The sequence below is a fragment of the Pelodiscus sinensis genome, chromosome 3 (genome assembly GCF_049634645.1).
Source record: "Pelodiscus sinensis isolate JC-2024 chromosome 3, ASM4963464v1, whole genome shotgun sequence".
NCBI lineage: Eukaryota > Metazoa > Chordata > Testudines > Trionychidae > Pelodiscus > Pelodiscus sinensis.
Genome location: NC_134713.1, coordinates 170,311,398 through 170,383,486, shown reverse-complemented (window position 1 = coordinate 170,383,486; position 72,089 = coordinate 170,311,398). Strand labels below are relative to the sequence as shown.

Below are 72,089 nucleotides of genomic sequence, written 5' to 3'. Positions count from 1 at the left end.
AATGTGAATTTTTATAGCTATCCTGGGCATTTATGTCTACACTCCAGCAGACATTACAATAATCAAATTAGAAGCACTGCTGGGTTGTGCAGTCAGGGCAGAGCACAGCTTCAGGAACCAATAGTGCTACACTGGGAGAACAAAGCCAGTGAAGGTTCCTGTATTCTCTGAGTACGGTTTATTGCTAGAGTTACTGAATGGGTGGGATATTCAGTCCATATTTTGAAGCTGACTTTGAAGCTCTTGAAGGATGGTTCTAATCAATTGCTCTGGAAAATGCCTGCATAATGGGGAAAGGGCCAGGAGGCATCTACTGCATTTGTAACCAAAGTGTTTCATTTGTTTTGTATTTGTGAGTTTAATTTTTTGTTGGTTGGTTTTTTTACAGTTTTCACAAGATTTTTTATTAGTTCCAGGAAATAATTTGAATGTGTTGTCTATTCAGTAGAAAGTCTGGGAAACAACTTACATGCATTTGAAGGTATCTATATGCCATTATCATGACAATGGAGTGCCTCGCAACAATTAATGTAATAACCCTCACAACATCCCTGTGAATTAGGTAGCAAGAAGGCAGGGAGAAGTCCTCTGTTGTGCCCAGTCTCAACCAGGGGGTAGCAGTTTGCAGTCTGCCCATTGCAGAATGTCCTGTCACACTCCATCCCTATTGGGAATCCTCAGCAATGGAGATGCAGCCAGTTTCTACCCCCTTGATATCCTCCTTCAGTCTAACGCTAAGATTTTTGACCTGATTTTAACCTTAAATCTTCACATCCTTTTTTAAAATTGCTATTATATTAATAGCTTTTATGGCATGGAAAAACCCAGGCTCAGTATTTTTTTAAATCACATATAAATGCAAAAATGAAAAAGTTGGTATTTGGCTTGATTAACTATCCCTGTGATAGAAATGTAGTCGTGTTAGTCTGGTGTAGCTGAAGCAAAAGACAGGACTATGTAGCACTTTAAAGACTAACAAGATGGTTTATTAGATGATGAGCTTTCGTGGACATTAACCAAGTGAGTTATAAGATCAAGAACACATATTCCTGTGCATCCAGAAATATAATTTATGTCATCATGTGCCGAAAGTGTCCGTCTGCTATGTGCATTGGACAAACGTCTCAGACACTTTGCCAAAGGATTAATGCCCACAAAACAGATATCAGACAAGATCACAAAGAAAAAAACATTTCTTGCCATTTCAACCAGAAAGGACACTGTCTCAACGACCTCACCACCTGTGTTCTTCTACAAAGACCTTTTACAAATGCACTTGAAAGGGAATCCTCTGAACTGTCATTCATGTTAAAATTCGACACTCTCCGGGGGGGGCGGATTGAACAAAGACCCCAACTATCTTACCCATTACCAGGATAGCTTCCCCAATTATCACTTCTAATACCATTAGCTCACAGACATCTAACTTTCCCCACCTCTAATATCATTAACTCACAGATACTTACCCTCCTTCCTTCCCCCCCCCCCCCCGCATCCCCCTTCTGTTCTGAAATGTGATTTGTCCTTTTCATATGTGTTCATTTTTTTTAATTGTATCCTTTGGTATATATGGTTGTGACTATTTTCTTCCACTATTTGATCTGAGGAAGTGGGTCTGGCCCACGAAAGCTCATCATCTAATAAACCATCTTGTTAGTCTTTAAAGTGCTACATAGTCCTGTATTTTGCTTCAGCTATCCCTGTGATGACATGCTGCTAGTCATTGTGATTGTGTGGGGCAACATGAGAGGAAAGCCAATTAGATTATCTGATTGGGACTGAACCAGGAAATTTCTCACTGCTCTCCCAAAGCACAGGGAAGGAAGGCAAGCCCAGTGGTGCAGAAATCTGCATTCTCCTCTCCTGAAAGTGGTGGGAAGCAGAAAGAATAACTGGGAGCATCTCTGGTTGCACACCCACATTTCCTCTGATGCAGAAGGACTGGAGTAGCACTGGATCTGGGACAAAGAAGGCACTATTGGGAATGGAAAGGAGAATGGTTGTTACCAAATAAGGGTAGGCACCCTGGGGAAATCAAGTCAGATGAACTGGTCAGGGGAAAAATCAAGGGACAGAGTAAAATGTGGAATACATGGCCCTAAAACTTGGCAGGCAGGAAGTAAGATATCTGGAACCAGGTAGTTGGGAGATTAGAGGTTGCTAGCATGAGTAGGGAACCTGCAACTAGGTGGAATGCCTGGCCACTTGCAAAGGTTTGTCCTCTGATGGTACTTAAAGAGGAAAGTGTTTCAAAAAAGAGAAAGTAGGACCATGTAGACTATCCGTTTTAAAACATCGTAATTTAAGCCACATGGGTGTCTCTATGTATTTCATCAGACTAATCATGCTCACACTAGACAAGAGCTTCCCAATCCTTGTTGGACTGAAAATGATGTCGCCAGAAGGTTTTTAAGAGTCATGTGGAAGCTCTTATGGCTCCTGTCCCAAATGGCTGGCTGAGTTTACCTGCCTGCAACCTTTACGGTCCCGGGGTCACTTTGGTTTGGCCCCAGCTATCATGACAGAAGTCTGGGTAGACTAAATTTGAGTGAGTGTTACTGACATCCCATGAGCCAGGTTGCAACCCCACTGACACAAATTTGGTCCAGTCAGAGTACGAAGGGCCAACCCTAAGCAACACCGCAACTCTGTAGGTTGCATAGCCTGGCACAGCGAGCCAAGCCCAGCCAGTCCACAGCATAGGAGATGTAATGGTGGGGTGAGTGGCAGATTGGACCCAAGCTCCTTGGGGGCAGGACCTGACCGAAACGACCCCAAGACCTCTGTGTACAGACTCTTTACTGAGTCACAACAGTCCATAAATATTTCCAGATGGTGCCAGGGCCCAAAAAGTTTGAGGAACCCTGCCCTCCACCATCACAGCTTGAAAGTGAAAATGAGTCTGGGATAGTTTGAAAACTATAATTTCCCATTATATCTTGAAAATAGGGCGTAGTGGTAAATAACAATATGCTACCCTCATGAGTGTTCTATAGATACTTAGTTGCCTTCTCAATGGTTCCTTTCTCATTGGGTGTCAGAAGGCAAAAAGAGCTGCACATCACGTCCCACATGACAAAACAAAGGCACATTAACTTAAAAGCCATTAAAGGACTTTTAATACTGGATCAGATCCTTAACCATTATAAATTGTACAGCTCCATAAATGAAGCCAATTTGCACCAGCTGGATCTTGCCCACTGCCTTTAAAGTACACTTTTGGTTATTAGTCTGCATGGACTTTTTAGAATGTCTTTATTTCAAATTGTGCAAATATAGCTACTAGTTAAATAGCTACAAGATCTATCACAGAGCAGGTAAAAAGTTAAATGCTTTCAGGAGGGCATAAGGAGAGGCAGCATGGTCCAATGGCTAAAGCAGCGGCCTAGAAGATAGGTGACCTAGGTTGTTTTCCTGACACTACTGTATGACCTGAGACAATCATGCCTCTGTTTCCCCTCTCAGCACTTGTCTGTCTTGTCTACTTAAACTGGGAGCTCTTCAGGACAGGGTCTGTCATGGACATTGTGTTTGCACAGCACCCAGTACAACAAGGCTCTTATCTCAGCTGAAGCCTCTGCTAACTCATGTACAGTAATAAAAATAATCATAGAGATGAAAAATGATAATTTTTCAAGTGATTTTTGTTGTTTTAGAATAATTTACAAGGCATGTCAAGCCAGTTTTTCTGAGTTGCTTTTGTTTTCAAGGATAGTATCCTTGGAAATGACCCATTGGTTAAAAACAATCATAAATCTTGGTGGGAAAACAACAGTTCAAATGGCCATGGATATTGTCCAACTGAGTGAGGGGGCAAGGAGAGGGAAAGTGGGGAAAGGCGAGCGTCAGCAGTAATAAAATTACTGGATTAAACAGCCCCTTTAAAAGCTATTGTCCTAGATTATCAAGCCAAAAAAACAATAATACTTCAATTGCTGAACTACATTTTTCTCTGTATAATGACCAAGTCTATAGTATGCAATGAGCATTAATATATGTGATAGTTTGACTATCCCACTTATAGCTATAAGGTTTAGCAAGCTAGAGCCCTTTTACCCAGTGACACAAATTCCACAAAAATTACATCATTAAACCATTGGAAAAAACAGTAAATTCAAGAACTAACCCAGATCTCAGTAGCAGTGAGTACAGCCCCCAACAGCCTATGTGTTTAGTTGAATATTTTCTTTTGTATAAGTTACTACTATTATTCATATACTTACTATTTGTGATACAGCAGTGTGTCCCCAGCCAGGTAGGCTCTGTTGTGCTAGGTGCCAGACACAGAGGCTACGTCTAGACTGGCATGATTTTCCGGAAATGTTTTTAACGTTTTCCGTTAAAAGCATTTTCAGAAAAGAGCGTCTAGATTGGCACGAAAGTTTTGTGCAAAAGGGACTTTTGCCCGAACGGGAGCAGCATAGTATTTCCGCAAAAAGCACTGATTTCTTACAGTAGGAAGTCAATGCTTTTGCAGAAATTCAAGCGGCCAGTGTAGACAGCTGGCAAGTTTTTCTGGAAATGTGGCTGATTTTCTGGAAAAACTGGCCAGTCTAGACACAGCCAGAGTGAAAGTCCCTGCCCCAAAGAGCTTACAATCTAGTTTAAGCAGTATTACAGACTGCTGCCAAGTCATTCTCTAAAGCCTGAATACATGCATTTTGAGATACACTTGGAAACATGGGACTGGCTGGCCAGAGATGATCACTGAATAATTGCCCTGTGCTCATCATTTGGCCTGAAGCATCTGGTGCCTCCCATTAGGAGAGGGATCATTGGTCTGACTCAGTTGGAGAAGATGGAGAAGCTTCCATGGAAACACACTGCTGCTTATAAAGCAAACTGCTGGGAGATTTAATTATAATTGTTTCCACCAATGTCCAGAAGAACATGTCACATATATGTCCAGCCCTGTTCCTGTGGCATGGGAAACACTGCTGCATCTGGGTGGGGAAGAATGATGTAGAGGCAGTGAAGGCATGTGTGGTTTTCCTGCTTTAGATCCATGTGCTCTACCAGATCCCTCAGCTCTGTGCATATGTCAGGACATGCTCAGAACCTCTAATCAGGGCTGCTCAGGTTGGGAACAGGGGGAAGTTTGCTGAGGACCCTCTGCAAAGGGGACAATTTGCTCTGGACCCTCCATTTGAGAGAGACCTCAGACTAAATGGTGTTGGAACCTGGCACATGGCATCTCAGTGCCACTCAAGTTTCTCCTCTCATGGTGTAGAGGCAGTAAGGCTAAATGTGAATGGTATAGTAATCCCATCTGCCCAATCATTCAATGCTTGGAGCAGAGAGCCAGGCTCACTCTGAGACAGAAGATACCACTGGTGGGTGAGTGCAGAGTGGCTCTCTCTTCAATTCTCCCACCCTTTCAGAGTCTTCCCTTAGTTTTTTCCCCCTGGAGTGTGCGTATGTGTGCATGTGTGTGTGTGCATGTGTGCATGTGTGTGTGTGCACATGCTCAGTTTCAGATTTTGCCCCAGTCCTCCAAAAATCTCCCAGGCCGTGCTTCTTATGTGTCTCTGCCAATCCCGCAGTGCCAAGGGAACAATTCAGTAGCTCTTCAAAGGCTGTTTGCATTTTTTTGCTCCCTACATATGATCCTATCATTTTATTAAAATCTTATTGAAGTGTCTCAGAAACCTGCTCTTGACCTAACTCAAATAATTTTTATTGACATCAGATTTTACCACTTCACCGTTCACCCTGTCTTCTATGTTATTAATAAAGTATTAAACAATATTGGTCCTACTTCTGATATCTTGGTCACCACACTATTAATCTCTTTCCAGGCTTAGAATTGGCCTTTTCTTCCATGGCCATTATAACTAGATTTTAATCCATGACAGGACTTTACCTCTCACTCTGTGGTTACCAAGTTTCCTTAATAGTCTCTTGTAACAGAGTTTATCAAAAGGCTTTTGAATGTCTAAATAAATTATATCCTTTGGTTCTCCTTTACCCACTATATTATTAACTCTTAGCATTATAAAAGGTTAGACAGGCAAGATTTATTCTTAGAGCAGCAATGTTGCTTTGTCCCAATCAATTACTTTTCTGAGTTTTTTATATTTCTCTCTAGATTGTAAACACCTCACAGCGATGACTATATTTTGTTTCTTGGACCCATACAAGTGTACTGTCAATAGTTATCGTAATATATTAGTAACTTTATCAACTACCTTCATGTAATAAAGTAAAGTTTATTGGTCTATAATTTCCAGACACTCTTTCTCTGTCCAAGTATTTATATGACCTGTATCAGTGTAATACGCAAGTCCCTCACAAACTTTCATGTGCATATCCTCAGAACAGCTTTGTGAAACAAAGGTGCGTTCAAGCTAATCTACAAATGGGAAACTGAGGCATATAGTTTCCCCCTTTAGAATGTATGTGCACAGCAACAGAAGAATCATCACAACTCCTAAAATTAACATGACAAGGGGCAACTCCCAAATCTCTTTCCTCAAAATCCATTGATCTAAAATTGATTTTTCTGTTGGAAAAGCCCTGAAGAGTATGGTACCTCCAATGTAGGCCCAGAGCTCAAACCTTCCTTTTTTGTTACTTTCTATGCTGGTGGGACTTTGCTGGCTTGGCTAGTGACCCTCTATCTTGGGTTCTCAGCACATTTCCAGCCTTTCGTGATGCATTTTTTGCTCTAGCCAGAACTAATAAAATTGGCTGCCTCTGAGCTTGTTTCGAAATATATATGAGAGCAGATTTACTGAGAAAGTGGCCAAATGAACTCATGTCTGAAGTGACTATGTAAGGCACAGTATAATTTGTCAGACTGTTCCATAGGTTAACTCCTCCTCTCCCCAGAAAACAAAGCAGAAGGATCATGTAAAATATATCTGAATATAATCACTTCAACCCCGTGCTTGCTCTCTCCTAATTTCCTGGTGTCACTTTGGGAGCAGTTGGGTGCTGGGAGTTTTTAAAATCCCTCTTCTATTCAAGTATCTCGGTGGGAGCTGAGCGCTTTTGAAAATCTGTCCCTATTGGTGGACACGGATTGGACTCTTGAAAACCAGGCCCTGAACCTTTTTGGAAATCTTGGAATTTGTTTTTTAGAGCTTGATTCCAAGTCCAATGGGAAAGATTCCTTTGGAGGCTAAATGCCTTTTTGTATGTGTGTTTATATGCTTGTATTAAACTTTATTATGAATAGCTATCTCTGAGAACTGTTAGCATCACAAAAGAATGAATTCTTAATTCACTGACTATACAGTTAATTATAGAGCTTACACAATGTTCATATTAGAAATGTTCATGTTGTGAACACAGTCCAAATGTTAGCACAAGTGCAGGACAGAAAATGCTTATCTAAACATTTGAGTCTAGCAGATCAGAAGGCTTCTAAATTTTATTTCCCGTACCCAGTCACTGGAACACAATTTTTTTCTTAGGCTCAGCCCTCCAAGCCAGCTATGGTTCCTGGAGCAATGAAGTGATTTCCCCAAGGAGCAGTCAATACATTGCCACAATCTTAATCTTATTTAGCATGGTAGCATGGTTTTAATTTTTCTGTGTTTGATCCCACAGCCTTAGGAATATTGATAGAAATAGGAACTGTTAAGATCAAATAAAGAGCATCTTTTGTAAATAAAAAAATAAATGGCAGCTTTTAGCATTCCCGCAATGTTCAATCTTTTCCAACTGTGCTGTTGAGATAAAAGGCTAGCATGTGCACAGAACTGTTAGCAAACACCCAAGTCTGTAATGCTTTCTGCATTCACTATTGCTAAGTTTTGGTTATGGGGATCAGATAATATCTATTCAGAATTTTCTTGGTGGGGAAAAAATAATTGGTCTCAGAATCTAAAAATATTTTATATGCCAAGTTTTAATGCAGATTTATGAATTTGTTTTACCTAAATCATACCCTTTCCCCTTGGCTTACACTGAGCCCTGAAGTGTCAAGAAGTGTGTTTGCTGTCCCCTGCAGCTCTTTGTTGACTTTAGTCAGTAGCTTTGTTTATTAAGCCCTTGTTGATTTTTCTTCCTGCATGGTTTAATTAGGTAGACTAAAGACAGCTGGTCTCAGCATATTCTTGATTCCTAGATTGTATTTTTAACAGCCCTCCGTGTTCATGTAGCATAGGTACTAGTTCAATAATCAGTGACAGGCCCAGAATGGGTTGTAATTAGAAACATTGAATAAGTTTTCTGCCTTTTGAAATCTGTCTCTTAACATCAAAGTGTTCCACACAAGTCCTCTTCCAGACTCTGCTTCCATATCTAAATGAGTGATGTATTTCATGGTATCTGTCGGGAATGATATAATGAAGAAAACCCGCTTTGAGAGGGAGGCCTGATTTTAAAAACAGCTGGCTCACTTGAATGTGTTTGGAAGCATCTGTTTGCAGTTGTATTTTTTCCTGTAAACGTTGTAAATAAGGCACAAGCTAATGTCAAAGATTACCCTTTGCATGCATGCACCAACAACCAGCATCAAACCCAAACAAATTGTGCCCATGCAATGTTGTCTGCACCAGTACACTCAAGAAAGCAAGGCAATAAACACCTTTGTGCAGGGGACATTTATTAGAGGTTCACTATGTTTACTATTCAGAGAGATGAATATTCCCTGCTTTAAACAAGTTCTCCCAGCACAACTAAACCTTTGAGGCAGAATATGAGGGGTGAATTAAGCACAAATTCTGAAACAAACTACTTATTTACATCCAAGCAAGCAAACGTTCTGCGGGGGTGAGAGAAAATGCCTCAAGGGTGGGGTGCAGAGACAAAGGCTAAATGTGTGTGGTTTTTTTGAGGCGGGGAGGGGGGACGAAGAAGAAAAATAATTTGGATATTCTCCGTCCCTCTCTTGCTGGCTCACATTGGGGTTCCGGGAGGTGGCTAAAGGACAGTCCCCAGCCCAGCACCTTATACTGGTGCTGCTAGCCTGTGAAATTGTTTAAATCAGCCGTAAGAATAAAGAACAATTAAAAGCTCATTTTTAGTCCCAGCAGGAGGCCTCTGCAGAAGAGGGGACCAACCTTCCAATACAGGAAGATTTAACACCCCCCCTCCAAACACCCACAGGTGAAATTGTAATGCAAAGTACCTGGGTAAACAAGCTCCCCACCCCTCCCTTCGCTATGAGGCAGCGTGTGGCTACTATCTGATAGAAATCTTTCAGCGGGAGCGGGCTGCCTAGGAGCTCCCGGGGGCTCTCTGTTATTTGTGTGTGAAGTTCGATAATCCCGCGCTAAATGGTTTGTGAGACTCAAGCGTGAGGCTGGCGGATCGCGGGTCAGCGTCTGCCCAGGACGCCAGCGGCCGGGGGAATCAAGCGCTACAGCAGGAGCCCGAAGAGGAACGAGCTGCAGAGGCGCGCCGCGGGTGTCACGCTCGGGGCTGCTGGGGTAACCTAGTCCGCTGATTCCCCAGTGCAGCGGGAAGAGAGAGGCCCACGTGCCACTCGGATCCCAGCACTGCAGATCCATTGCCAAGCATTCGGGGGTGAATTAGCGCGGCAGTGATGCTGGACGGGAGCTAAAATGAAACAGCAACCCAGAGTTAGGGAGGGGTCGTTTAAAAGACTAGCTGCAGATCGGTTCCCCGAGACCGAGCGTGAGAACGTCGCCAGCCGAGGAGAAGGTACCGTGCAGCCAGCAGTAGGGTTGCAGCCTCTCTCGACTGAAGCCCAAATAGCTGTGCGCTTCAGTGGGAGTAACAGCTGTCTCTCCGGTGCGCCTCCCGTAGTAGTTCGGTGTTTTCCCCTCTGAGAGCTTCATCTGAAATGTTATCCCCACCCCCGGGAAAACAGGTTAAGAATTGAGCCCTGCCTTCCTAAACCTCACTGCTCAGAGTCTGCCTAGGCCCTTGAATGTTTGTGGGGAAACTCCAAGCCCAAGTGAAATGGAGACGGTTCGGTTAGTAGGTACAGGGTTTCCTTGATCTCTTCCTTTCTCCAGTTTCATAACCACTCCAGCTTTACTCGGGTGCTTTATCTTGGGACTAAATGGGAAACGCTGGTTACCATCGAGCATCATAAAACCACATATCTATTGATATTTAAAATATTTCTGGAGGAATAGCAAGTATCCCCATATAACTGTGTGGCTCTCGGAGAGTTTTATATTTGTGCTATAAAGTGAATGGGAGACTTGACAGTGTGATCCAAGAGCTCCGATCCAGAATGTAGATGTGTCCAGTACGTGCATTATTTGCTACAATAAATTAGCTCCTACAGCTAGCACTGTGACGGCAGATCGGCTTGCAAAGGCCCAGCATGAGCTCTGCTACAATACACTTGGCTGTATGCGAGTTTCAGAGATCTACTATTGGAATATAGGAAAAGGAGTGAACTCATAGCTGATGGTTCAAAGGTGCTGGTGGCTTACATATCCCATTGAAATCAGCGTGGCAGGCTTTCAGCACCTTTGAACATAAGGCCAATTGTTATTCGCGTTCATATTGGGAGACTATCACAGGCCCAATCCTGCCCTCACTTGACTGGGAGCAGGGCGCAGGCTGTGGCCCAGTATAACTGCAGCTGAATGGCACTGGTACCACTGAGAAGAGAATTTTGCCCCTCGCCCTAGGGGTGACAATTAGAGAAGAAGGGAAAGAATAAAGCAATTGAAATGCAGCCAGCATTGCCGTGGGGCGTTTTATGTACAGTCGCTTGCCCTCCTCAATGGCACAACACTTCGCCCTCTGTCTGGGTCCTGCAATAGGCTTGTGGCTGCCTGAGGGCCCATTCCCGCAGTGGTGCGGCTGGCTGAACACTCCGTTGCGAGGAACAGTAGGTGGCGCTTAGCTGATACAGTACTTAGGTAGCTTTTGAACTAGATCGCCTCCCAGGCTCAGTTCTGCTCACATACAAAAGTTGCAATAGCCACAAAACTAAGAGGACTGTATGGCCTGAGAACACTACGAGGTATTCAAGAAATGTGCCGCAGGATACTTAATGCCTTGTTATACCCAACACCTATTTCAGACAAGGTCTCTTTACTGGTTATGTGTTGTCCTCCTTCTGAGGCTCTCATCGTGTTTGACACTTACTCTTACATTTGCTCTTGGGTTTGAGTTTTAAGCATGACTGTATAGCTACTATTAAAAATATGCCAAAATTAGGGCTCATTAAACCATTTGATCTGCTGGCTGCTTTTCATAAACTTGTAATTCGCCCTCCGGACAGTTTCATTACAAGTGACTGACGGTTGTTAGTTAAACCAGTGACTGAAAAACCTACTTTTGTAAACGTGATTTGAGTTTTTAAACTCTCCCAATTATCTTGACTATATAGGCCTCTTATTAATTTCTGATCTCTTGGAAGCAGTATTCCTTACGAGTCAGCGTGTGATCACAGACTAGGTATCACATGTAACATACTCAACAGAAAGGAACAAACTGCAGGCTTTGAGGTTTGATTAATGATAAACCATACAAAAGTATATTGCTTTACGTGTTACTCTTACCGAAAGGAAACTTTTCCCAAGCATCAGGCACACGCGCCTGTGAAGGTAAACAGATTTTTTGTAGCTAATATGTATTACCTAAATGACTCGTGCTTTAAATGGTCCCCTGCCCTTAATGGAAATTATTCTCTTTTGGCTTCCCGGTGAACTTTAGCTCTCAGTCCCCACCCTCCCCCAGACTCTTCATGGCTTTTCTTTTGTTGAGATGCTTTTCTTTGTGGCGTTTCTTGGGCCGATTGTATTTGTTAATTAGTTGCTAACAGCGTCGTAATGTGGGCTTGATGGATAACCATGTCATTAGCACTCACCCCTGCAATTCACATCTCCAACAGGGCAGGGGCTCTACCCCATGTTGAGACCATGATTTGTAGATTTAGTCTGGAGTGACACGCGGCTAACCTAGCTCTTCCGTGGCTTTCATTTTTGCATCTCGAAATCACAGCCCCCTGTTCTGATATTAGCTGTAAATTTATAAGCCACAGTTTGATCCTGTCCGGGGACACAAAGCCATTACAACTTTTGGGAAAATGTTGAACCATCATATTGCGTTGAGAAAGGAAATCTCTACAGATTCTCTCACAGTGAATTAGTTATTTACCTAGGTCGGTTGTCTCATTTTAGGGTAACCACTTGAAAGAAAATATGTGGAAAATGTACCAGCAAAATCTCCCCTTTGTGTTATCACCCTCGCTTCTGGGTTCGCGTGCATGCTCCTTTCTGAGCGCTCCAGCACTGGCTTTTCAGTCGTAAAACGCTTTCCAAGATTTGACTGGTGGGATGCCAGTTAAGCCAGTGCTGTCAAACTGGGATAATGGGAACGAGTCATCTTGCACAAGTAATTATGGGTGAGCTTTTAAACGGTTCGCTCAAAGAGAAACACACCCGGCAGGGGGGAGGCAGCCTTCATCACTAGAGGGAGAGATTTTTACAAATGAATCCCAAAATGAAGGCGCCTCCCTTCCCTAGCAACAAGTAGCAGCTGGTGGCTCTGATTAAGCTAAACCTGCCTCCTCTCCCTCTTTATCTCAGAGGCTCTAAGGAGAGAATTGACGCCACTCATAGCATCGCTGCCCCAGAGCCCGGGTAAGATCTTGCATCTAACGCTGGCCGAGCCCATTCCCCCTCTGCATAGCGCGTACACACCGTTATCATTTCGGTCCCGCCCTTGCACGGGAGCTGGAGCAGAGCCTGGGAGTTGTAGTCCTGACTTCCCGGCTATCAAACGCCTGTGGGTAGAGTCATTGACGAGACTACGTTTCCCAGGGCCCCCTGCTGCTCCGCCGGGCCACTGGCAGGGCTGGGTTGTCAATCAGGGGACGTCAGAGAGCGGAGAGCGCCCAGGCTTGTTATTCCCCCCTCCGGGGCCGGCTGAGAATAAGGGCTGCAGGAGCTTATGAGCGGGGAGGCAAGTGTCACGCCGATGCGCCTTAGCGGGGCGCGGGCCGGCGGGGCCACGTGAAGAGGCTGCGGGCCTGGGGGGAGGCAGGGGAACTCCTCCGCCCAAACCCGCGTCCTGGGGCAGCGGGGGAGAGGCTGCGAGGCTGGCGAGCGGCGATGAGGCGCCGAAGGATCGCGGTGGCAGCCGGCTGCTGCCTCTCCTTCTTCCTCGGCACGTTGCTGAACGTGCTGTTCATCCCGGGCTTTGATCACCAGCAGCGGCAGCGGAGCGGGGTGACCCCGGCCTTGGCGGGCTCGCCTTTGGACCTGCCCGAGGAGGACCGCGGGAGCCGCCGCTGGGAACTAGCCAGGCAGATCAGGGAGCGCTACGAGGAGGTGGTCCGCTACCAGCAGCACCGGGCGCCCGCGGCTGCTGCCAGGCGGCTGGTGAGACCGCTGGAGCGGCGGCTGATGGACCTTGCCCAGCCGCGGACCTCCTCGGAGCAGGCTGTGCGGCCGGAGAAGGGGAAAGCGCCACCGCAGGCTGACAGCCGAGGGGTCTCCCCTGCCGGGGCCAAAATCGATCTGGCCCTGGAGCCGCCGCTGCTAGGGTGCCGGGACATCCACAACGTCACCCACGTTCACTACCTCGGCTCCGGCTACACCAAAGCGGTCTACAAAGTGGTCCTGAACCGCACGCTGGCCGTGGCGCTGAAATCCGTCGATTTTGGAGGGCACGACATCGAGAACTGCGTGCGGCTATACGCGGCGCTGGAGGCGTGCTACAGGCTGGCCTCCTACAAACTCGTCAAGGAGATGGTCCTGCTGCAAAGGCTGCAGCACGCCAACATCCTCCAGGTAAGTCGGGCTGGGGCTCTTGGAGAGGAGTGACAGGTCGCTGGCGCGGGGCCGCTGGACGTGACCCCGGAGCCAATGGTCAGCCTCGGGGTTTCTTTAAAAACGGCTGGGTGTCCGGGGGAAATGTGTCAAGGATTTGTTTCTCACCGCGGGCAACCTGTTGGCGCTCTTCAAAACGAGGGAATAAACGTCCGAGGTAACCGCAGGAAGGGGTGTATCTCCTGGGGAGTTAACTGCATATGTGCGGTGTAGGGAAGAACTAGGAAGCTTTGCTCTTGCTGTACCTATAAGAGTTACCTTCCCTACACTGGTGTCGCCGGTGCTCATAGGACAGAGAATAAATAGCATTTGTACTACCGCTGCTGACAGTCCCAGTAGGGGGTCGAAAATGTCATCTTGTGATAACAAGCCCCCCTTTAAACGTAAATGTAACATTATTTGGACAAGTATAGTATAACTACAACAGGCTTTGAGACTAATGTTTATCGACTCAAATACTTTTGATACAGTTTTGTAAAGATTGGTAGGTCTTAGTTCACCATCATTTACATTTTTATACACAAAATCCCTTCTGCTCTATCATCTGCACAGCTCTATCGTTTCTGCTGTCTTCTAACCAGTTACGATACGGGACAAATAGGAAACCTTTATACACAAGCACTCTCAATACATGCACCACTGAAGATCCTGACAGCCTCTGTGAAGTGACTCATTCGATCAGATTTACCCCTGCCTGCCTTGTGTACCATAGCAGTGGGGAAAGATGAATATTAGCCATTTTCATTGTGCTAATTGGTGCAGAAGTAATGTCATGATCGGAGAGGTATGGTTGTGCCTGGCCTAGCGGCCTTTTCTGGTTATTCTTACACCAAAGCAAAACCAAAGTGTGCTGCTGCTAGAAGAAGGAAGTCTACGGAGATACAGAGTCTCCCAAAACGCGTACAATAAAATGTCAACCCTAAGCAATATAAACAACTCCGCTTTCCACGAATATTAATGTGATTACTCTCCTCAGTTGTCAGTGTGGCAGGTATTTAGTTTTAGTGTGTGTTTTATCGCTGGACGTTAAATACACAGAATCCTGGCAAATGGAAGATTAGAAGGACTAACTGTAACAGGGCGCAGTATTATTCTTTCTTATACTCTACGCTGACATTTCTTGTCAGATATGTTGCATCTTAGGACTTTCAAACATCCCACATTCATTTCAAAGGGGTCATTTCAAAAGTTGAATTGAAATTCCTGTTACGTTTCACACCGGGTAAAGCATTGATGAAAAATACATTAGAACTTTACAAGCCCTGTAGCTAGCTTGTAAAAGGAATCAAACAGGTAGTTTTTAACTTGTTCAGGAGCAAAAGGTACTAATTCTTCCATAAGAACTAAAACTCTAAATGAACAAAACAGTCAATTTCCATACACTGGAAGCCAGACGCTAGTTCAATATCGCCTCGTGAGTACATGCAGGGATTGGGAAGCCAGTATCTATCTTTCTTTCTTGGGATAAAACATTTCTGTAGTTCTAGAATAAAAAAGTCGGATACCAAATAACTAAAGCGTTTGCTAATTGTTGAATCCGTGCTGCCAAGTATAACTATAACACATAATTAAAGCAACATCTCGCACACTACACTATAGCCTCTGTTTGAGGTTACATCATAGGGAGTCACTGAAAATCCATCCTCATAGGAAGAAATTCAAACTATTACTGTAGTGCTGAAGAGGATATCGATAATGGTTTGACAGCAGGAAATAAACTCAATTTTTAAACATTCGTTTTCAAGTTTTTTTTCTGCTACTCCTAGAAAGCAATACGATGTTTCTATTAGTTGGCAAAAATGATGGTTTATATTAAACATTTTAGAGTTGTAGTTTCTCTGGCTTCCTCGGCGGGTTTTCATGATCCAGTGTATTCCTTTCACATGTTATTCAAAGAGATACTTTCATCGGATGCAGAGAATAATTTGGAAATAATTAGTCATCTTCACAAAAATAGAAGCCAAACTTCTGTCCTGCATTATCTATGCAACGAGCAACAACAACAAAATCCAATGTTTACACATGTGTAGACACTAGGGTTCCTTTAAACTTGGATATGCATTATGGAACATCTTATTGAAAAATCTGCTCACGATCAATGATTGTTTTCTCCACCAAAAACTACAGGAAACGTTGTCAGTTAATTCCCCGTTTTACTGAAGGCCCCTATAATAGGTAAATGAAATCAATCTTCTTCATGTCACATTTTCCTTTGTGAGCAGTCACGTTGTGTAGAAGCTGAACTAAAACAAACACATGAATAGGCGCTTCAAAAAAATGCACGCCCAGCCTCTGAGCTGGGAGAATGTTCTAATGTGCAAAAATCCCTCATGTTAATGATGTATTGAGAAATTACATGCCATCTAATTACAAAATAGATTAAATTTAAATCAGAAACATGTTTTCCGTGTGGCTCAGATTCTCTCCATTATTATTATTTTGGCTGCCTCCTGTCTCCTCAGACACTAGTAGAATTTCCTTTGACTTGGTTGCTCTGATCAGATTGCAAAGGCGCTAGAAAAGAATTGGGAAGCCACATGCATTCGCTGCCTTTTTGTGTTTCATTCATTTTGGAAAGCTTGGAGCGAAATTGCTGCAGTGAGTGAACACTAATATTTGATAAGATTTACCTTGTAAAGGCTACTATAAAAACCTAACAGACTTTATCTAGTCCCAGCTAGGCAGACCTATGGTCCAGGAAAAGAGCTGTAATCTCATACTAAGGGTCATCGGGGGGCATATACAACGGGGAACAGCGAGCGTTTTCTAAACCAGCTGGCTATTTTTTGTTATGTCTATTCTCAAATCCCCGATAGGACGTGATCCTGCATCTACTGAGGTCAGTGACCAAATTAACGTAGGATCTGGCCTCTCACACGTATCCATCGGTTTCTGCCAGCTAGAGAAGAAAAACTCAACATACTTTCCTCAACCTATTCTAGTCTTTGACATAAGCACCCATTTTAATGACAAAAGTGAGTTTTTAAAGGGCCCAGACCATTTAACTGTTGCTAAATTAATAACAGCACAACTGTATGGCTTGAGCTAAGAAAAAAACTTTTCTTAGCTCATTTTCATCGAGTTTATTCATCCACTGTAGAAACGCAATTGAGAGTCCGCAGTTTGTCCTGAAACGCCTTTCACTTTCTGCTTGTATGCAATGTATCCATCAATCACTGAGTCACTTCATTAGCAAAATGGACTCTCCTCTGTGTCTGCGTTAGACAGATAGTTAGAGAGACAGTGAGGTGATATCTTTTCCTGGACCAGCTTCTGTTGGCAAGAGAGACGCGCTTTGACACCCACCTTGGCTCTCTAATATCCCGGGGCCCACAAGGCTAAAGCAATGCTGCTGCATCAATTGCCAGTGCTATTTCAGCGGATCTTAATTTAGCGAAATACAAGAAAGACTTCTGCCTGCTGCTGGGCGTAGTTTTAAAAATAACTTTCTGCTTCATCATCACGGGCCTTTAGCGGAGGGAGTTCTGGAGACCAGCTGAAATGACTGCCCGGGGCTGCCCGGCCACCCTTTCCCGCAGCCCTTTACACTCCCTCTCAGGTAAGTAACTTTGGGCCATCTCAGAAGTGTGGAAAACACACACGCGTGATGGCTAAAAATCTCAGAAGCCAAGCCGCTCTCGGCCCAGCGCTTCGGCTAGCTGCCCCGACAGCTCAGGAGGCTCACGCTGGGTTTTCAGTAGTAATATGTTTACTGCGGAGTTTGACAGCCCTGTAAACCAGCCATAAAATATGGCACTTTTGTGCCTCGAACTTCCCCTTCCAATTATGCCTCCCCCCGCAACACGCAGGGAACACTTAACACCCCTAAGCCAGCTGCGGCCAATTATTGTCCCGACTGGCGGCTGGAGCGGCTCAGGGCTTCCCATCCAGTCGCCTTGCTTAGCCCCTTTCAACAGCGCTCCCAAATAGGAAAGAGACGTCAGAGTGAATCCAGCTTCCAGCCACCTTCCCCTATCTGCAGAGAGTGCGAGGGGGGTTTTTAGGAGGGGTGGGGGAGAAGAGACGCCCCCACCCCATAGAGTCAAACACAGAAAGAGAAATAGCGCCCTCCCCCCACATGCACAAAGACCCTACACACACGGACTCACAAAGCGGGGTGCAAGGTTACCGGTGCCGAGTGGCTTTCCCCGCATTGCACAGTCCTGGCGCTGCAGCGCCAGCCCTGCTTAAGCCTGCGCGGGGCTATCTCGGGTGATTGTGTCTGAGTCTCTCGGGGTGGAAATCCAGCTTTTCTTTCCTGTAGGTTCAGCCCCAGGAAAGGGGATTTTCCGGTAAATCTCTCGCGGCTGACAGCCTGAAGTGTAAGATAACAGACGTGTTCGTTACTCCCGTCTGGCCTGGCTCTTCTCAACAGCAGATCCCTCGCCCCTTCAAGGCATCCCTGAACATCCCGGGTTAGGCCCGTTAGGGCAAAAGACCCGCTTGCAGAGCGCAGCCTTGTAGGAGCGCGGAGCCAAATGGGGCGCGTCACGCCCATCCCAGGAAATGTTGAGAGCCTGGCGAAGGGAGCGCGGGTCGCTCAATGTGAGCTATGGGGTGAGCTGGTGTGAATGTAAAGCAAACAGGAGGCGCCTTTCGCTTTACAGTGTTTGTATTTCCCGTCCCCGAGTCAGGGCTGGCCTGGCTGGTGGGGCAGAGGCTCTGATCCAAAGGGCAAGGCTGGGAACTGACTTGTCAATCACACCCACTGCTAGTTTATTTAGATCGCTGCGAGTTTTCTAGACACATTACTGCCTCAGCAGCCATTGTGACGGGCAGGTGCAGATTAAAATGGAAACGTATTTGGTTTGGAGTGGGAGAGAACGGGGCAGTTCATTAAAGTTGATTTAATAATGAGGGGCATTGGGGGAGAGGGGGATTTGGGTCACTGATTTATTGTAACACAGGATTTAGCAGCCCACTAATTGCTTTGCACTAGCTCTATGAAATGCTGTGGCGGATCTCCTTTTCCTTTCCCTTTCCCTTTCCCTCTCCACTGTGGGTTTTTTCTCCCCTTGCAAAGTTAAAATATTTATTTCTGAATCCAGCTTTTCTGTGCAATTATGGAGGCAGCCGGATTAGTTTGCTCTAATTCCTCCCTCCACTCTGGCTGTATCTAGGGAAGAAAAGAAAATGAACCACAATTTGCTGTTAATCTCAGACAATGAATACAGTTGTAAAGACACTGGCAATGTTTGATTTACTGTAATAATATAATTACAGCCCTTGTAGATCTGAATTAAGGGTGCTGCCACTCATGGCCATAAATAACCCTTTTGACTAGGTCTCCCCTTACATTGTTGAAGAAGAATGGAAGGGTGTGAAGGTTTGAAACTGACATAGGTTTTGTGACAGAACAAGATTAATTTTGAACTTTAATAGGTGTCTTTATAATCACTTAATGACACAGTTTAATATGTGGTACTGAAAAAGAGCTTCCACTTCATCCAAAATCTTTTTTTTAAGTGAGTTCATTCTGAAACTGTGGCAGATTGAGGTGGAAGAGGAGCAGGGAGTGACCAGATAGTAGACCAGAAGCTTGTTGACTAAGAACAACCCCTTTTGTAGTTTGTCAATTAGTGTTCAAGTAATCACACTTTAAAAAGCACAGTCCAGTTTATGACTTTATCCCACTTTAAATCGAGAATAATTCAGCTGTCTTTAGGGAAATTATTTTGACTTTACATTGGTGTAAGTGGCCTTGATTACTCTCAGAAAATGTGTTATGTTAAAAATAGAAAAGGTATTAAACCAAGATTTTGCTTCTGGTGTGAACAAATCCACCGGTGTTTGAAAATGTTTTAGGTGGTCATGACATAGATTACCTGCTTATTATTACAACCTGCTAACACATCACTTGTTCCTCCTTAAATAGAATGATGTAAAGTTATGTTACCATCATGTTAGTTAACATGTCTTCTAACTTGATGCTTTTCCTCAGCATAGATAAATCCAGTTGGTGAGGTCATAAGCAGAACTCTCCCCCCTTTTTTTAGTTTGAGACTTAAATTGTTGAGGTCTTAATGCAAACCCTGGTACATTTATTTTGAAAAAATAATTTCTCCAAGTGTTAAATAATTTGCTTCATTTAGATTCCACTAATTTTTAATCAACAAAATTTGCATACAACATGGGACTAGGCATGAACTCTAGGAGAGGGTCACTTGTTGTTTCAAGAAAGTGGGGTCACAGCAGGGAATCAGGAGCTCCAGTCAAGAAACTCTTTGCTAGTAGCAATAGAGAATGCTTAGTGATGAAATGAAGAGCTTTTATTTGTACTGCATATTTGTTCAGCTTTCTGAGTAAACTGTGGTATAGCATCATCAACAAAGAGCCCTGGCAAGATGGTAGCTAATCACATGGGGAAATTGTAGTTATGAAATTTGGACTGGGAGAAGAATATAGAAATTTCTCTTTTAATGGAAATTTCAAATCAGAGTCCCTAATTAGAATTAACCTACTAGAATGAAAACTTGGGATTGTATTATGTGATTGATCTGCATCCATAGATAAAGGGCACAGTGTAGCTCCAGAGGCCTGTCTACACTGGGAAATTTTGCAACTGATGTTAACCTGTTTTTATTGGAAAAGGTTTCAGGAAGTTTAAAATACGTTAAAATAAGTGCACACCATGATTTTACTGTTTTTTTTAATGAGTTTAGATGAACAAGTTTTTTAAACATTTCTCTAAGGAGCCTAAATCCTCAAAGTGATGTCAGGATTCAGAAGCCAAGTCCCAGTGATTTTCAGTGTAAGAAGGACTCCTAAGGATTAGATTGCAAAGAAACGTAGGCATGGCAACACCTACCTTCTAGGCACCCTGCTGCCTAGTGGAATTCACAGCCCCAGGACAGGAGTCCAGGCTGCCCTATACAAAGGGTGGGGGAAATTAGATGCCTGAGAAGTTGAGTCTCAGCTTCTGTTTCACTGGCATCTGTCTGTGTTAGCCAGCAGGAAATGCTGAGGAGAGGGGTGGGGTCTGACCCCCATGTCTCTTTCTATTCAGAATGGTGAATTCTCTCCTGGAGCCAGGTGCCTAAGTCACCTTAGCTCTTTCTCACAAAGAGAGACTCACCACATTATAGCCAATAGCCAGATGGTCAGGCACAGGGGAGGAGGGGTGGGAGAGGATCACATGGGCTATGGGAGATCTATTTCAAATCTCCTACTCTAGCTGATTTTAGAGCAGGTCTCCCCTCCTATTGCTATTTTGACCACCAGGCTATTGACAAGTGAAATATTCATTTGAGTGGGGACCTACTTCTCCAGCAAAGGCCCTAACCACTGGGCTCTGGAGTTGGTCTCTTTTGAGCCCAGTAAATGTTTATTTAATACAGAAGGGAACAGATTCAGTGGGACAGGCTAATAGGACTCACATCAACTACTACCCTATAGCCTCCTGGTTAAGGTGCATATCTGGGAAACCTGGATTTAAATCCCTGCTCCAAATCAGGCAGAGTGGGGATATGAAAACAGAGCCTGCATCAGAACTCTACCCACTGGGCTGTCAGGTATTCTGGGACACACACATCTAGATTTTTAGTAAGGTTCTGGTTGTCTTTTATGCAGGGAAGGCATGCTCTGAGAATACCTACCAGATTTGATCTTGTAGGCAAAAAAGATGGAGAAATGCCTAGCTGGAGAATCCCACTATGGGTGCAACATTGGCACTGAGTAGCTTGGTGATAGTACACTTTGGTGGTTTTACAGCTGCTCACTAGCCGAAATTGAAGTATCTAGGGAATTTGGGCATTGACAGAGAGAAGTGGCATCTGCATGGGGTTTTTGAGGTTCTCATTGGTGTTTATGTTTTGGATTTAAGACCATGAAGTGGGTGTTAGCTACCTACATCTCCCTGTAGCTCTATTACTAAGTGCTTATGTCACTTTTTGAAAATTACCCTACCCTGTAATGTGGGGTGGCAGTACAAGACCTCTTTGTTAGTTAAGGAGGAAAACAGTGAACAGTGCCACCTGTTGAGAGAGACAGCTTGCTGCAGCTCCAGTACATCTCCACCGCCCTGGGGAGCTTGGGGTGGGAATGGAGAAGGTCAGGGAGAACAGACAGATGCAGCTTGGCGAGGAAAGATGAATTACACAAAGTGCTTCTTTATTGCAAGAGTGCTTCCCAACAGGCCCAGATGTTATCCTGCACTTTTAAGAGTGAAGAAAGGATCTGTTAACAAGAACTCCAGTGCTGTTGGAAGCACAGAGCTGATACAATTGCAAAACAGCCATAACTATTCATGTCACTATTAGACAAGCCATATGCCTCAATTCTAAAGTGTCCAAATAATGTTTTCTCCCACTGAACTATGTGGGACTGTAGAGGGGATTTGACTTACATAGCTGTTGGCAGGAAGGGATTTCCATGAGGCAAAACTCATAAAAATCATTAAAGAGCTACACCTTCATTACTCATTTTCAAATACATCGTTCATAAAAACAAATCCCATTAATTTGTTGAATGATTTCTGTGATTGTTCCTCTGTGTTATGTGCCATGTAAATTACTCCAAAGACTCGGTTTTGAATTTCTGGTGTGTTTATGGGAACTGATGACTTGCAACCTTATCAGCCTTCTCTGCCTAGGATCCCGGCAGTCTCCTCTCTGTGCAGCACTCTGAGACCAGTGACACCATTTCACTTTTTGCAAAAATCACTGTTGCTACTTGAAACTTTTCACAGACACACTATGCACATTAGTCTGGTGGCTACTCTGTTCAGGATGCTATTTTTCAATTAAATACAATATTTTGTGTAAGAAGGATTCCAAGGGCAAACCAGCTGTATTACCTACCAGTTGGGCTAATTGTAAAGTAGGTAAGTACTATTGTCCAATTCCTTCTTTTATTAGATAGCTAGCAAAACAGAGAGCGTTTATATGACTAGTTCAAGGCCACACATTGAATCTGCCAGAGCTGAGGTTAGACATAGGATTTCCTGGCTTCCAAGATCCCATCCAGCTCATGTTGTCTTTTTAGAGTTGCATCCTGCCCTTGATCAGTGGGTGTGCCCTCATTAAGTTGAGGAAAACTTGTCTCATTCCTTCCTCCTATCATGATTCTGTCAAGGATTTGGCCCACTTACACTAGCAATTAAAATCCTGTTCGGAAGGAACTCTTCCCGACAGCTGTTGCAAACAAACAAACAATTCAGTTCCCTAGCTTCAATTGCATTTTGACTGCAAAATGCTTTGTAGCATCACCCCTCCTTGCAATGGTTTAACCCACTCTTAAATGTTATTTTGCCCAAATTATTTTGGTGCTTTCATACTCACCACACACACAGCAATTGTAACAGCTGCAGTTCTAAGGTGCCTTTAGGGCTTGTCCCATAATACCACTGCTAGGGTGTGTCTAGACTACAGGGTTTTTTCAAAAAAAGTGGCCTTTTTTCGAAAAACTTCCCCTGCATCTAGACTGCTGCCACATTCTTTCGAAAGTTAATCGAAAGAATACCACAGTTTTTTCGACCTCGTTTTAGGACGAAGAATGCCTTTTTTCAAAAGTGCTCTTTCAAAAAAAGGCGCTATGTAATGCAAAATGTGTTTTTTCGAAAGAGAGCATCCAGACTACTGGGGTGCTCTCTTTTGAAAAAGCAGCTTGCTTTTTTGAAAGTATTGGTTGTAGTCTAGATGCTCTTTTTCAAAAGAGGCTTTTTTGAAAGTATCTTTCAAAAAAGCCTCTTTCGAAAGAGGCTTGCAGTCTAGATGTAGACCTTCTGTGCATGGGGTATGGCTGTGGAGTAATTTCCGCATTATTAAATTGAAGGGTGGGGATTAGCCAAATCAGTGTGTTGCCACCCTTGTGGCAGCCTTGTCCTCAATGGAGAGAAACTATTGACGGGTGCAGAGTCACTCAGACTGGAGTTAAAGACCACATTCTCCAGCACTGTGACATCTGAGGAGACAAGGTGGTGGTCATGCATTGTATGTATCAACCAGTGACTTTTTTGGAATCTTTGCAGTAAAGTCCAGATTGCTAAAGGCATTTAGGAACCTAAAGATGCAAACAGGCATCAAGTGAAGTGTCTCTGTGCCTAATTCTTATTGTAATTCTCTTCTTTTCTTATGCCTACTGAAAACTGGACAGTGGTTAGGCTGCTGAGACCACATTCTCCATCAGTTAATCTGTGCCTCTTAAGGTGTGTCTAAACTACATGGCTCCATCGATGGAGCCATGTAGATTAGGCTGATCGGCAAAGGGAAATGAAGCCGCGATTTAAATAATCGCTGCTTCATTTAAATTTAAATGGCTGCCGCGCTGAGCCGACAAACAGCTGATCAGCTGTTTGTCGGCTCAGCGTGCTAGTCTGGACGCACCTGCGCCAACCTTAAAGCCCTTTATCGTCTTCCCCGTTATGCCTCGTATGGTGAGGTTTACTGTGGAGGTCGATAAAGGGCTTTCATGTCGGCAGGGGAGTATCCAGACTAGCGCGCTGAGCCGACAAACAGCTGATTAGCTGTTTGTCGGCTCAGCGCGGTAGCCATTTAAATTTAAATGAAGCTGCGATTATATAAATTGCGGCTTCATTTCCCTTTGCCAAACAAACAAATCTACATGACTCCGTCGACAGAGCCATGTAGTCTAGACGTACCCTTAGTTACTTAGACTGTAAGCTTTTGGGACAGGGACTGGTACAGTGCTTGCATGATAGGATCCTGGTCCATGACTCTGGCTCCTGCCTACTGTGGCAATGCAACTAATCAGTAATAATACAGGAGCAAGCAGTTGCTTTTCTCCAATCCTAGTCTGGCCACTTAAGCTAGGCATGGAGCACTGCCAGTGTAGTGTTTGTGGACCCTAGGTCTTGGAGGCTTTATATGGTTTCTGGCCATACTCAGAATGATCTACATGGGCGGAGCAACCCCCAACCCTGCCTCTTCTGCCTGAGACTCTGCCCCTTCAACAACTTTCCCCTTCCACTGTGGAGTAAAGTTCCTGCCCTACCTCAGCCTGATTCTTCCTGACCACTTTAGAGACAGGGGCTTCTGTGCCCTGCCTCAGACCCAGCCTTTCCCAGTGACCAGGAAGTATCGACAGTTTTGCCTACATTACCTGCCACTCATGACAATCTATGATTGGAAGAGCTACTTATTCTGGGACTTTGCAACTACAGACTGATACTGAGTTACTCAAAGCTTATTTGAGGGGAGTAAGCTCAGCAGGGAAGAAAACTGAGGCATTTAATTCAGGAGAATTATGCTGAGTGCCTGTTGTAGTATGGACAGGTTTTGTGAATGTTTCAACAGGACTGTCTAGCTAGTCCTTTCAGAACAGAGACCATGCAGAGATTAATCATTTGAATAATTGCATAGTGTAGAGTGAAACATCCACAGAGCTTCACTGAAGGAATGCAGTCATCACAGGTAGAATTCAGGTACATTTTGAATTCTCCCTCAGTTATACTTGTTCATTTCCATTCTAATCATGGTTGAATTAGTAGTTGCATTGACTTTAATTGAGCTATTAGCAGGAACTTGCATGAATAAATGTTTTCTGGGTTGGACCCTGGGATTGTGCAATGCAGTGCTATAAATATTGTATGATAATGGAACTACAGGTTGAACCTATCTAGTCTGGCATCTTCAGATTCTGACTGGTGCTGAACCAGAGAATTTGCCGAACCATGGGAGGTCAATATTGTCTATCAGCATTACAAACACTTCCACTGCTTACTGGGCTCTGAGAGGACATTTAGGGGTAAATTAGAACTAAATAACAGCACAGAACACTGAGACACAGGACTGGTGGCTGTAAACAAACTTTATGGGGCTGTGGGAAATTTGGCCACACCCATGATAAGTGGACATCTGGCTTACTAAAATCATTCCAGCACACAAATGTTGGTGGACCAGAGAGTGCCAGACTAGAAAGGTTCAACCTGTATTTCATTATGGAGCTTAATTATAATGAAAATGAGAGAAAAAGGCAGAGAACTTTTGAAAGCCTTCACTTTACTGATAAAATACATGCTTTATAGGATTTCTCTGTGAATTTCATTTCTGATCTGCTATCTTTTGAAGCTGTTGATATGGATAGCAGCTATGATGTGTGTAACCTTTAGCTCGTCTAGTATGCAGCATTTCTAACTAATAAAGTTACTAGTAAAAAACTCGTAAAGATAGTTGTGAGTATTTAGTTTAATATTTACCTTATCTGTTGCTGGGGTTCCAACCCTTCAAGATGCTGAATGTATCCGGAATGGTGCTGAGTGACCTCTGCTCGCTGTGACTCTTCTATATGTTCCACTTACCTAGGAAAAGTAAAGTTAATTAAGTAACCTAATTATTTGCCGTATAAGGCACTCACCATGTTTATAGATGTTTTTGGATTGAGGATTGGCAACAAAATATTTATAATATACTTGGTAAAGTGTTTAACATTTGAGAGATAAAACAGATTTTAGGTCAAGTGAAAATCCTAGAGTATTTATTGCTGTAACAGCTATGCATCATAGTTGTTCTTGTACATTTCTCCTTGGAGGGCCTGGCCCATTGCCATGACAACAGAGGGCACTGCCAAGACGTCAGATGCTTGTAAAAGTTTCTCTCTGATTTGTCTTTCTTTGGTCAAAACACCCTGTAATTGGCTCCTTTAATTTAGCTGTAGGAGTCTGATCCAATGTTCACCAATAACAATGGGTGTCTTTTCTGCTGAGTGTGATGAACAGGTCCTAGATTACTACTAGACTAGCTTTACCATGACCAAGTATGGACTAATTTTCAGTTTGGCTATATGTACACATTTATCTTTGAAAATAAGATGTGCACTATTCCTACAAGCTCCACTGTGCATACAAACAAGAGTTTTTTGCTTGTTAAGGAACAAATTCTGCTCTTACAGTGGAGTAAATCTACAGTGATTCCAGGGAAATCACTGATGTGTGAGTGAGAGGAGAATCAGGACCAGTGCTCTAACTTTAACAATTTTATAACAGGAGATTATTCCTTTTTCCCCCTCTAAACTTCAAGCTCTTGGAGTCATGTGATTGTTCATATAATCTCAGCTTTCATAAAAAAAAAAAAGTAAATTTCTAGCCCTCATGGTTACAGAGGAAAACTAAAGGGGGAGGGGGAGGAGGGAGAACCCTCAGTGCTCAAAAACTAGACTGCAGATACATTTTCTGACATTTTTTAACATCTCATGATTTTCAGGCAAATAACCTGGTTTTTGGGGCCAGACACCTGATCTTTGGATGCATCAGACTGGCAATCCTTCTTTAGGCCGACCCCAGAGTTAGAAAATCATCCAGCTTTATTGTGTTAGATTTTCAGTTATACTATTCCTGTTTGAGTAAACTAGAGAAGTGAAAAGTAACACTTTTGCTAAGGCCTTTTTAAACTTTTTTTTAAATCCAGCTTTGAATTTGTACACTGATGTGGGAGGGCCTGTTGTTTGCATATACTTACCCACTGATGACAGCTTAATAAGCTCCTTTATTTTGTGTTTTTATTCAATAAGCTTGTCAGCTTTTGTGTGCAGTCTGACCTCTGCTTCCCTCCACCCCCTTTCTTGTCTGCAAGGGGCACCTCTGTCGCTTTAATTTGTAATAAAAGGCAATTCTAAAGGGATGTGAACTGACTGGCAGTACAGATGTGAAATCTTAGAAAAGATTATAACTTTCTCAGGGATTGACCCTGTATTTTTAGGCATCTACATCTCCTGCTGAAGTCAGTGGGAGTTTGTGGTGAATACAGTCTTTGAGAAAGTCAAAACAGTTAGTGAAGACACCTGCTTTACGTGGATTATTGTGCACAGTGTGACAACTATGCAACATTTCATACCCATCTTTTATTTTAGTAAGGTGAAAGGAAAGCATCCCAAGCTAGTACTGTTTACTACTAGGTTTTATACGTCAAGCCATTAAATTGAAACACTATCTTCTTTCCGTACATTAACTGAAACCATTCCATACTGGGGTATGAAAAATGTTAAATTTGGAAAGTCTAATATGTAACTAGATAATAAAATAAATGCTGACCATACAAAGAGAATTTTAATTGTTGAAGTTACTGATTCACTCTGCTTCCTCTACTTTTATTTCTTTCCTGTTTGTATCAGTTTTTTATTTTTACTCCAGTTTTATTCACATTTTCTGTGTGGTTGTTTTTCCAATTTAAGCTGGTTTATTGCAATATGCATAGTATATAATTACTTTTATTGGTAGTGAAAATGACATTGTTCTATCTGGGACTTTACAAACTAGATTGGACAAAACCCAAGAAACTATGCTTTGGGGAACAACTTTGCATTGACAGGAAGAGGGGCTAGATAATAAGCTAAATTTTTTAAGGAAAATACATGTACGTCTGTATTTTATGAGGTTGTGTACATATAAATGACCACTTTGGATGGCTGCTTATTTGTTTGCATCAGAATAGACCTATTTTTTTAAAATTCAGTCCTTACTATTGTACACATAAATGTGGTCATGTATTGCACGTGCATTTTTTTTGTTAGGCTTCAAGCCTTCATTTAACATATATTTAAATACAATCCAATAGCTCCTTTGCATGTATGATTTCCATGCTCCAATAATTGTCTAACAAAACAACAATTCCATTGATAGAAATGTTTTACATAAATAATAGAGATAAAGAAGAGCTTATGCCAGATTATTTATTTCTTTAGTTAGAATTAGATATGATGAAGCAAAAATATAGTTATTGTAATGTATTTAACTATGGATTTAAGAAAGTTTAAAAGGATTTATGCAAGAGAATTTTCCATTGTGATTTGAAGAGAGATTTTGGGTCTTTTAAACTTTCACAGCAACTTGAAGCAACTAACTAGGCTCCAGAACAGCAAAGTCTGTACTAAATATAAACATCAGTCAGCAAAGATTTTTTTGCGGTAGAGCAATTGGATTCTAAACAGATAATTAAATGCAGTGCCACCCAACTCTCGAGAACAAATCTATCACAATATTATGACCATTGGAATGTGTACTTTGAGACTGTTCTCTTACAAAAGTATTCTAAATTTATTCTTATTAAATATGTTAATTAAAATAAATTCAGAATGTATTAATATGCATACACATGCTATAAAGCTAATTCATCTTAATTAAAATTACTTTGTTTCTATTCCACTCTTTCAGAAGGTTTGAATGGCTAATGGAGTCTGATGTCCTTGTGTCACATTATCGGGTTTTAACGTGAGTAGGCAGATCATTGTTGCACCCACTAGTATATGTTGTCCCAAATTTGGTGCAAAGAGTGCCATGTGAGGTGTCAAACGAGAGCTTATGATATGCTGACTCTGTCTAGGGGACTCATGTACAGTCTGTGTGTGAAAAGTTATGAATATGGGCTTTGTATTTATATTTTAAATATTTTCTACTGGGAAGGGCACTTGCTCAATACTGCACAGACAAGGGTTACCAATTGACACTTCAAGAGCACACAATGGCCCCTTGCCTGAGAAGGACACACTTGGGAACTCTATGGCTCCTTGCCCAAAAAAGACAAACTGGTTTGTGGGTCATGTGATCAGCCCATTTTGGGAGGCACCGGCACCTAGGAGAAGAATGGATTTTCCCTCCACATTGGCAAGGGATCATGAGGGGACCTTCATCTTGTCTTCGCTCCTGCCCTCCACTTTCTGAAGTACCACTGGTAGGGACAGAGGGCCCAGAAGGATTTGTTGACCCATCCTGACATAGGATGTACTCCAGAGACTTTTAAACCAGCAGTTTGTTACATCTGTGCTAAGAGCCTGCATCAAGAACTTGGCGATTGATGTATGTAATGTATTCTGTTTAAAATCTCACTCTCAACCTCTTCTTTCAATAAACCTTTAGATTTTAGATTGTAAAGGATTGGCACAGCATGCTCTTTTGGATAAGATCTGAGGTATAAATTGACCTGGGACTGTGGCTGGTCCTTTGGGACTGGAAGAACCGGTTCAGAGTTGGTGAGACTGGTTTTTATGACCTCTCATCTGTTTAAGGTGTGGTGCTGGTTGTGGCACGGGGGGTTGCTTGTGAGGCTTCTTGCTGGCCAGATGGGCAGCTGGATCTGGAGTTCTCTGTTGTGATTTGTTTGGGAAGGGCCCCAGTCTTGGGCTGTAAGTAGCCCTCGTTCTGAGCAATTTGCCCTGATTTGTCAGCGGTGTCCCAGACAACCTGTTATATTACCCCTTGTGTTCATTATTGCTTTGAATTGACATTTACAGTAGAACTGACATTTTATTATATTTGTCTTCTAAAGCTCACTTCTGTTTTATGATTTTCCCCCCTCAGGATAATACAATTTAATAAATTCCCTCTATTGCTCTATCAAACTAGACTAGAAGGATATAGAATCTCTTATTAGGCTCTGATATGCAGAAATTAACTTTTAAAGATAGTGGGCCCAATCTTATGCTCTTAGGGAACATCTACACTATGAGATAAGGTCTAATCTATTATGATCGACTTCTTACCACCCGATTTTGTGACACCAAAGGTCCGAGTCTTCACTGCGGGGCAGAATCAAATGTAGTCCAAAGTAGTGCATCCCCATTAGAGAGCCTTCTGTTGACTCAGTGAGGCACCATGGGCAGTTTTGAATTCTGGGACCAAAACTGGGAGGTTATGGGCTCATGTCGCCAGCATTCCATAGTGCACTCATCTAGTCCCTCCCCCTTACATGAGCTAAAGGAGAAGCAGTGTGCTTGGGCTTTTTTGGGCTTGGTCACCTGCACAGACTCCATAGCAGCGTGAGCATGGAGCCCAGTTTGCAGCAAACCATTTTGATGGTGACGTATCATGGCATGCCCAATGGCACGATACTTGGGGGGGTGTACACATGTTGTTCCACCAGGAAGAGGATGAGGTGGAAGCTTGGTGTAGCATAGAGGCCCTACTCATGCAAGACTGGCACTGATACTAGTGTACCACCAGTCAGTCCTCTGGACACAGTGGAACACCAGTCTGGTGGGGCTGAATTGTGATGCAGAGATGGGACAATCAACAGTGGCTGCAGAATTTCAGTGTCTTGTTCAAGAAACCCTAAGTTAATATGTATTACTAAAGCTATGATGTATCACTATCTCTGTGTTTCTAATGCAGAAATACTTGCCACAAATACATATCTGATGCCAAAATCTCTAATGCATATTTTAAAAATAAAGTATTCCGTTTTTTTGATGCACGTTTTACCAGTTGTTTTGAAGTACGATGCTATTCTTTCACTGAAAGGAATAATTGCTTACTTCATGTACATTTTTGGTATTTTTTTCTTTAAAAATGAACAATGATATAGCTAAGGGAATGATTCATTACAAATAACGTGTTTACTGAATTTAGCATCTTTTTGTGCTTGTTTTAAATGTTTGTGAGCATATTGTAAAAACTTGCTTGTTTTTCAGAGTAGTAAATGAATTTACAATGTTTTTTCCATGATTAGTTAAGAACTTTTAATTGCACTAGCATTTCAAATGTTGCTAAGTTGTGATCAATCAGAACACACAAGGTATTGTTTCTGAACTCTGAGTGAGCATAAAAACAATGAATAGTTCTGCAGCACCTTAGAGACTAACAAAAAATGTAGATGGTATCATGAGCTTTCGTGGGCACAACCCATTTCTTCAGATGAATGGAATAAGGGGTCCAGGATACAAATAAATAGCAGAGAAAGAGAACAGATGGGGAGGGAAAGAGAAGGACTAAATACTGATATTTAGAGTATCTGTGCTAAATGAGGCTAATCGAGTGGACTGTAAGGACCTGGTGCTTAACTTTATATGTCATTAGGGTGTGGAATGTAGCGGCCCATCCAGGTCAGGCCTTTCTTCAGACCTTGGTTACAGGTGTACAACTTGTAAATGAAACCAAGTTCTGCAGTGTCTCTCTTCAGTTGGTTTTTGAAATTGCTTTGTAACAGAATAGTCACTTTTAGATCCATTAGTGAGTGCCCGGGCAAGGTAAAATGTTCCCCAACAGGTTTCTGTGTGTTATTTTGAATATCTGATTTGTGTCCATTAATCCTTTGTCGTAGAGACTGTCCAGTTGGCCAATATACATGGCAGAGGGGCATTGCTGGCACTTTATGGCATAGATCACATCTGTGGCTGTGCCGTAGCATGAGCCTCTGATGCGGTGGCTTATGTAATAATGTCACTTGTATAGATGTGTGGCGAGAGTTGGCACTGGAGATGATTGCAGGGGTGGGTTCCTGGACGAATATGATGGAGGTGTGCTGCGTAATTGCTGGAAAGAATTTGTTTCAGGTTAGGGGGTTGTCTGTAGGCGAGGATTGGCCTGTCCCCCAAGGCCTGTGAGAGTGAAGGATCATTTTCCAGGATAGGTTGTAGATTGTTAATGATGCACCAGAGGGGTTTAAGTTGGGGGCTGTAGTGATGACTAGTGGTGTTCTGTTGTTTTCTTTGTTGGTCTTCTCTTAAAGAAGCTGATGCCTGGGTACTCGTCTGGCTCTGTCAGTCTGTTTATCACTTCACTGGGTGGGTATTTAAGTTTTAAGAATGCCTGATAGAAATCCTCTAGGTGTTTTCTCTCTGTTTGTGGGATCGGAACAAATCTGGTTGAATCTGAGGACATGACTGTAAACAATTGATTGGGAAATGTGTCTTGGATGGAATCAAGAGGCATGTAGGTAAGTGTAACAGTTGGTAGGTTTCCATTATAAGGTGGAAATGTGGCTGTCGTTTAATTGTACTGTTGTGTCAAGGAAGTGAATCTTTTGTGTGGACCTGTCCAGGCTAAGGTGGGGTGGAAGTTGTTGAAATCCCAGTAGAATTCTTCAAGGATCTCCTTCCTGTGGATGCATAAGATGATGTCAACATAGCATAAGTAGAGCCAGGTTTCTAGGGGTCGAGATCAGTCATAAAGATGGTGGCATATTGTGGGGCCGTGTGGGTGCCTATAGCTCTAAGGTGTTTAAGGTTTTTTTCAGTTACAGACTAACACTGCTACCCTTCTGAGTGAGCATAGTTCTCATAGGCTCTGATTCAAAGTCCACTGGCGTCAATACTGAGACGTCTATGGACTTCAGTGAGTTTTGGATGATGTCCATAATCAGGATAGTGTGAAGAAGCCATGGTGGTTTTTGAGCCTCTCAGGGATGGGGAGGAGATGAGTACATTCAGGGGATTTTTAACCTTTTACGTCATGCTGGCTTCTCTACCATTAGACTTAAAGGGCTGGGGGTAGAGTGCAAATTTAATTTTCTGTTGTGTGCATTTTGTCCCTGCTGCAAAATTTGTAATCAGATCTTTGTTCACCTCATTTAACTGCCTCTCTGCCAAGCCCTTGGCAAGAGTTGCTAGAAGCCTATCTCCTGGCTGTGTAAAACAGTCCCTATCCCCTCTGGAGTAATCACAGGCTTAAAATGTTCTGACAGTGAAAGTGTCTGTGCAAGTAAAACATGATCACTCAAGTATTTTTCGAGAAGCAAAAGGGGCTGGAGCATGGCTGAAGTGCATTCATTTTAAAGTATTTTGCAATATTCACCCCCACTCTAATATTCTTACACGTGGAATTTCAACAAGTACTATTAGAAGCATTTTCTGTATTGGAAAGGTTATGCCTTGACATTTGCAATGGTTTTTTAAAGTTCATTATAAAGATCTAGTTAAACCCTCTGTGGCGTTTAAATAAAAATAGACAGTCAGTGCATTGATAATAGCACAAAAATTCCTTGATCTTTAAGTGACATTTTCTAATACTGAATTGTTATGATTATGCCAGATAGCATATATGGTAAGATGGATTCCCTCTTGTAAGTCTTCATATCTACACATATGCATATTTTACTATATAAGTTTCTTACAAAGGGTCTTGATTATAAAAGCCTACCCAGAAGGGTATGAAAATACTGCATACCCAGGCTCAGTGAGGGCCACGTGTGGCCTGCAGAGCCTGCACTGGGCAACTGAAGAGTTTATTCATGGGATTCAACAGGAGCTCTTCTCAAATGTAGGGGATACAATGCTGTGACATGGGGTTGTAAGGGCAGTATCCTAAACAATAGAAGAGGATGCAAGAGACTGCTTCCTGCATTCATGGAAAAATAAGAGCATGCCCAGAAGTATTATACTAATCTCTCCCCCTTTGTGCACTTTTTTCAGCTCTATGGCTACTGTTACCAGGATAGCAATGACATCCCAGACACACTGACCACTATCACTGAGCTAGGATCACCACTGGAGATGATTCAGCTTTTACAGACGTCCTGGGAGGACAGATTTCGAGTAAGTACAACAAGAAGTGCCAGAGGGGTAGCTGTATCAGTCTGTAACTTTAAAAACAAAGAGTAGTTCTGTGGCATCTAAGAGATAAACAGAAATATATGGAATAATGAACTTTTATGGATAAAACATACCGAAACTCATGATCCTAATTTTTTTTTTAAGTCTCTACAGGTATGTCTACACTACCCTCCTATTTCGAAACAGGAGGGTAATGTAGGCATACCGCACTTGCAAATGAAGCCCGGGATTTGAATTTCCCGGGCTTCATTTGCATAAGCCGGGTGCCGCCATTTTTAAATCCCGGCTGGTTCGAACCCCGGCTGGTTCGTGGAATGAGGAGTAACGGTAGTTACTACCTAGTTCGTGCCGCGTGGGGGCACGGGGTTCGAACCAGCCGGGATTTAAAAATGGCGGCGCCCGGCTTATGCAAATGAAGCTTCAAATCCCGGGCTTCATTTGCAAGTGCGGTATGCCTACATTACCCTCCTATTTCGAAATAGGAGGGTAGTGTAGACATACCCTACGATGCCCCAGGACTACTTGTTTTTACAACAAGGTTATCTAGAGGACTTCTAAGTATAAAAAATAAGAGAAGTTACACAAGTTACAGTTTTTTCACATTTAATAAACTGCTTTGGAGTGTTGTCTGGAATACTTAACACTCCCATTTTTCAATTTTTAAGATACTGCACTCTTACATCTGTTGATATATAATTATAAGAGTTTCTTGTGTTCACATATTTTCAAAGGTTTCATCCTTGTTAAAAGGTTGGCATTTTTTGGCTTGAACGTTGTGCTCTTCAACTGGAATTCAAACAATAGAAGGATGTGATATCTCCATCTTGAGCCTTATCACAAGCTGATTTTATAATTGTTTCCTGTTATATTACCTTATACTGGGGAGGGGGGAGAGAAGAAGGGTAAAGCAAGGTTTATAAATGTATACAAATCTAAAACTATGTTTGCCCAATGAACCTCAGGTTGGCAATTTAACAGAAACATGGAAGTCATACTTAATTTGCATGGAATGCCGCCCAGATTGTACCTGCCAAAATCTCAACAGGCTTCATTTAGATCTCCGGTCCTGTGAACTGCATTTGGCCCATGAGTCATACTTCAGGTGCCTTGTTATAAAAGAAATACACTCCTAATGATGTCTCAATCAAATTTTTAAAGCTTGTAATGGCTTGTGAAGTATACTGCTGTCTCCCGCATGCAACTGCAAATTATGACACTGTGCTATAAATTGCAGAAGATGCACTAGATTATTGGTTTGACTATATTACATAGGTTGTGGGTGGGAAGCTTCTCTTTAGAATGGGTATCCTTTACAGGGCAGTTACAGGAAGATGGAGGAGAAATATCTTGGCAGTGTTGGTTCCGGGAATATTCTATTCCTGGAATTGTTGTAATGAAGACTTAGGTAATGTCATAACTATTACCTTATCCAGTGTGCCACTGTCTTAGAGGAGAAGAAAAAGGATGCTGGAATTGTTTATATATCTGTCCCAGTGAAGCAAACATTAACATGGTTGTTTAACTTTACGCACTCAAGTAATGCTTTTGTGCTTGCAGGACAGGGACTACATTTCCACAAACCAGGACCTATTGAAATCAGTAGAAAGTGGAATGAATGGTGCAGAACTGAGCCCTAAAAGATGTATTTTAATTTTGATGTGGGGTGTATATACACACAGTCCATATCAACACTGATGCCAGGTACATAGATAAAAGACTAACAGGGCTCAGTACAGGCACTAGGGTTTGTGTCAATGGGCCTTGGTAATGTTTGAGGAAGGAAGAAAGATTTGAGATTGCAAACAAAAATCCCTCTTTGTTTTTTTGCAAAACACGGATACTTTATTCAGGCAGAGTTTTCCATAGTAGTTTATAAGAAATCTGTGAAGTTATTTTTTTATATTTGCCTTTGAGCAGTTAAAGATGTTAATTATAATTGTGTTCAAGCTTGTTTAACAATTTTAGCATAGTGGTGAGGTTATACAATGAGGTTCTGTGTAATGCTTCTGACCCAAGGAAAAAGTCACATTGACATTCTGAAAGTTAAATGCATCATTTTAGTTTACTTTCATTTCCTCAGCAACATGATATGACTTACATACAGCATCCTCTGAAATGCTACATACAAGATTTCTGTATATTTCAAGAGGAACAAAAGAGTAGTCAATGCAGACTTCCCATAAACATACTTGTATTCATAAACTTTTGATGTTGCTTACGTAGGACAAAATAGTTCTAGGCTGGTAAGGCAGGGGAAATGATTACAGAAGTGCTGGATTGTTTAATATTTCACAGCCGTGAAATCTGTAAAGTATAATATAAGCCATATTTAATCTCTCTTTTTGCGTAAAGTATGTAGAAATATTTCCCTGAGGATATCATTTATGCAGTGAGATTGGACTACTTTAACAAAAAGCAAAGCTTACATGTAAACAGAAAGCTACCCAGCTTGCATAAAACGTGTTGATAACTGAATGGGCATGCTAATATTTGACTGCATGAATATTAATATAGGTTGAACCTCCCTTGTCAGCACTGTTGGGACCTGAGTGGACCCGAACCACAGAGTTTGTGGGACAAGGGGAGGTCAACGCTCCCTACCCAGGTGTAGGGCTCTGCTCTTGGCTGGGGCTACACTCCCTGCCACCATGTCCAGCCCTGCACCCTGCCAGCCCTGGCCAGGACTGCATCTACGACTGCACCAGCCCCAGCCCTGCTGCCTCCAACCATGGTTGGTGCTGTACCCCGCCTTCCCCATATACTACTGGCCCGGTCTGCACACCTAGCTGCCTTTCCTACTGACTCCAGCCCAGGCTGGGGCTGTGCTCTCTGCTGCCAGCCCCAGCCAGGACTGTGCTCCTGACTGCTGGCTCCTAGCCCCAGCTGGGACTTCACTCCTTGCCACCAGCTCTGGCCAGGACTGTGTTCCCCCACAGTGCCAGCTCCACTGGGGATGCGCAGCCCACCACCAGCCCTGCTTGAGCTGGTCTTCTGAAATTGGGAAGTCAGGGCTCTCTGGTTCCGAAATATCTGTGTTTCTGCTGGACCACAGATGTTGCCAGACCAGAGAGTCCCGGATTTTAGAGATTCAACCTGTAGTTTTTGTTGTGTTTATATAATACATACAAAGGAATCTTGTTTAGGCATCATAAATGAACTACTAATAGTAGTAAAACCTATCGGGTTAGGTCCACATTTGTAGATTAAAAATATTACTCTTTTCTGTCTAATGGCAAAGGCCAGATAATTCTTCACTCTGTGGCCTAGTCTGATGTACATGTGTGCAGTGGCATTAATTTGAATCAGATTCTGTGTGTGGACATAAGGGTGTGCCTACATGCATGGTCCCTGAGCCTACAAAAATTTAGCTTTGTGCACCATGAATAGTTTCACTGAGGTCAAACTACTCTCAGTGTGAAAAATTAAGCACGTGTCTGTTTTTAGAGGATAAGAGACTTAGATTGCAAGATAAGGGCCTACGTGTGATGTTTTATCAAAAACAAAAGCTTTTATTTCTATTAATAAAATTGAAACAAAAAAACTTCAGCAGCTCAGAACTCACAAGTAATCTTACAATAATAAAATTGCATATGGGAACATTTCTAAAGAAGCATAGTTTAGTTTCAAGCTTTTAAAGGTTTTCATAATATATATTGAAAAAATAATGTTAAATATTATGAAGAATACCTTGAAGGTATCAACTTCGATTTGATGATAAATGTCATGCCTATATTTTGTCATTATTAGGTTTGTAACTTAATTTAAAGAAGATGCATTTTTTACATGCTCCATACTAGAAAATGACACAGGCTATGTACGCTTTTATATTTCAGATATGTCTCAGCTTAGTTCGGCTTTTGCATTATTTGGCTCACTCTCCTCTTGGCTCCGTGACACTGTTGGATTTTCGCCCTCGACAGTTTGTGATTGTAGATGGAGAGCTGAAAGTAACTGATTTGGATGACGCCAGCATAGAAGAAAGCTCTTGTACCAGTAACAGTGACTGTTTCATAGAGTTTCCAGCAAGAAATTTCACTCTTCCCTGCTCTGTGGAGGGCCGATGTCAAAATATGAATGAAAAGAGGAATCTTTATAATGCATACAGGTAGATAAAATGAATAAAATGACAGTAATTCTGCATAGTTATTTATAGCTATTGAAGTCAATGGAAACGTTGGATTGGATTCTTATAAAAATAACTAAAACATGTAATTTGTGTTGTAAATATTTCATTAATAATACATAACATTAATACCTTGGAAGTACTTTGCAAATATTGGATCTGATTTACCACTAAAGTGTATGTTGATATGACTCTATTGAAGTCAGTTACAAGGTAAATATTTATACCAGTGAAAAACTTGAGTAATTTACTGGGCCCAAATCACTATTGCTAAATTGTTAATGAAATGATTTACCCAGCACATTTGTGATGTAGATTAATAAATGTTTACCATCCCTTTTTAAGTAGGGGCAAACTGAGGCACAAAAATGAAATGACTGGAGAAGTAGAATGAGAGACTGTCTTCTAGTTCTTGCTCTGACCACTAACCACACACCATCTGCCTCTCTTCTGTTGATTATAAAACTTGCTGGTTCAGTTGTTTGATAGCAAAAAGCCTGTAAGGGGCATTGTGCTTTTTTTACTGTAGCCCAAGGATAATTTGGAGAGTAATGTCCCATAGGTTATATTGAATATTCATATTTTTTAAAAGCCATCAAAGCTTTCAAGTTCTCTTTTCTGAATTTACCTCATGTTTCATCCTGCCAACAAACCAACTATTCCTCTTTGAATAGGCAATAATTTGCTTGCTTCTTGCACTACTCCCATCCAGCGTTCCCTCTAAGCTTCATGGCAGCACAGCTTCACAGGTGATTAATCAGCCCCGCCTAGGCTCAGGGCTTCATGACTGGGCAGGGCTGATTAATCACCTGTGAAGCTGTGCTACCATGCAGCTTAGGGGGAACACTGCTCCCATCTCATCCATCTCTAAGTACCCTCCACTGAGGTATAGATCCATAATTTATGGGCAGGCCATGCTTATGATGTAGAGGTAATTGGGTGGTATTATGTTTGGCCAGTCAGAACTTTGAAGAAAGCACGTAGCTCAAATGTCTTATCTTCAGAATTTTGTTTTTTAAGGGCTCTTCAGATTTACAACTGAGTGGTTTTCTGTATGGCTGTGTCTACATTGGCATCCCTTTCCGGAAAAGGGATGCTAATGAGACACTTCGGAATTGCAAATCCGCGGGGATTTAAATATCCCCCGCGGCATTTGCATTTACATGGCTGCCGCTTTTTTCCGGCTCGGGGTTTTTGCCGGAGAAAAGCGCCACTGTAGACGCAATTTTCCGGAAAATAAGCCCTTCTCCGGAAGATCCCTTATTCCTACTTGAAGGGAATTCCTCCCTTGAAAGTAGGAATAAGGGATCTTCCGGGAAAGGGCTTATTTTCCGGAAAATCGTGTCTACACTGGTGCTTTTCTCAGGCAAAAACCCCGAGCCGGAAAAAAGCAGCAGCCATGTAAATGCAAATGCCGCGGGGGATATTTAAATCCCCCGCAAATTTGCAATTCCAAAGTGTCTCATTAACATCCCTTTTCCGGAAAGGGATGCCAATGTAGACACAGCTTATATGTGTGGGGTCTGCGCTCTTTACTGTGATTGCTTAAGCTTGCTTTTTGGGCCAAACACTGCTATTAACTTCCATAGGCCCAAGAATTGATCCTTCATGCATAACTTTTGTGTTCTGGCTTGGTGTTGAAGAGCACTGGTGAGACCGCATGCTGTGGCCTGAGCCAGGCAGGACTGAGCGTCTGAAGGCAATGCAACAATGTTGTCAGGGTAGCCAGTTTTCAACCAGACACCCAGAAGAAAAGGGACCCTCTCTAGCCCTCCCCAGCCCAGTGAAAATGAGTGAGACAGTGAGGGTAAGGGAGAGAGTGGGCAGAGTCAGGCCTTGGAAAAGGCTTGGGACATGGGTGTTCGGTTTTGTTCCATCAGAAAGTTGGCAACCCTAAATGATGCTCTCATTTTTTAGGCTTTTCTTTCAAGCATTACGCCACTTACTCCTTGCCAGACCACAGCTAGAAGAGTCTTCTCCAGGAGAGTCTTTTGCTTTTGTCCCAATGCACTTACTAGCATGTGTGTTACATTATCTGACCACACTGAAATGGATTCCACTACATGACTGTCATATGCAGTCGCGTAATGTAATTTTTAACGTATCCTACAAAATGTTCCATTTCTATTTGCTTGTGTTATACGTCCTTCTTAGTGAACTAGTTTTTGATTAGGGCCATTTTGCTGGTCTGGCCAGGAAAAAAATTAATATGCAAGTATGCTTTTCAGCCATATAGTATCATAAATGGGGATATGCCCATGACACTTTTGGAATGGTTGCTGGTCTCACTGAAGAAAGCTCTCATTTCTCATCACAGTGGTTAGCACTTGTGAAAGTGCTGTTGAACTATTCCAGCTGCTCATCAGTTTCTAAAGTTCTCATTTTGCAGTTTGAAAAATGCTAATGCTTTTAGAACCTACTGTTGCTTAATATTATGCTCACGTGATAGACCCATACCATGACAGCAGACCCACAGTCTGGTAAGCTGCAGAGCTGCCCTTATGACTGTATCTCTAACAATCTTTATATATGCTCACTCAACAAGGACATAACTACAAGCTACTTTGTGTAGACAGCTAGGTTTTGCAATTCCCAGATCCCCTTGTATTGGATCACTGTTATGGCAGGTGAATGGCAATACAACTTTCTGAAGGCTTGGAAAAATAGTTTCCTGTTCACATCTGGTGCTACTTGGTAGTCCCAATGTGCAGCACATTAACCAATAGTATGAATCTGTTATTCCTGGCTGAATTTACTAGAGCAACCCATGAGAAACATCACTGGGTCAGTCCCCTGGTTCTTAGGTGGATTATTAGAGCTGAGAAAATATTGCACATTTTTTTTTGTAAATATTGGTTTGGATTTTTAAATTCTTTCCTTCAGTCATGCATGCATCTTGTTGTGTACCCTCAAGGGGCACTTTTTTAAACAATGAGGGTAATAATGAACCATTGGAACAATATAACAAGTGGTATGGGGAATTCTCAATTTCTGGACATTTTAAAAACAATATAGGAGCTCTTTGTAAATGAGCTGGTCCAGTTAAAAAAAGGAATGTAATTCAAGGAAGTTCTGTGGACTATGTAATGCAAGTGTTCGGACTACTGAAAGCTCCCACTGGTCCCTTCTGGCCTTATACTCTACAAATCATAAATGAAGAGATGATGCATAACTGTTAGTGAGCACAATTCAAAGGTTCTTCTGGTGGTATGCAGTAGGATTCAGGGCAGGGTGCATAAACCCTGACAGAAATCGGAGGGCAGGTGTCATGTGATGCCTCGTGCCCCCTTCTACTCCGTTGTCTCTTCATGAATGTTCTAGTGTGACTTTCATTGGTACTTAGGTCTACGAATTTCAAAGTCACATGTGCATCAATATTTACGTGTGTGAGTGTTCATAACAAAATGCCTGTACCCTTATTTAACCAAGGATCAGAAACAATACTCTTATTTATTCTATCCAATTGTAACTATCCCAACAAGTCTGAAAAGTAAGCTGTGACCTTTGAATACTTTCAAATAACTGCTGGCGATCAGTCACAATCCACTTGTGGATTTTCCAGGTGAAGAGTATTTACCTGATGAATTTTTCATTGCTAATTATTTGCTTACTTTTAAAATGCTGCATTAGAGTGCTGCTTACTATATAAAACACTAAGAAAACTTTTATAATAATCTTACTTAGGGATTTTGTAAATGGTCATTTTGGAAGGGATTAATTTTACTCTTGTATTAAAAAGTTAGTCTTTAGGAAATATTAATTGTATAAAATAGAAATAGGTCAGCTCGATTAGGTCACAGTACTCATTCCTGTAGGTGACATTTTCCAATCAATGGCTTGATTAAAAAAAAATGTGATGTGAAACCTGCTTTATTCTTTCCAGTATGTATGATTCACTACCGTATAGCTATGTGGGAAAACTGTACTTTTCAGGATAGACGAGGCAACTCTCAGTAAAATGTCCTACTTGTTTTACCATTCTGCTCATTACCTAGTATTTATGTCTGATACTTTCGTTTATATTACCAGATCCTGAACTATCCATCTTTATCTAATGTTCCTCTGAAACAGGGTTTGTAGAGCTTAGTAAATACTGGCTTAGCAATAGAAATTTAAAGGGGCACTGTGAAATTGCTTATTCCTTAAATAATATGGGAATGCTGATTTCACTTCTCTAATTAAAAAAATTGCTGGGCCTGCTTTTCCAAATTGTAAATGTATTTTGTGACATCATCCCCTTTTAACTTGCATTTCCGGTTAGATGTTTGCATTTTGATATCACCAGGCACTGAGCATAGGGCAAGAGCCATCACAGCCAGATGCTTATTTCAAACTTTTGAGAAATTAGGACAGAAATTGTAGAACCTCTTTGTTTTTATTTGTTTCTTTCCTTTTTACAGCTGTTTACTCCCTATGAAAAGTAAAGCAAACTACCTGAATTGCTTGCAGTTGTTTTTTTTCAGCAGACCACGTGCATTCAACATGGAGTCCATTTAGAAACACCACGAATGCATGTTAATTATAACCCTATCATAGGAATATTGAAGATGTCCTGAAATTCAGTGGTACAGAATGATTCCTCTCTGCCCAACATTCATCTTATAAAGCATAGAAATAATGCAGAACTGAAAAGGAAATAATTGCTAAAATGAAATAAGCAGAAATCTGACATGTATTTTTACAGTTTTGGGGGAAAAAACCCAAGACTTCAGAGTTTGACAGTGTCCCTTTAATAAAGTTTGTCCAAGTACAGACAGCTTTGCAAATGCTCACAAGCCATGGGGCTTCACAGAAAATGTCTATGTTAATGGAACATTTACAGGTAGTTACAAGGCAGCCTTGTGTATAGCAGCTTAGTTTAGGTTTGCCAGACAGCCGTATGACTAGCCTCAGCTATATATTTATTTGATTTATAGAATATGATTATATTTCCTGAATAGGTCAGAGACTTGAGGAATAAAATTCTAATAGTTTATGTTGTTCAGTGGTTACTAGACCCTTGTCAACATTATTTTAAAATACTTACTTTTCCATTGCAGGTTTTTTTTTACATATCTTCTGCCACACAGTGCTCCACCTTCCTTGAGACCATTGTTGGATATGATAGTCAATGCCACAGGTAATCACAGTGTAAATATGTGACACTGCCAAATATGCCTTTTTCATATCACTGTATGTTTATATATTTTTGTGGGGATGAGTGAAGGTGCTATATTTGGGTATGTCTACACTATCCTCCTAGTTCGAACTAGGAGGGTAATGTAGGCATACCGCACTTGCAAATGAAGCCCGGGATTTGAATTTCCCGGGCTTCATTTGCATAAGCGGGGTGCCGCCATTTTTAAAACCCCGCTCGTTCGAACCCCGTGCAGCGCGGCTACACGGGGCACGAACTAGGTATTTCGAACTAGGCTTCCTACACATACCCTTTATGTGTAGGACCAGACTCTCTTCACTTAGGCTAAGTCTACCATGCAGCTGGAGGTGCTAGCTTTGATTGAACGAGAATGCTGAAAATTGCTGGCATGGGCTAGCCACTGGAGACTGTACTTAGTACAGTAAACTTCCAATAATCCGGCACCTTTAGGACCCAGGGGGTGCTGGATTATCAGATATGCTGGACTATCGGAAGGGGGGGCTATGAGGGGTCTAGGGTGGTGTGTGGGGGGATGCCACCCCAGACCCTTCATAGCCCCCCCTTCCGATAGTCCGGCTATGCCCCAGGCTTCCCCAATTCAGCTGCCTGCGGCAGAGCAGCTGGGGTGCTGCCGGGTTGGTCCGGTAGCGCTGCCCCTTGGCGCTGCGAGATCAACCCGGCAGCACCTCAGTTGCTCTTGGGGACTCCTGGGGCAGAGCAGCTGGGGTGCTGTCGGGTTGGTCCCACAGCGCCCCAGCTGATCTGCCCCAGGCGTCCCCAAGTCAGCCGCTGCTGAAACTGACCAGCGGTTGACTTCGGGAAGCCCAGGGTTAGAGCAGGATTATCAGAATCGGGGACAGCTGGGGTGCTGCCGGGTTGGTCCCGCAGCACCGAGGGGCAGTGCTGCGGGACCTACCGGCAGCACTCCAAGTGCTCTGTCCCCGGCTTCTCCGAGTCAGCCGCTGGTCAGTTTCAGCAGCGGCTAAATCGGGGAAGTCGGGGGGCAGAGCAGCTCCAATGGTCTGGCTTCCCGGAGCAGTTCCAGGTTCCTGATGGTGCCGAACCATCAGGAGTGCCAGACCATCAGATGCCAAACCAATGGAGTTTTACTGTATCTCAGATGGGATTGTATTTAGGTGGATCGCCCAAGTTACTGCCCATGATACTTTGGCTACACTGCTATTTTTAGGTGCTAGTTTTGGCAGAGCTAGCACATTAATGTCTGTATACCTGAGCTAGGAACTGTATCTCCAGGTTGCAGTGTAGACGTATGCTTAGATTGAAATTCACTCCTGTCCAGAGGAGCCAAGATGAGGCCTATGCACCATTTAAGTCTCTTAAGTAGGATGTGCCTTATCCTGGGCCCCAGCATAGAGATGAAGTTCACCCTTACATAGGTACAGTTCCCTTTGCAAGTCAATGATCCTTTGACCAAAGCAGAATTTGACTCAGAATTTGGTGGTACCTGCATGGACCTCTCAGAAGGAACAATCCAGCCCACATAATGAAATTCATCCTGCCCATGCACAGCCCTCTGCAAAATGTTATTCCCATGTTAAGGGATTCAATGGTGTGAAGCACCTTGAATGGGCTGTCTCCACTGAGATGAATTTAAACCTTGGAGACAATTTATTGCTTACATCTCCTGGATGACATTAGAGATGATTTTATGCTTCAGAATCCAGAGTAGACCATAATATTATCTTTACCATAAAATGACATTCAGACAAGAGTAGCTTGACTACGTCTTAACTATACTTTTGATTTCATGCCAGAGGATTTTTTTCCTGCTTTGTACTCAATATATTTTATGGGGAGGTGGAATGTGCCAGGCTATAAATAATTTCAAATGGAATTCACTGGAAAGGAGTTTTCATCTCTTGTGGGTAACCCATCCTATCATATTCAGACGGGAAGCTAGCTGTCTCAGAACACAAGCTTCTCAGCTTTGGAGACACAAGGTTGGAGCTTGACTCATGGTACATATGAAAATCAATTTGGCAGTCACTTTGTAATGCTTAATGGACTTTAAATCTACATTATCAAAACAACATACCGTTTGGCGCTACTGAATCTTGATCCTTTGGATCTTACTCGAGTATGAACCCTATTATTTCCAAGTTATTTGTCTAAATCACTGTTTTTCCTGTATTTAATTAAAGGAGAACTCCACTGGGGAATAGATGAAACAGTGGCTCAGCTAGAAAGAGTTTTGCATTTATACAAGAGTGGTATATACCTACAGAACACTACATGGATGCCGAAAGCTGGTAAAGTATTCCTTTGACAGATATAAAGTTATTGGCTCTATCTGGATTGTGAGGTGTAGAGAGGAGTAGAAATAAGAAAGAGAGACCAAAAAGGTCCCTGAAGTCATGGACTTTGAAGTTCATAGCAGTGCTTCCAGGGAGTCAGAGTTTCATGGGTACTAAGGAAAGTATTAAGGCTGGTGATTGAATTTATGGAGAACAACCATCAACCATATTCTGAGGTGGAAGTTTGGGATAGGCCAGAGCAGGGAACCCATAAACAGGAACCCAATTTATCTCCATGAATAAGATTCATAGTATTTCCTTATAGATATTGCAGTTGCTGCAGGTTAGAAGCATTAAGCTTCCTATCCACTCTAGAGAGGAAAAATCCCTGCAACCTCCAACAAAACTGCCTAAATTGACAAAAAATGTATACAATTTACATGTTAAATTTTTTCTTTTACATTTTAACAAAAATCTCATGTATAGCACTATAAATTAATACAGTGCTTTTTTTCAAACATACACTTTAGATGGATAAATATTCTACCCCAAAGAACACATTACAAAATATAATATTTGAAAGATGGTAATAGATAAATGTTCTCATTTAGCCAAACCACCACCACCACCAAAAGAAGACATACAGAATTTATCTTTTTGTAATTGCTGTATGTCAGACTTTGAGTGGCTAGAGGGTGAGAGGAGAATATAGTGGTTTTTCTGCACATGTATAGCAGAGAGAAAGAGATGGGTAATAAATGAAGATGGATTTAGGGTAAAGGATTTGAAAAGTTCAGTAAAGCATTTCCCTTGTGTCACTTGTGAGTCAGATTTATTCCTGGTGTATCTCTGCTGACTTCAGTGGGCTCTGACCCTAGAGATGAATTTGGCCTCCTAATCACAAATAATTCAATATTTATTATGTTGTAAAATTGGCAAGAAAATTGTTGCAGGTGTTCATTTAACTTTCTAATGTTCCGATTTTCATCACAATCTTTGCTGAGTGATGCCTGTCAACACAGTCAAATCATTCTTAGCAGCACAATCAATAGTACAAACACATCCTTTGTTGAGGAAGTGCCAGGAAGGTTGAGGTTTTTCTGTGATGCTGGCTGATTCCAGATTTAGCTCCCATGTCAGGACAATATGAGGTTTTGAATTTTAAAGGCTGTCTGTCTTATAAAGAATTGCTGGGAGAAAACCCAAGACAGCAGTGCTAAATGTAACTGCTTGAGGCTTCACTGATATGAGCAGGCTTGAATTAACATTAAGTTTCTGTATTTCATATGTGGTTTAGTTATATATAATCCTGAATAACTATGGCTCAGATTTTGCTACCTTTGCTCAAGTTGGCTAGTGCTCTTGATTGCAAGTAGTCCCATTGACTTATATGGAACTGTTCAGGGAGCATAATGCTACTCAGCATGAGTAAAGGGTTTAGAAATTGCCCTATGTAAGCACGAGAGTACAGTTTCATGCAATTTTAATAAAGTTATAATTTAATGTAACATTCAGGTTAATTACATTAGCTGAATCCTCGCATAAATTAATGGCAGTCAAGGGAAATCAAATATCCTCACAGAAATGACACTGAAACAAGACCTTATTAACTTGTGGGCAAACTTTCACACTTAGATACCATGTCTTCAAAATGCACTGGCCTGTTTCTTATTTGTACCAAGGCCATTTTACATCCATATAATGATGTAAAAAGATGTTAAAGTGGGTGTGTATTTAATGTCCTCCTATTTTAAAGCCCCTTTATCCTAGGGTGAACAGACAACATATGTGAAAAATTAGGGAACTTTTGATGGGGGGAACGACAAAGCTCCTAATATCAGGACTTTGGTTTCCCCTACTTTATCCTGCCAAAGGAGTGTAAAGAGGCCTTAATGCAAATGAGAATCAATCCCTATGAGTCCACTCGTATTTTTCCTTCTTCACACAGGCTCTTCTCTCATAAGATTTGACTTTTAGCATTCCTCTAGAACAGGGCTACTCAACACGTGCGGCCCACGGCCTGTTTGTTTGCAGCCTGCAGTGTGGTTTGGGTTTACGGAGGGCTCCACCGTGGCCCCGCAGGTGGGAGTCAAAACAGAAAAGTAGTCAATATAACAGTCTTCTGTTGATATGGATTTTAGTAGTTAAATTCCTGGACTGTCATTGCTCATTAAAAGTGCTGTCATATGGTTGGAAATCAGGTAAATATTGCATTTTATTAATATCAGCAGAACTGACTTAAATTGGGCCTGCGTGTTGTGTAGTCTTGCCTTAATCTTTGTATTCATGTCCATCAGTGTGAAATAGATTCTTACTGCATCAGAAAGAGACCTAGAAAATATGCCTGTTTTGGTATAATCCTCCCATGCTGAAACCAAAGCCACAATAGTGGGTTAAAATTCAGGAACTGCATGTGATATCTCTCTTTTAAAAAGGAACATTGGAAGGTTCAGCTCATGGTGCTTCATAATTTGATTTAGCTTTAGAAACTCAGAATTATCCATCGTCTTTAATAGAGAGTTATAAATCTTTACCAGAAAAGACGCCAAGGGGATCTCTGAATAAGGAAAAACACAAGCTGACCTTTCATGAAACAGATTTATCTACCAGAGGCTATGGTTTTTGCAAGGAAATCTTTTTCAAGCGAGAAAGGTGATACTGACTATCAGTAGGAAAGTGACCACTAGGAAAGTTCTTGTCAATCTTGCCCATAAATTAAATTTAACAACATGCACCATGGTCATGTCACAGAAGGACTTGGGTCTTAAGGTTTCACTGTGTTTCAGATGTAAAATGTTTTACAGTGGTATAAATTGTATTATACTCTGGACTTTGCTTCTAAATTACTGAAGCAAAGTACAGAAGGGAGTGGGAAAAGTAGTCTTTCAATACCATATGGCTACATCTACACTGCAGGCTTCTTGCGCAAGAACTGTTTTGCTCAAGAGTTCTTGAGCAAAAATTCTTGCGCAAGAGCGGGTCCACACTGTCATGTGCTTTTGTGCAAGAGCGTCCATGGCTGTGTGGATGCTCTCTTGCGCAAGAAAGCTCTGATGGCCATTTTAGCCATAGGGGTTTCTTGCGCAAGTAACCCCTGTTGCCCGTCCACGCTGCCTTCTTGCACAAGAGCTCTTTCTCAAGGGGGCTTATTCCTTGTGGGGAAAGGAATAACTCTTGCACAGGAAGCCCTCTGTTCCGATGCTTTACTGTAAATTTCCTTGCACAAGAATGCGCATGCAGTGTAGACGCTCCGCAAGTTTTTGCACAAGAATGGTCGTTCTTGTGGAAGAAGCCTGCAGTGTAGATGTAGCCTATATGTCTTCTGTAATTGTAAATAACAAATTATTATGCAGTTGCTATACTGTTTTGAATGAAACTGTGTATTCAAATGCTTTTATACATAATGAGGTATTCGTTCTTATGAGAACCTTGAAAAATGTAGATTAAGACAGGAACCATATATTTCCTTGTAAAGACTTTTTAAAACAATAATATTATTGCCATAACTGCACGGATATTATGCTATATAAACCCACTGGATTTCATGGGTAAAATTGCTTCCTCATTGAAGTCTATAGCAAAACTTTCACTGATTTTCAAAAGAATTATGCTGATTTGCACCAACTACAGTTCTTGGTGCTGGAATCTTAGTCTAACCCCCCAATTTTTCAGTAAATTCAGTAGTTGCACAGAAATTTATAAGATGCACTGTAGCTTTGTTGTTCATTAAAGCAAATAGGTGAACCATTATTAAGACTTGAAGTGGTGGGTTAGCCAAACAAAAGGCTTAATTAGCTGAAATAAAAGCAGTTGTTGAACCAAGTACATTTACATAACTCAAGAGACAGAGTGCCAGGGAGTAAAGTAAAATCTGTTTTCCTTTGTTCTTTGACATTTTAGCAGGGTTGTACTGTATGTAAATAGTTACAATGCAATAATAATGTTTCTTAAAAAATACTATAGTAACCTGCTCAAGAAATATTTATAACAAGTATGTGGGGATGTGTAAGAGAGAGAAATGTTGGAGGGTAGAAACAGATCACATAGCCATTATTAGGCTTACCTACAAAAGACAATAAACACTTTCTGGAAGATATTTAAAGGCACATATGTTAGATCTGGAACTACATTACAAACAACTCCCTTCAAGAAGTCTCACAGATTCTAAAATGAATTCTGCTTGACCAGACTTGTGCTCCTGGTGTGACCTATTCCACAACCATAGAGGGCCAGATTGTAGGAGGCCTTTTACTAAGTCACACAAGGATGGAAGAAGCCTCTCCACTAGCTGTGTGTGTACTTCCACTTTAGGAGGACAAGGACTGGGTTTACAACTACATGTGAGGCAGGAGACTGAAAGTGAGACGGGGAGAAGCATGGTCTGATCAAACATTTATTGGCCCATCGGGGCGGCCAACACACTGGCAATGAGTAGCTGTGCTCACCTCACCATCAGCATGCAGCAGCCTCAGAGACAGTAGGGCTATGTCTACACTGGCGGCTTCTTGCGTGAGTAATATGCAAATGAGGTGAAGTGTGGAATATCGCCGAGCCTCATTTGCATACCTAATGAGCCACCATTTTTTTCAGAAGAGGCTCTTGCTCAAGAAGGAGCATCTACACTGCCCCTTCTTGTGCAAGAAAAACCCTCTTGCGCAATGTAAGAGGAGTCCCAGCTACTCCTCCCGCCCCCAACAGGCTTCTGCGCAATCACAGGCTCATAGAGCCGATTGTGGCCCCGCCTTCCAGCCACTCCCCTCGCCCACACCAAGCTTCTGTCCACTGCGCAGCCAGAAAAATCAGAAAATACTGGACATTGCACGTGTCCAGTATTTTCTGATTTTTTTTTTTTTTTACCAGACAGAGAGTGAAAATAATGGACTGTCGGGTAGAATACTGGACACCTGGCAAACCTAACTGCAGCAATATTTTATTTTTTTTAGAATCATATATATAGTAGCCCAATGTCTGTGACTCTGTAACGCTGAAATGCTGGCTGTTCCCTCTGGACAGTGCTGTTGCCTCCCTGGCTGTTCCCTCTGGGTGGCGCTGTTGCCTGAGTCCCATCCTTTGCCTCCCACCATGGCGCTTGGCTGACTTCTGTGCCGCTCAGCCAGGCCACAAGCAGCTGTTTGGGTGCCACGGTCCCCATGCATCACAGGGGTGCTGCATGTGGAGCACGGGGCCCAAATGGCCACTTGAGCCGCTTGCTCCTCTGCGGCAGCCCGGATGAGCGGCGCAGAAGTCAGCTGAGCATCACGGCGGGAGGGGAAAGGGGGCCATGGCCATGTACATCACCGCCCCTCCCTCCTTCGCGTCCCCCCTTCACCTCCCGCCGTGGCGCTCAGCTAACTTCTGCGCTGCTCAGCCGGGCCGCTGCAGGGATGCCCAAACAGCTGCTTGCTCCACTTGCTCCCCCACAGCGGCCAGGCTGAGCGGCGCAAAAGCCGAGCACCATGGCAGGAGGCAAAAGGGGGTGGGGCGGTGACGTGCGGCGTGACAGGAGCTCCAGGCCCCGCCCCTGGCCGTGAATGTCACTGCCTCACCCCCCTTCTCCTCCTGCAGTGGCGCTCGGCTGACTTCTGCACCGCTCAGCCGGGCCGCCACGTGGGAGCAAGTGGCACAAGCAACCGTTTGGGCTCCGTGGTCCCCCGAGTGAGAGTTAGGAGGGGGAGGAGAAGAGAAAGAGAAAGACCAAGAGAGAGGCAGGAGGAGGAGTAGAGCTGAGGGAGAGAGAGAGAGACCTGAAAATCCTGTCTTATGATGGGCTAATTGGCTAGTTCATACTAATACACAAGAAACCAAAAAAGAGTGAAAAAGAAGGCTGCTTCCGAACACAGAGAGGCACAAGTCACCTCACTTTAGACTGTCTGTCTGCTGCCTGACTATTGCTCACACACTTCCCTACAAAGGACCTGGGAGCCCCCAGATCATTTAAAGTGATAGCCCTACAATTTTAATACACCAATAAAAGCTTTTGTGGGCCAAATTCTGTCTGTCACATCGGTGAACCCATGACTCTGATGCAATGAGGTTGCACTGCAGAGATATACCTCCAGATAGAATCTGGCTCTGTAGCTGGAACCTGGTTAACACTTCTATTGTCAATGCATAAGCCAGGAAAAAAACAAACAAAAAGCTTTTTTTCTTTTCATGGTGCAATGTTGACAGAAGTACATAATGTAAATATTTGTAGTATGGTAGCCTCCAATCAAGGTAAGTGTTTCATTGTCCTAGGAACTGTACAGATACATAGTAAGAGACCCTACTCCAAGGAACTGACATACTAAAAAGACAAGACAGACAAAAAGTGGAGTGGAAACAGAGAAGGGAAGTGTTTACCCAAGCTCATGCTGCAGGTCTGTGTCTATCCAGATGCCTTTTTCCCTGGACCATAGCACCTCTCCAAATAATTGTGGTGATTTAGTGGAGGAGGGCAGGTGTAACTGGAATAAACTTGAGGAGTAATTTCCCCTGCCATACTACTATTTTTCTTGCTTTCCTGGGCACATGGCATGTGATTCCCTTCCCCTTGCCCGCCAAGCTTTATATAATGTAGAGCCACATTAACTTTGCCTAAGAGCTATAGTTATGGGGCATTCTTTTTGAATGAATTTAATATAGGATAAACTTATAAAACTACAAATGGTCTGGTAGCACTTTAAAAATGTGAAATGAGACCTGCTGAAAGTCAAGCTAACAAACAGAGTATCAAGAGGGCAAACATTTATAACAACAAAATTATCACTTTCTTTCCCTTTCTGAACATATGATGTGAAGCAATAATATGTTTTTTGTTTTTTCAGAGTTTGATTCTGCTGTCTGTACTCATTAGGAAATCAGTGGGACCATTTGTATAGCAAGGTATAACTGAGATTGGTAGAATCAGGGTCTTTATGCTTGTTACAGGCAAGGGTAGTTGGAGTGGGAGAGGGAGGAGGAAATCCAGAAGCAGATTTTCACTATTTTAACATTACAATGGAAGTGTGGGGGGGGGGGGGGGGGGGAAGGGAGGGGTGAAATAGGGAGTAACAGGATTACTTTGTCAAGGATGCACATTCTTGCAGTTGTTACTGACCCATGGGGTATTGGCAGGTGATAACTGGAAAAGAGGACTGGGCAATTTTCCAAGTGGTAGCGGTTGCTGGTAGTAAAAATGCAATCAGGCTGCTGTGGCTGAAATAAATGGTCATTAGGACTGATTAAAGTCAGATTTAGGATGATTTAAGCAAATTAAAAGGGGAAACCCACAGCTTGTTTATAATGTAGCTCTGGTGTTATTTATATGATTGAGTCTGGTACTGCGAAAATGGGCATGTTTCTAGATTAGAGTCAACACTGGGACAACACAGGTGGGTTTTGTTTTCCTCTAAGGACATTGTGGGATGTCATTGCCTTTTAAGACTTGTTCTTTTGTTTTTAATTATAGTATTTGATCAGTGATCTATTAGTTTTCCACAATCTGATTTTTGTTTTTAATTATACCACTTTATCCTGTAAAATGGTATATTTTCAAGATGCCTTTTCTGCAGTGAGGGTGGACCAGAGCTGTTAGACATTTGGGCCTGATCTATGTTACACTGATGTAAATCAACAAGTAACATAAATAAATGGGCTTGAATCTGATCTTGGTTTACACTGGCTTTCTCCTACTATAATTGTCCCAGCTTTGTTGGAGTTTCTTAACTTGTTACATCTAGAACTGGTTTAGAATTTTTCAGCTAAACATTGAAAAATGCCAATTACTTCCATGCATTTTGTTTTGATTGGGCCAGTTTCAACTAATTTCCCATTTTGAGTGAGAGAGAGAGAGAGAGAGAATTCTGAAATGAAACATTTTACTTTTGTATTTGAAATTACTTTTTATTTAAAAATTCAGGTTAATTTATAGATAATTGAAGCCATGCATAATTTATTGAGATTTTTAAAGAACATTTTGGATTTTTGGTTCATGAAAAAATTGTGGATTTCAACTTATTATTTGGGCTGGGAAAACTTTTTGAAATCTCAAATTTTTGCAGGATGAATTTTTTTTTCCTGACTGGCTCTACTTACATCAGAGTGAATGGAGAATCTGTCCCAGAGGTTAAACTGGTCTGATAAGTGATAGCAGAATCAGGCCTACTGTAGTTAAAGTTTATTTGTTTCAACCTTTAAAAAAATATGTGCAAGGGAAAAGAAATATTTTTGGTTATGGCACTGCTAAAGAGTTATTTATGAACACAGTATAATTCTTTGATCTATTCTTTGACTTTACAGTGATAGCCTTTAAATATGCTATGTCAAATTGTGTATATGTATGTGAAAGTGTAAATTTATTGCTGCATTTATAGTATTAGGCAAGTATTTATTGGTTTTAAACACCATTAGTCTGGAAATCGACCAGAACTTTGACCTTTTTATGATGTGATTTACTGCTGTGAGCCTTCAAATTCCATGGACTCCATTTAAGTAAGTTTCAGGTTTGGGAAGACAAAAACTGGAGCTAAATCTGTCTTTAACTCAGTAGGGTATTTTTAAATAGAACAAGTATATTGAACCATCATGACCAAGATGAACATTTAAAGCTGTGTGAGAAATGCAACTTAGATTTCTTAAGCCATTTCACGCAGCATGTAAAATGCTGATGTGGCTTTTACAAATCTCAGTCAGACCTCTCTTTCTCTCTTTGATACGCACAACAGATATGTAACATTTTTATTTTGCTATATCCTACATAGTGAATCATCAGGTGAGTGACATGAGTGTAAAACTAAAGGGATAAAAAATAAGTGATGGAAAGTTACCACTTAGTGGGTATATTTTTCATTTTGATAGCTTTTCAAATGGAGCAAGTTTTGACCAGGAGAGGGATTCTGTCTGAGCCATTGAATTAGTACCACATTTATCAGCATTATGATTCATTATGTAGTTTAGCCTTGCCCAAATATAACCAATCAAATACATGTTTCCCTTTTAATTGGGCATACCAATTACTGTTCTCAGAACGCCTGTTAATTAACTGTTCAGTTGCCTTCAAGTAAAGAGCTCCTTATCTTGCTGTCCCTACATGAGTGAGTCAAGTGTCTTGGTTTCAAACACCCACAGCACAATGGGATTATGCATACAAGTAAGGGCTATGTTTTGGACCCTTGATTTGAAGTGATATATACATGAGAGCCAAGTGACATTTTTCTTCATTGTGCAAGTTCCAAAGATACTAAACGGTCATGTTCTGAGACAAGGTGACTGTTTGGAACAGGTTTAATTTTTCAGACCAGTAATTGGTAGTGGTTGTCAAGAGGTTTTTTCCCCCCTGGGTTTAGGTCCAATCAGTTTGAAGATATTTTCTATCATCCAGAAAAAGCCACATGGGCCTGATTACTCTGTGGGGGAGGGGGCTCCTCCTGGAGCTCCCTAATTGGGGAAGAGGAATAATTTGTGGCACCAGTTTAAAGGGGTACAGCAAACTTGTTCCCCTGCAAGGCTAGCGAGCTTTGCTGACTGCACAGAGTGAGACCAAGGGGTGTGTGTGTGTGTACGTACTACATTGTGGCCTACTCTTCATCCAAGCTGCCCTCTTTCAGGTGTGATGCTGCCAGGGGTTGAAAGCCTCATGTCAGCTGTCTCTGCACTCAGGGCTATGATTTAGGTTTTCCTGTTGTAGGGCATACAAGTATGGGCAAAGGCTCCTTTCCTGCTCCCTCCCATGCATGGCCACTTCAGGGAGAAGCATAGCTATCTCTTAGGGAGCAGCTCAGCCCCTCACTCCTATTTTTAAAATAACACGAAAAAAAATAAGGAAGAAAATGTAGTAAGGGTTATTACATTACTGGGTAGGGGGCACATGGTGTATGGAGAATGAAGCTGAAGAGAGTGTCTTGATGTGGCTATTCATTCCTGAGTTGCCATATGGTCCTTGCTTTGACAGCAAAGCCAGCTGGCAATTACTCCTACTTTGGGGACCTGCCCTCAAAGGCAATGGGAGATTTGCTACTGACTTCATTGGGAGCAGGAGAGGATCAGTACAGTACTGATCTAAGTTACATGCAAAGTCCAGTTGTAGATACGGCATCAGGCTTTCTGTGGGAAATGCTTTTTAAACTACCCATCTCTTCAGATGGTGCTTGTCTGTGCATGATGCATTTCATCACTAGCAAAGAACTGCCTTTCCATAGGAAAACCCACACAATGGAAAGGAAACCCTCATGGCAATCTCCTCACATTTCTCCTCCCTTTTGTACTATCCTGGAAAATATAGATGTTGGAGCAAAAGATGCTGCTGCACCCCCCTGGCTTGAAGTGGTTTCCATCGTATACATTCAATGTGTACAAATTGTCCCAGCGGAGCTGCTGGGAAACCCTGGAATCTATGGGTGTTCTGAGAAATGTGCCGGACTTGGGGATTTGCCAGATCTATCCACCTGGATGTCTGTGTTCCTCCACATTTCCCGTTGACCTCCTAAGGCGGCTCCTCTATCTCTCTGTAAGGAATGTGCTTACAGAGAGCTTCTTAGCCAGGGAATATATTAGTCTTCCTCCATGTATATTTTTGTGGTTTGGTTTATCATATACTAAATACACCGAGACACTACGTTAGTACAGAGCTCAGAAACTGCTGCAGACCATGGCAGCTTCCCTACAGTAGGAACTGAACAAAGAGGTCACTGCAGTACACCTCAGAGCTGCTCCAAATAGACTAACTGTGCTCTAAGGTTAACATGACCACAAACTAGGCACCTTTTTGAATTTGGATCAGCGAGGTCTATGTTGAACAGTTAGACCATAACATATTATCACACTCCATTATTCGCATCCTTCAGTCTCTTTGAAAGTTAGTAAAAACCTGTTGGTTTTTTTTAAATAGAAGTATGAATTAAGGAAACAGTGATTCTGCTACTCAGTTTATGCCACTGTGGTTAAAGCATTGTAATAATGGGTGGGAGCTGTTGAGAGAAACATTTAATATATAGAAACGTGTTAGAAATGAAACATGTAATATGTAGTAGACAGACTTTTAAAACATATTTTCTGTAGAATAGGGCTTTTCTTTTTTTTTTTAAAGTAAATTGCAGTTTGATAGGTGAGGTTACTCGGAGACAGATTTGTTTGTATAGTGAAGATGTATCATATGATGTTGGGATTGCTACATACTCAGACCTCCTGCCAAGGCCTGCTAGAGCTTGACCTCAGAAGCTGTAGTCAGGAGCTTGGCAAGCTCTGAGGAGCATTCACTGTTAAGGACCTGGGGCTTCAACCTTACCAGCATCCCAGTGCTATAGTCCATGTTCATTCTCCTCTGTTACTTAAAATACTTCCAGTTTGCAGATGTCCTTTTAGAATATGATTCATCTTTAGATTCACTTTTGCCTTGAATCTTTTGCAGTCCCACCAGTGCAAGGGGAGCACAACATTTATACCAACTCTGAGTAATCACTTCATACTCGCTTTGCATTTGGTTGGCACTAGTATAATTGACCACACGAGGAGCAGGGCAGTGGGTGGACTGGAGACATTGTTTGCCTTAAATGCATAGTCTCGTTGACCTTCGAGCAGGGGTGTGGAACCTTTGAGTCGGGGGCTGCTGACCCATAGAAAAATCAGTCGGGGGCCACACGCAAGTGAGAAGCAGAAGAAAAACCCCTCACTGTGGTCCTTGAATGTGGGGAGTATCTTTCTCCTTTTCATTCCCCTCATACACCAGAGCCTAGTAGATTTTGTGTGCTCCAGCCCCACGGGGGAACTGCGGGGAGATTGGAGTGCCAGAGTAGGCTCCTCAATGCTGGGAGGGGCCCTGAGCCTCAGGGACTGGACCCAGGCAAGCTGAGAGCCACAACTGGCCCCGGGGGCCTGAGATTCCCCACCCCTGCCTTAGAGTAAAGGCACAATCAACACAAATAAGTCTCCCTGCTGTAGCTCTGGCCAAATAATTCCTATACATTTAATACTGAATGACGTGACTGGTGACAGTTCTTATTTATGGACCAGCTTTTTATCGAGACATATTTTGATATTTCCCCCCATTGTTCATCCATTTTGGGGCCTGATCCTGCACCTACTGTAGTTAATGGAAGTTTTGCCATTAACTTAAATGGGACATGATTAGGCTTTTACTGTGTTTCCTGAATTTTTGTTTTGACCAGACTTCTAAGAGCATATTGAATGTCACACACTTTCCATATATATAGTACGGAATGTAACCTAAATGGTGAATAATTCAGTTTGATTCATAAAACTGTTGGCTGTTAAATCTATAGTAAACAACATCTGCTAGACTGGAAGCATCCTTACAAAGCTCCCTCTGAAATATTAGCAGGCTGGAACTTTGCAGCTTCCAGCAAAAAATCTGTGAACTAAAATGACTAAAGCAATGGTGCATGCAACTACAATTTCCTTAATAGAAGCAATTAGAATAGCGATATATTTTTTTTAATTTCTGTGTGTCTGGGAGCTAAATAGAAATATTTATAAATGATTAGTTTAATTTTGCTGATGCATTCATTAGAGAAGCCCAAGAGCAGCTGGGAGATTGAGAGGAGCTGTGAACCGAGAACAAGAGGGAGCTCATAAAGGCAAGAGACTGAACGGCAGCCAAGCGAGCCAAGTAATCCACAGGGCAATGCAGAGGAGTTGGGCAAAAACCAAACAGACATGCTTCATGGGCTTTTTTTTGGTCCCTCCTCCCCTCTGAGGCCCATCAAGCAACTCCCCTTTTGTGTTAATCTGAGCAAGGAAAAAAGTTTGGTTAATTAAAAGCCTGTCTTTTCTTCATTTTCTAAAGAAGCTAGAGTAAAATAACATGCACTCTTGACTGAGAGGGAGGGGCAGAAGTGCCTGATCAGGTCTTACCCTGACAATCCCATTCAGTGCTAAGAACGAGGACAGGGAATCAGTTCATTCAAGTGGATGTTGTTTGTTGAATGGGATATTCTCCTAGGAAATCCCCACATAGAATCTATCCTGCCTGCTCGGAACAGAGGTAAAAACATTTTGTATATGGAATGTTTTACGGACAGACCCTAAATGTGGGCACAAGAGATTTTAGCAAATAAAGATTATGAAAATGTTATGTAATTATAAGACATATCCTGTTATACATTTCTTCTTCTGTCCCAGCACTTTAACAAAACTTTGAGAAGAACTTTAAAACTGATTACTTTATTCTGGTTTTAGCAGACTACCAACAGATACCCGATGCAGCTATTCCTGATGAGAACTACAGGTGCTGGCCTTCTTACCATCACAAGGGCTGCCTTCTGTCTGTGTTTGATATCAACGAAGCCATTGAGATTTGTGAGAATCACTCCCAGTGCAAAGCTTTTGTCTTGACCAACCAGACAACGTGGACAGGTAACAGGCGCCTTTAAACAAATCGGTAGCTGATACAAATAAATCTGTGAACATGTAACACTGAAGCAGGATTATGGGAGCATAGTTGCTAGAAGTGGGAGGATGTCTCTTAAGGCTCACTGGGGGCTAAGCAGACGAGGTAGGATAGGCTGTACTTGTGCTCCATAGATTGGGGGGAGAGGTCTATGCATGGACTCAGAATAGCTTGGCATGAAGGAATCAACTGGGGGCAACTGGACAGGGATCTCAGGGACTGGACCTCCTTCGGAGTTTCATATGAGTAAGATAAGCAAGATTTGGCCCAACATTTGAATTTGTAACAAATATTCAAGACCATATGACCTGGTTTGAAATTAGGCCCATCCCTCCTTCCATCCCTCAGCTGTGACTTTGTGGCAGCCAAAAGAGAGTCCTCATCCTGACAAGAATGCCATGCTGTCGTCAGCTGTAACATAAGCAGCGGGTGTTCTGAGTTAGATACTGTTTGTTGGTAAGAAGAATTGGCCCCACCTTCTAGACAAAGGATGGTTCAGTGGTTAGAGCACCATCCTAAGATCTGGGAGAGCTGGGGTTAAATCTTTGCTCTGCCATAGACTTCCTGGATGACTGTGGGCAAGTCACTTTGCCTCTGCACAGGACTGCTGATTGGAGGGAATAGGGGAAAGGACATCAGCTTGGGTATCCACATCCATGGATGTGTGTGCAGAGATGGATACAAATTTTGTATCAGTGCAGGGTTCTGACTACTGGAAAGCCATTTCTAGTGTAATCAGATCTATATGCAAATGACAGTACAGTGACACAAACCACCAAAAAGGGAATAAAATGTAAGACAGAAATGTAAAAATGACACTCTGTGGGCATAACATTGTGCCCCTTTGTGGGTAGATAGCAAAGAGGCAGGCCTATGTATTTAGAAGTGGTTACTTAGTTGGTAGCTTAGTTTCTGGTGTCCAGCTAGATGCATCCTAAATCTGATTCTTCGCTAGTGTAAATCGATGTAGCTTTGATTTTAGTGGAATTGTGTTAATTTAAACCAGGCCAGAATCTGTCCTTTTATCTCTCCCAGCTAACCCAATAGTGAAGGCACCTACAATAATCACTTTAAAAAAAGTTTTGTCCATAGGGGAGAACCTCTATTGGCTATAAGGTGTGATATGCAGCTGTGGCTCTTCATATCTGTTGTGCGCACCAAAGACATAAACAGAGGCTTACCTCAAACCACGAATATATCACAGGCACATACCTTTTCTTGAGGAGCCAACGCTTTCTAACTGATCACAACCCACTGTCCATTACATGACAATCAAACATATTAAATATACCATTTAAAAGCACTTTCTTTAGCTCTGGTGAAATTTGTAGGCAGTAAGGAACTGCGCTCTAACTGAATGTCACCATCAAAATAATTCCTTAAAATACTTCACTTGCTGCTGTGTTATCACTTGATTTTTCATGCATTGATTATTTAAAACCACAGTAGCTGGCATCCAGATTAGCATGTGATTTGGTTTTGGGGAAATACTGTTATCCAGCTTAAGAAGCAGAATTTGTGGAATATCATTTGGCTGTATTACCTAGACACACAGGCTACGTTTAGACTGGCATGATTTTCTGCAAAAGCACTTTTTGTGCAAAAGCGTCCGTGCCAATCTAGACGCGCTTTTCCGCAAAAAAGCCCCGATCGCCATTTTCGTGATCGGGGCTTTTTTGCGCAAAACAAATCTGAGCTGTCTACACTGGCCCTTTTGCGCAAAGCTTTTGCGCAAAAGGACTTTTGCCCAAACGGGAGCAGCATAGTATTTCTGCAAGAAACACTGATATCTTAAGTGAGATCGTCAGTGTTCTTGCAGAAATTCAAGTGGCCAGCGTAGACAGCTGGCAAGTTTTTCCGCAAAAGCAGCTGCTTTTGTGGAAAAACTTACCAGTCTAGACACAGCCAGAAGGTAAGAGAAAGCTGAATAACTGCATAAAGACACAGTAGCGTATATTCCTATGACTTTCCTTTATCAAACACAGCAGATGCAATAGGCCTTAAATGAATTCAGGCTTATGCAAGGGTTATCATGTAACTGAAACTGAACAGGGGGTATGTCTACACTACCCCGCTAGTTCGAACTAGGAGGGTAATGTAGGCATACCGCACTTGCAAATGAAGCCCGGGATTTGAATTTCCCGGGCTTCATTTGCATGAGCGGGGAGCCGCCATTTTTAAAACCCCGCTGGTTCGAACCCCGTGCAGCGCGGCTACACGGGGCACGAACTAGGTAGTTCGAACGAGCCTAGTTCGAACTACCTAGTTCGTGCCCCGTGTAGCCGCGCTGCACGGGGTTCGAACCAGCGGGGTTTTAAAAATGGCGGCTCCCCGCTCATGCAAATGAAGCCCGGGAAATTCAAATCCCGGGCTTCATTTGCAAGTGCGGTATGCCTACATTACCCTCCTAGTTCGAACTAGTGGGGTAGTGTAGACATACCCAGGCTGCCCATCATTCAGTGGGTTTTATTGTAGTAGCTTGTTGTAAAAAGAGAAAATCTGCTATTCTGAAATCTGAATTAAGTAATCTGTTGTGTTGCAGCTCAGATTTTTATCTAGCAGCTGTATTTCAGACTAGGCCCATTTGGTGCATATCTACTTTTTTAGTAGGTTAAAGTAGTCTAAGAACATATTCTTGAATGATCCAGTGATTGTCCTTCATGTAAGCTGTTATCCAGAGCCCACTAAAATCTATGGGATAATGGAGAGACCGGGCTTCTGATTGGGGAGGAAGGATTATAAGGGACAGTTGGGGCCTGAAGCCCTGGACCCTTTAAATTGTCACCAGAGCCCTGCATGGTGCAGTCTGGGTGGCACTGAGGGGCTGGCTGCTTCTAGCTCCCACCCCTTTCACCCGAGGCCCTGCACTTTGCAGGGGAGCCTTGGATCTGAGCCCTCCCTTCTCATTGCCCAGTGCCTGGCAAAGTCACCAGCCCAGTGTACAGTCTAGAGACTCGTTTAACTCCTGATTTCTATAAATAAATCAGATTAATACAATTTTAATCTGCAAGTGCTTCCTTTAGTTATACCTGGGCAATTCCACAGAACCAAATCTTGACCACACTTATCCTAGCATATATCTGGAATAGCTCTATTAGGCCAAATTCTGCTCTTAGTGATATTGGGTTGAATCCATAATAACCCTATGGGAAGCAATGCAGTTTTGGTGTAACAGAGCGCAGTTTGGCCCTTGTGAATTAAGTAGGAAAAACTCCAGATGTATATCAGCTTTTAAGAGAGAAGAATTTGGCCTCCTGTATAGTTTAAAGAAAGAAGAGAAAGAATCAGGATATGAGAGTTCAATGTTTGAAACAGACCAAACTTTTGGTCATCACTTCTAATCTATTCTTCTTTCATGTTCTGTTTAGGTCGGCAGCTTGTCTTCTTCAAAATGGGCTCAAATCATATCGTGCCTGATCCTGACAAGATAACTTATGTGAAAGTGACAGGCTGATAGTTTAAGTGGCTTAGTCTGACTTGTAAATGACAGGAGCTGTTGGTGTATAAATATAGACAGCTGTTACGTACAAGATATCTGCAGTAGGGGGAGAGAGAATTGCACTATTACTCATTCTAATCTAGAGTGCTAAACAAAACTTTAAAGAAAAGACCAGGATGAATGTGCAATACAACATTTTGAAAATGTGATTTTAAGAAAACAAACAAACAAAACCAAAATGTGATACACTGTTTTGAATATAAGGTAGGCTATAAAGCAATAGGCAACTCTGGCTTTTCTAACCAAGGTTAATGAGCTATACATAATTGCACAGGGTTGAAAGTTCATAACTTCCATAGGAAGTCTGGGTCCTCTGCCATGCTATTTATTTGGGCAAGTATAATCGCTACACAGTTGATAAAGCTTATCCGTTAGAAAGCTAAATGTCAAACCTTATAGAAGACAATCAACATTTGTGTTACTATTGTCAAATATGCAAGACCAAAATCATTTGTAGAAATATTATGGGCCTGTCATCAATGGATCTCAGCCATATTTATAATTTCAAAAATGTAGCCAATTTCATTGTTTTAAAAGTTTATGAAATTTTATCTTTAATTTAAGAAAGCCATATTTCAGTTGTTTAGACCCTGATCTAGCAAAGCACTTAAGCACATGCCTACTTGAAGCATGAGTAGCCCCACTGAAGCCATGGGGATTTATGCTAGTGCTTATATGCTTTGGGATAGGAATAGCTTTAAGTAAATACTTAAGTGCTTTGCTGAATTAAAACCTTAAACACTGTCCAAAATGTCCTTTAAGGTATATCACTGACACATCAGCAGAGAAAATCAGTAGTTTCAACACCACAATTTTTGATGAAAATCTTGCAGTGGAATACTTTCCATCTGTATCCTTATCAAATCCTTGGTTTTCTAAGGTGTTTCTTACTAGTTCTTAGAACAAATGAAATGAAAACTCAACACTAGCCTTAAATTCAATATAAATAGATGCATTTTATAGGCATAGTGTGTCTAGAGAATTTGCTTTCAGTGAAAGCAATAAACTAAATACTAAAAGTGACCGATGTCATACTTTTTGTAGTTTGTACATTCAGAAAGTTTTGTACTTAATTTGTCCTTAAATTGTTTATTTTTGTAAAAAATATTAAAAAAATAAAATGTGTCAACTTGTTCCTGTGCTTCCAATTAAGGCCTGCGCCCTGTGAGGATGTATGCATGTTCTGAACTTCGAGTGTTGTGAGTAATGTGTGTAAATCTTTACAGAACTGGGATATAAGATACCCCAATTTTACCTTAGGATATACATGACTCCTTACTGACTTCAGGGCGGATCTGGTGTGTGAATCCATGAGAGAAGTTTAGCCCTGTGTGTGTGTTTGTCTATGCTGAAATAGGTGACCTTTAGGTTGAGAGACCATGTTTCAGTAGCTTCTCTTCCTTTGTGACTTCAGTCATGTAAATATAGCTAACTGGTGTTCAAACATTTTGAGTTAACAATTTATTAGAATAGAATCTGAAGTAATTAATCATAGGGCTACATTCTGTTTGTCCTCACTGGGCTGTGCACAGGGCAGCGGGGGACGGGGAGGAAGGGAGCTGCTGCAGTTAACCAGAAGTTCTCTCCACTTTCTGACTGTGCAGGAGAGGCTGTTCTTGAGGCAGTATATACAGCAGCAGTTCTTACCTCACTGAAGTTTCTCAGAAATCACTGAGGCTGTATCTAGACTACACCTCTCTGTCGACAGAGAGATGTAGATTAAGCACGTCGAAATTGCTAATGAGGCAGGGATTTAAATATCCTGCGCTTCATTAGCAATTTTGACGTGCCTAATCTACATCTCTCTGTCGACAGAGAGGTGTAGTCTAGACGTACCCTGATACTGCAATAAAAGTCTCACAGATCACTACAATGACCTACTGTAAGAATAGCCCTGTTAGGTCTAGCCCAGTGTCCTGTCGTCCAACAGTGGCCAATGCCAGATGTCCTGGAGAGAATGAACAGAAACAGGTAATCATCAAGCAATCCCTCTCCTGTCATCCATTTCCAGCTTCTGACAAACAGAGGCTAGGGACACCATTCCTACCCATCGTAGCTATTAGCCACTGATGGACCTATCCTCCGTGAATGTATGTTTTTTTTTTTTAACACACTTTTATAGTCTTAGATTTCACAACATCTTCTGGCAAGGAGCTGCACAGGATGACTGTGCGCTGCATGAAGAGTCACAGATTAGCATTTTAGCTGCTGTAATAACTGATGTGTCATCAGGAGTCCATCAGTCACTTGATGGTGATATACACAGTAAGGTATCCTTTAAAATTCATTATATAGCACAACACCACATTCTGTACTTAGGTGTACTGATTACTGAAGTGATAAACCTTATTGGCTTTGAGATGTCAGTACTTACTTCGAAAGCCTTTAACCCTGGTTATGTACCTTCATATTAAATAATATAAATACCAAATATTTCATAAATGGTTGTTTAATTAGCCACTTTCCTAAATTAGAAAGTATCCAACAGTTTTAAATATCAAAGAAAAAGATATCCAAAGGTATTTGCCTGTTTTGTAGGCTAATGATCAGGATAATTTCATTCTGTCCTTTCTAGTTTGCCTTCATCTGAAACATTGCCAAACCAATTCTCATCAGAATTGGCAAAAAGAAAGAAATGTAACTTTGAGCCAAAAGACTAGCTGACAAATTTCAGTGGTGAACAATTTTGTGGACCAAATTGATAACCCTTTGAAAAATAAGGGTTTCCTATGGAAATGCTGATAGAATCTTAACTAGAGAAGTAGTGTAACACAGTAAGTAGTTCTAATAGCTGGAATAACCACTGGTGAAAGACATATATTTACTGTCTAGGGCAATGTATGTTGGACAGCTTTAGATCTGATTCAGCAAAAGCTTGGACTGATTCTTGTGGCAGTTATTTATGAGATATATGCAATCTGGTCAAGCCAAGCCACGATGTTCAAGGCATGAAGACCTCCAGGAAGTGGAGTCATTTTGCAGTCCTCAACAATATGTCATGGTTTGTGGCTGCCCACACTGATATTGAGTGTCTCTAAAATGCCACTGAAATGCCTCTGTAGCACAAATACATGTCCTGTATTAAATCAGTTCAGAAGACACCATTGCCTTCGCTGTAAATCAAAGCCGGGTAGACATTGTGTTGGGTCTGAGACAAGATAATTGTTACTTTCTCTGCAGACCATGAAGCTCACTATGCATCTCCTACCTTAAATCCCTCACCTGTTAAAAGTATCCAAAATGTGTGACAGGAGGGTACGGTACCATGTAGTGGACATTTGTGACATGGTAACCCTCAAAATGAGAATCCAGCATAAAGGAAGACTTATAAAAGCAATTTGGCAGGTTTGCTCCAGTCAGACCCTTCTAGACTCAGAACAACAATATATAATTTCTTTAGGGAAAAGGGTTTTTTATAATTTAATTTTTTTAAGGTTTGACTGTTTCTTACATTTCCCTGGCATCTTCAATAGCTTCCAGCAGCTCGGAAGCAGGAAAAAGGGAAGACGGCACTCCTAGACTCTCCAGAGTTGATCCTTAGGATTAAAAAAAATCCCTGAAATCTGAACAAAGATTTACTCCATGCAAAACCAACAGACTGCATATGCAATGTACTGCCAACAAGGTACTGAATGGGTTCCCAGGAAGTACGAGCTATAAAATAGAGGCTTTTGGAGGAAAAGCAAAGAGTATGCATGAGAGGAACCCAGTGACAAAAACTAGGGAATCATGAGAGTGAGTAAACGTACTGAAATGTTTATCTATAAACTGCTGTGCTGGGGTATCCAAGATTTAAGTAAGGGTTATATATTTGGGGCCAGATTCTATCCTTCCACAGATTAAGCGGTCTGTGCAAAACGGATGTGGCCTCAGCTGGAGTACTGTGTCCAGTTCTTGGTGCTGCACTTCAGTTTTGTCCACATCCTTTCTGATGAGTCCAGAGGAGAGCAACAACAATGGCTGAAGGTTCAGATAATCTGATCTGTTAGGAAAGGTTAAAAAAATGGTCCTGAGAAAAGACCATACAGGGGCTTCCTGAGAACAGTTTTAATATAGAATCATAAGGTGGAAGAAAACTCAGCAGGTTGAGTTTAACTCCCTGCTCTAAGCAAGACCAACCCCAACTAAATCATCCCAGCCAGGGCTTTGTCAAGCTACGACTTAAAAACCTCCACTACCTCCCTAGGCAACCCATTTCAGTGCTTCACCACCCTTCTAGTGAAATAGTTTTTCCTAATATCCAACCTAGATCTCCCGCACTTCATTCTGTCATCTGTCACCACTGAGAACAGCCTCTCTCCATCCTCTCTGGAACCCCCTTTAGGCAATTGAAGGCTGCTATCAAATCCCCCCTAATTTTTCTCTTCTGTAGACCAAATAAGCCCAAATCCTTCATCCTTAACTCGTAAGTCATGTGCTCCAGCCCCCTAATCATTTTTGTTGTCCTCCACTGGACTTTCTCCAAGTCCACATCCTTTCTGTAATGGGGATGGGGGCAGAATTGGACACAGTACTCCAGATGTGGCCTCAGCAGTGCTGAATAAAAGGAAATAATCACCTCCCTAGACCTGCTGGCAATGCTCCTCCTAATGCACCCTAGTATGCCATTAGCCTTCCTGGCCAAAATGGCAAACTGTTGACTCATGTTCAGCTTCTCAACCACTGTAATCCACACATCTTTTTCTGCAGAACTGCTGCTTACTAGTAGGTCCTCAGCCTGTAGCAGTGCTTGGGATTCGTCTATCCCAAGTGCAGGATTCTGTACTTGTCCTTGTTGAGCTTCATCAAATGGAAGGCTGTTAAAGGCTGTGATAAAAAGGATGGTGAGCCATTATTTTCCATGTCCATGAAAGTAGGACACGAAGCAATGGGCTTAAATTACAGCAAGGGAGATTTAGGCTAGACACTAGGAACAACTATTTAATTATATGGGTGGTTACATTCTGGAACAGGCTTGGGAGGTTGTGGAATCCCCATCCTTGGTAGTTTTTAGAACAGGTTAGACACCTGTCGGGATGGTCTAGGGTTAACCTGTGCAGGAGGCTGGACCTGTGATTGCAGGTCCTCTCCAACCCTTCATTTCTATGAGTCACTCACTTTGAATGTAATCTCACTGCTTTCATGGTGGCTACTTTTGAAATAGAGCACAGCCATGTGAGTCAGCTTTGGGAAGAAATGATAATGTTACCAATCTGCATGATTTTGATATTCTGATACTAGAGTTTTTTTTTAAAGCCCCAGTTCCTGGAGGCATGGGTGAACAAAAATTGCTACTTGTTTGTAACGACAAACCAGTGTGCATGAAAAAGGGCCATGCAGTGATGTGATTCAACAGCAGCTCCAGCTGTGAAACGTGCATTGATGCTATAAAACTCTTATAATTGGTATACAAATACTGGTCTATCAGGATGAATTTCAGTCACATGAAACTCATTCACAAGATGGACATGGGGGAAAATCCCAATGCGTACAAGATGACAAAGCTCTAGAAAGAAGGGCATAGAAAAGGAGGACATAAGAAGAAATACACTGGTCAGACAGATCTGAACAGACACAGCATTGTCATTGATTTGGGCCGTGCCAAACTGCATGTGGCTGCACAATACCCAATCCACTCTGGCTGTGTCTACATTGGCACCCTTTTCCGGAAAAGGGATGCTAATAAGACACTTTGGAATTGCAAATGCCGCGGGGGATATTTAAATATCCCCCGTGGCATTTACATGAACATGGTTGCTGCTTTTTTCCGGCTCGGGGCTTTGCCGGAGAAAAGCGCCAGTCTAGACGGGAACTTTCGGAAAATAAAGCCTTTTCCAGAACATCCCTTATTCCTCTTAAATTCAGGAATAAGGGATGTTCCGGAAAAGGCTTTATTTTCTGAAAGATCCCGTCTAGACTGGCGCTTTTCTCCGGCAAAGCCCCGAGCCGGAAAAAAGCGGCAGCCATGTTCATGCAAATGCCGCGGGGGATATTTAAATCCCCCGCGGCATTTGCAATTCCGAAGTGTCTCATTAGCATCCCTTTTCCGGAAAAGGGTGCCAATGCAGACACAGCCTCTGAGTTTCAGGAAAGGATTAACTCTTAATTTCCTAAAGCCAAATCAGAACAGCACAGCCCACAGCCTTCCCTCCCAGCTGCCAGCTTCTCAAAAATTTCCTTGGTTCTCTTCACAATCTAAATTTAGTATCTTCCAGTTCCTGATTTCCAATGAACCCCAGTCTCTAGGCGTTTGATACCTTTTGTATCACACAGGACAATGCACAGCAAGTGATTCTGACTGACTGCCCAGTCCTCGTTTACGTCCTTTCTCAGGTCAGATTGTGTTCTGCCCCAGAATTGTACAGCAAAAAACCCTCTAGTTGCCTACTTTATGTCCCAATTGTGCTGGAATAAATTTTAAATAGCTAGGCTGAGTCTAGACTGGCATGGGAGTTTTGCTATGGAGTTTAGAGACAGAGTTATTTTGGGGGGAGACTAGATACACTTAGGCTGTGTCTAGACTGGCATGATTTTGTGGAAATACTTTTAACAGAAAAGTTTTTCTGTTAAAAGTATTTCTGCAAAAGAGCGTCTAGATTGGAACGGATGCTTTTGCACAAAAAAGTGCTTTTGTGTAAAAGCATCCATGCCCAGTATAGACGCGCTTTTGCGCAAGAAAGCTCCGATAGCCATTGTGCAAAAAATTAAGGTGCCTATCTACACTGGCCTTCTTGTGCAAGAGCGCTTATCCTTGAGCAGGAGCGTCAAAGTATTTGCGCAAGAAGCACTGAATTCTTACATTAGAATGTTAGTGCTCTTGCGCAAATTCAAAGGGCCAGTGTAGACAGCCAGTCTAGACACACCCTTAGAAAGGTAAAGAACTAAACTCCAAATCATACACAACTAACATCCTAAATAAAACAGCCATAAACCAGGGCTCTCAAACTCCTTTCCCATAAGGTACTCATGGACGGAGCAACTGCACAATCGAGCCCAGGACTCCCCATTCCACCCTTCCCGCCATCACCCTGCCCTCTCCCCTCATGGCATCCCATCCTCCAAGCACATGGCTGTGGGGAATCACTAGGGGGGGCGGGGGTGGAAAAAGCCTGGTACTGTGCAGTGGTGGCAGTCATGCTCCCTCCTGCCCCCCTCACTCTCTCTGACAGTAGGAGTCATAGGGGAAGTGAAGCACACCAGGCAGGTGCACTCACTTTGCTTCCCCATAGCTTCTGTCATTGCAGGGTGGTGCGACCGCTGCTGCCACATGGCGCCAAGCTCCCCCATCTCAGTGATCCAGGGTGCCATGTGGGGAGAGGGTGGGGTGACGGTGGGAAGGGATGGGCTTTGCGGGTCAGTAATGGACAGCCCCCTCCCCAGGCCTGCTGGGAATGCTGGGTCTGATTGTGCAATTGCTCTGGCAGGGATTGGCCCACAGGCCAGGAATTTGAGATCCCCCCCCCCCCGCCATAAACTGTGGTCAAAGTTACATATTCTCCGGCACAAAGCAAGATTACCCTGCTTCACCATCTAATGACATTGAGAGTTTTTTTTATTTAAAGGAACTATTGTAGTGTGGGTCCCTTGCCTTCTGAGCAAACCTGTCTTCTGAATAAATCATAGCCTATTGAAGCACTATACGTCTTTGTCCCCCTCTGGTGGTGGTCAATATAAGAGGTCACGTAGTGTGCCATTGCAGCTAGCCAAAAAGCTAATTCAAAATAATGCATCTATATAGAAAAACTATTTTGAAATAGCATGTTGATATTTCGAAATAGCATGTCCACACTGAGTAGACTCTGAGCCGAAGTTAAGGCTGGCCGGAACCAGTGCTGGCAGGGCATCAGGTTAGGACTTAGTGTGTGGGGCTGCTGCCTGAGGCTAACTGAGCTCTGTGCTTGAAGGGACCGTACCCCTACCCTAGACAAACAGTTCTCAGGGTTACCTGCTTGCTTGTCTACCTTGATGAAGGACAGCAAAGCAGTCCTGCCTTGGAGTGCCCTGAGTGCCCGCACTTGGGACACCACAGCACTCGGCCACATGGAACCAGAGCTGCCCCGGGCATGACGGTGCATCTCGTGGGGTCGTTGCCATCAGCCCGGCTGCACTTGCTGCAGGCTTCCATCAGGGGGATGTCAGGATCCAGGAGGCCTTGCGTAAAGGGGCCACCCCTCAGAGCCTCCCCGGTCCTCCCCACCAGGGGCTCGTGCCCCATTTCTCCCTCATGTCCTTCCACTTACCCCTCCTTAGCCCCCCTTCCTGATGTCAAATAAAAGACACGTATGTTCAAAAATAGAAACTGGGTTTATTGAAAAAAACTGGGGGGGGGGCGGGGGATGAACCTCTAGGGAGACTGGGAAAAGGAAGTGGGAGAGGGAAACCTGAGAGGAAGGAGCTGGAAGGGGGAAGCAAGGAGAAGAAGGGGGAGGGGAAGCTCAGGGTTGGGGGTCTCACCGAACCAACTTGACTTTCATGCTTAACCTGCTCTTGGGTTTGCATGTGGCCTTTGGTGGCCAGGCTGGCAGCTATTCTGCCGTAGACTGCCACGTTCCTCCATCCAGTGCAGAGATCATGGACGCTGGGGGCATCTCCCCCAAACCTGAATAAGGTCCATGATCTCCACCCTGGACCAGGAAGGCTCCCACCTTCTGAAGCCCCTGTCAGGCTCTGGGAGCTGTCAGACTGCTCTTGGGCAGCGGTGGAGGGCTGGCTGCCAGTGGCTTGCTGGATCATGTTTTGGGGCCACTGCTGGCTCTAGGATGGCAGCGTTGGAGCTGGCACAGGCACTGTGGCCAGGGTCTACCCCTTTAATGGCTCTGGGTCTGGGAGAGATGAGTAAGTTTTCCTGGTTGTGCCCAGAGTGGGTACCAGGGCTCCCAGGGAAGGGCTGGAGGCCCCCGATTTCGAATTAAGCGTCTACACAGCACTTAATTCGAAATAGATATTTTGAATTTGGTGTTACTCCTGGAAGAATGAGGTTTACCAAATTCAAATTAAGGGCTCCGCTATTTCGAATTAAATTCGAAATAGCGGTTTGCATGTATAGACGCTATTAAAGTTAATCCAAAATAACGGCTGTTATTTCAAATTAACTTTGCAGTGTAGCCATATCCTTAGGCTACGTCTACACTGGCATGATTTTCCAGAAATGCTTTTAAAAGCACTTTTTCCGGAAAAGCATCCTTGGCCAATCTAGACGCGCTTTTCCGCAAAAAAGCTAAAAAGCCCCGATTGTCATTTTCACGATCGGGGCTTTTTTTCAGAAAACACTACTGTGCTGTCTACACTGGCCCTTTTCCAGAACAGTTTTCCGGACAAAGACTTTTGCCCGAACGGGAGCAGCATAGTTTTTCCGGAAAATACTGATGATTTTACATTAGATCGTCAGTGCTTTTCCGGAAATTCAAGCAGCCAGTGTAGACAGCTGGCAAGTTTTTCCGGAAAAGCAGCTGATTTTCCGGAATAACTTGCCAGTGTAGACACAGCCTTAGGCTGTGTCTACACTGGCATGAATTTCCGGAAATGCTTAAAACAGAATAGTTTTCGTTATAAGTATTTCCGGAAAAGGAGCGTCTACATTGGCAGGCTGCTTTTCCGGAAAAGCCCTTTTTCCGGAAAAGCGTCCGTGGCCAATGTAGATGCGCTTTTCCGGAAAGAGCCCTGAGCGTCATTTTCGCGATTGGGGCTTTTTTCCAGAAAAGACTACTGGGCTGTCTACACTGGCCCTTTTCCGGAACAGTGTTCCGGAATAAGGACTTATGCCTGAGCGGGAGCAGAATAGTTTTTCCGGAATAGCGGCTGATT

The 72,089-nt window shown here is 42.6% G+C and overlaps 1 protein-coding gene across 2 annotated transcripts; it reads left to right on the top strand.

Moving 5' to 3' along the window:
- The first annotated feature begins 12,751 nt into the window (after positions 1-12,751).
- PKDCC (protein kinase domain containing, cytoplasmic) lies at positions 12,752-63,431 on the top strand. Of its 2 annotated transcripts, none has more exons than XM_006133974.4 (7): positions 12,752-13,676; positions 33,789-33,911; positions 37,763-38,034; positions 43,092-43,171; positions 45,352-45,459; positions 58,600-58,773; positions 62,176-63,431. In XM_006133974.4, the coding sequence occupies exons 1-7, from the start codon at positions 12,996-12,998 to the stop codon at positions 62,259-62,261; spliced, it is 1,524 nt and encodes a 507-aa protein (XP_006134036.2). In that variant the 5' UTR covers positions 12,752-12,995; the 3' UTR covers positions 62,262-63,431. The 2 variants fall into 2 exon arrangements, with proteins under 2 accessions (XP_006134036.2, XP_006134035.2); XM_006133973.4 differs by having other exon boundaries at positions 12,753-13,676; positions 58,597-58,773.
- The last annotated feature ends 8,658 nt before the right edge of the window (positions 63,432-72,089 follow it).

Coding starts and splice junctions, on each gene's coding strand:
- PKDCC (XM_006133973.4), top strand. CDS start 12,996: ATGAGGCGCCGAAGGATCGCGGTGGCAGCCGGCTGCTGCCTCTCCTTC. Junction 33,912..37,762: donor CCTGGGAGGACAGATTTCGA/GTAAGTACAACA, acceptor TTTATATTTCAG/ATATGTCTCAGCTTAGTTCG. Junction 45,460..58,596: donor TACATGGATGCCGAAAGCTG/GTAAAGTATTCC, acceptor TTCTGGTTTTAG/CAGACTACCAACAGATACCC.